General features: G+C 42.3%; 5 protein-coding genes across 5 annotated transcripts; 3 read left to right on the forward strand and 2 right to left on the reverse strand.

The window, feature by feature from the left end:
* Positions 1 to 66: 66 nt before the first annotated feature.
* On the forward strand, positions 67 to 6,982 carry LOC134437568 (thiol S-methyltransferase TMT1A-like). The gene is made up of 3 exons (XM_063187056.1): positions 67 to 576; positions 2,787 to 2,872; positions 6,104 to 6,982. Exons 1-3 carry the CDS (start codon positions 85 to 87, stop codon positions 6,255 to 6,257), a joined length of 732 nt encoding a protein of 243 aa, XP_063043126.1. The 5' UTR covers positions 67 to 84; the 3' UTR covers positions 6,258 to 6,982.
* Positions 6,983 to 24,415: 17,433 nt separating this feature from the next.
* LOC134437093 (C-type lectin domain family 4 member M-like) lies at positions 24,416 to 29,499 on the forward strand. The gene is made up of 5 exons (XM_063186540.1): positions 24,416 to 24,693; positions 26,165 to 26,683; positions 27,450 to 27,592; positions 28,135 to 28,232; positions 28,340 to 29,499. The coding sequence occupies exons 1-5, from the start codon at positions 24,567 to 24,569 to the stop codon at positions 28,479 to 28,481; spliced, it is 1,029 nt and encodes a 342-aa protein (XP_063042610.1). The 5' UTR covers positions 24,416 to 24,566; the 3' UTR covers positions 28,482 to 29,499.
* Positions 29,500 to 32,557: 3,058 nt separating this feature from the next.
* cfap184 (cilia and flagella associated protein 184) lies at positions 32,558 to 34,559 on the reverse strand. The gene is made up of 2 exons (XM_063186542.1): positions 34,467 to 34,559; positions 32,558 to 34,342 (listed from the first exon to the last, which is right to left on the reverse strand). Exon 2 carries the CDS (start codon positions 34,326 to 34,328, stop codon positions 32,877 to 32,879), a length of 1,452 nt encoding a protein of 483 aa, XP_063042612.1. The 5' UTR covers positions 34,329 to 34,342; positions 34,467 to 34,559; the 3' UTR covers positions 32,558 to 32,876.
* Positions 34,560 to 34,592: 33 nt separating this feature from the next.
* Positions 34,593 to 37,274, forward strand: tada2b (transcriptional adaptor 2B). Its single transcript, XM_063187061.1, has 2 exons — positions 34,593 to 34,926; positions 35,650 to 37,274. The coding sequence occupies exons 1-2, from the start codon at positions 34,657 to 34,659 to the stop codon at positions 36,970 to 36,972; spliced, it is 1,593 nt and encodes a 530-aa protein (XP_063043131.1). The 5' UTR covers positions 34,593 to 34,656; the 3' UTR covers positions 36,973 to 37,274.
* Positions 37,275 to 41,873: 4,599 nt separating this feature from the next.
* Positions 41,874 to 50,475, reverse strand: grpel1 (GrpE-like 1, mitochondrial). Its single transcript, XM_063186544.1, has 4 exons — positions 50,354 to 50,475; positions 49,421 to 49,568; positions 44,320 to 44,401; positions 41,874 to 43,650 (listed from the first exon to the last, which is right to left on the reverse strand). The coding sequence occupies exons 1-4, from the start codon at positions 50,419 to 50,421 to the stop codon at positions 43,304 to 43,306; spliced, it is 645 nt and encodes a 214-aa protein (XP_063042614.1). The 5' UTR covers positions 50,422 to 50,475; the 3' UTR covers positions 41,874 to 43,303.
* Positions 50,476 to 71,697: the final 21,222 nt, after the last annotated feature.

Genomic DNA, 71,697 nt, shown 5'->3' on the forward strand with positions numbered 1-71,697 from the left:
GTGAGGCCACAAGCCCAAGTGAAGGACGCACCCCAGATGTTATACTACCTCCATGGGTAGGCTCATCTCTAGTAGGTGGACAAGATGTGGTTTATGCACCTGTGCACGCTTGTGCTTAAAATCTTAACATTGCCACTTCAGCTTGGGGAACTGCTGGGTCTGTATACACTATACAAGCGCGTATTTCCGTATATGTGGTACAATATCACTTTCAACTATAACCTTGAAATGAAGGAACACAAACGGGAACTCTTTAGGTCTCTAGAGAAATTCCGCTTATCAAATGGCGAACTGCGTATTATTGAGATCGGTTGTGGCAGTGGGGCTAACTTTGAGCACTACCCGGCGGGCTGTAAGATAGTCTGCACAGATCCCAACCCGCACTTCCAGAAGTATCTGCAGAAGAACATGACGAAAAATGACCACCTTGTTTACGACAAGTTTGTGGTGGCGACTGGAGAGGATCTGCGTGGGGTACCAAAGGAATCGGTAGACGTGGTGGTTGTCACTTTGGTCCTGTGCTCAGTCGGCGATATCAGGCTTGTACTTCAAGAGGCGAAACGAGTCCTTCGGCCAGTAAGTAGAACTAGATATAAACCTCTCCAAGCCCGTTATTTTTCTGGCTAGATGTGGTGCACGTGGCTCCATGGTGGATTCAAATTCTGATCTACATGTGATGGATATCCACAGGTGGGTGCGATATTACGCACGTTTACGCGCTCGTGGATGTGTGCAGATGTGTCACGAGACCATCACTAAAATAGACCACTCGACTATTTTGTAAAGATGAAACATGCAGGAGATGAAATCCTGCTTAAACCTTGATCAAAGATTTTCGTTCCCAGTGGTTCAATCAACCCTAGGCAGATAGCCTCAATTTTAAGAGAATCCAACCTAGGTCTAATTATTAACCCGTTGCGTCAAACTTTTCCGAAATAGCCCATGATGGCATCTAAAAAAACAACCGTTGACCGGTGTATATGCCTACTGTCTCTGTTTAAACCTATGGCGAACACTGCGAAATAAAACACCTGACCGACATGAGTGCACGGAATTTACGCGTTCATGAAATAATAGGCTTACAGGCTACAAGGAGAGAGAGGATAGGTCTAGCAGACCAGTGCGCACCCGCGATAAAGCCACGGCTGGGGCAAAGTCTGTAAGTTTTTTTTAAAGGAGGTGGACAACTATTCCTAACCTATTATTTATCATTTGCGTGTTTTACGCAGTAACATGCCCGCCTTTCGCCTAATGTTCGCTCAATATTACGCACTAGCAGACTGCACGCACTGCGCCGTAGCTCTTAGGCCTACTACAAATTGCACTGTCAGGCTATCAGAATTTAGATGCGACAGTCTAAACTCAGTCAAGAACTGTTCTACTTCGATCACTGATTTTACAAGCGTGTGGTGCGCAATTTGAACGAAATCATAAAAAAAATATGTAATGGTATCAGAAAACGGCATTTTCTCAATAATTTTACTTTGTATTCACTGCACAGTTGTTCTACCATACAGTGTGTAGTCACAACATCATAGGCCTACTGTGTCAAAATTGTGTATACTGTACACACACCATGATGAACAACTAAATGGTCATTAGAGGGGGGGCACAGACATGCATAGAATGATTTGATAGTGCCACTATAGCTGACACCTCCTGTTGCTGTAAATGTGCAACACCACCCTTGCAACATTATAGTACAAATTTCTACTGTATGTAAGGTTAGGTAGCTGTAGCCTCATGGTTAGGGAGTCTTTGTTGGAATCAGTAGGTTGTCTGTTCATATCCATGCTATCCAATGGAAAAAGTGTACTTTAAAAAGGCACCTAAGCACAGAGCACACACTGGTGCAGGGACAGTAACCAATATCAAATACAACACCAGCAGGCACCTTACATCACAGTAACTTTTAGGATGATATTTGATGAACGTTGGGATATTTCAAATGATATGTATATGCACTCACGTCCCAATTAGCTGGCCAGGATGTCAGAAATGAATGAACAAACAACTCGTCTTTGGGTACTGACAAGTCAAGGGTAGTGTGAATAATACAACTGCATGTTGAAATTGGCCGGAATTAACCTTAAAGTATTAACCATACTTGGAAAAGCCTTTACCACCCTCCAAGTGAACTTTAGCCCAGCACAAACAGCAGAGACTGAGAGGGATAGAGAGATACACATTTGGCCTATCAGATTCTAGCAATATAGGCCCTGTTTACAAGTATATATTTTTTGGAAAAAAACACCCGTTTGTACAGTATTTTCTTAAAAAGCGAGTTCTCTAAAATGCAACGGTCACAATGGTAACTGTTTTTTTTTGCCACATGCCTACTAAACGGGATCAAAATTTGTAAATAGATACAAAATGTCTTTTTTTAAATAAATGTATCCGCATATGTGTAAGCAAGGCCTTAGTAGGCTGGGTAGTTTCCCTTATCTTCACCTGTTGGCCAGAATAAACACAGATGTGTACAGGAGCAAAGAGTACCAGAGTGCCTGATTACTGTAGGCCTACTGGAGATTTGGGTCCCCAATTTTATTGAGGTGTGTACGTGTGTAGGCTGTGTACGTGTTTTTGTGTACGCGCGCGCGCGTGTGTGTGTGTGTACGTCTGTGTGTGTGTACGTCTGTGTGTATAAACATGCGTGTGCGCGTGCGCAAATGCTCTACTGATAATGTGATGGCACATTATGTACAATGTGTGTGCACTGTTACCTAAATCTTGTTTTTTTTTGTTTTTTTTAATTGACGTGTGCATGTGTGTTTTGCTTGTTCCAGGGTGGTGGCTTCTTCTTCATGGAACACGTGTCTGCAGACCCATCCACCTGGACCTTCTTTTTCCAGCATGTTATGCAGCCACTCTGGTACGCTTTTCTTTTAAAAAAAATATAGGCCCCCCTATATTGTTCAGCCTTTTTTTGCTGCTATTTTGACAGTGGTAGGGAAGAGATGACAGGAAATAAGGAAGGGAGCGAGAGAGAGAGATGGGGCAAGGGTTTGGGGCATAACCCCGGCTATGAGTGAAACCTGGATCCCAATAGGCATGTAAGGGGGTCGTAGCTCTGGTATATCTGGTATAACTGTCATTCAGCATCACAACTCTCCAACTTCTTACCACATGCACTAACCCCATCCATTTCAACGCTTTTCATTCTACCACAAGATTTCTGACTTGGTGCTGGCCAGGTTTTACCATGCCCTTGTACTAATATCATACAGGGTGTCTGAGAATACTAAATTCAGCCTGGAGTGAAAGCAACTTTTGTAATCTCAACCCAGTAGACCAAACCCAGATGGATCATGTAGGGAAATGAGATTTGAGTTGGAGTTTACAGGTGTCAAGGCCAGATTAGAAGAGGCACTGGCACAGTTAGGGTACAGGGTATTCATTGACTATAGCTTCCAACTGCTTCACGCAGGTCGACGCTTCAGTGTTCCACTAGCTCTCAAAAACAGATATAAGAAGTCCTTCATCCCCTCAAGTGTAGCCCTACTCAAAAAAGATGAACAATGACCAGCTTCAACATCCATGTATTGTTCTGTCAAGTCTTGTCTAATGTCTGTGAGAATGAGCCACACCAAAGATAATTTTATGTTTCATGTGTTACAGACAATAAAGCTTTATCTTATCTTATCTTATCTTATCTTAGCTCAGATTTTAACACCATAATTCCCCAAGTTGAAACATCTAGGACTCTCACCATCCACCTACTCCTGGATCAAAAACTTTCTTGTCAATCGTCCCCAACAGGTGAAACTAGGTCATCATCTCTCATCCATCCGCACCCTCAGCAGCGGCTTGCCCCACGTTTTACACGTTTGACTGCAGCCCCATCCACCCAGAGAACATCATTGTTAAATTCGCAGATGACACAACAGTGGTGGGGTTGATAACCAAGGGGAAAGAGGAGGCCTACAGGGATGAGGTTCTGAAACTTGGGGAGTGGTGTGCATCCAACAACCCGACCCTGAACTTCTTCCAGACATAGGAACTCGTCCTGGATCTCCGGCGAAACAGAGATGCTCCTGCCCCTCTTTACATCAGCGGTGAATGTGAGGAGCGAGTGGACTCATTTAAATTCCTAGGACTACACATCTCTGCTGATCTCTCCTGGTCAATAAACACCTCAGTTTTTTTTTTTTTTTAAAGGCCCAGCAGCGATTGCAGTTCCTGAGAGGACTAAAGAAAGAGCATCTATCTCAAGCTTGCTGGTGACCTTTTACCGTTCCACCATAGAGAGCCTGCTTACCTACTCTCTCTGGTGTCAGTGTGGCACTCAAGCTGTGCTGAAGCTGACAGGAAGAGACTGTAGACTGTGTAGAGGGTGACCAAAATGGCGCAAAAAATCATAGGCTGTCCCCTGCCTCCCATAGCCACAATTTACAACTACCACTGCCTAGTAGAGCCAGGAGTATAATTTAACCCTTTGAGGAGTAAGGAATTTCTAGAGGTTCTTCTAGAATTTTACTGGAACACTCTACAGCTCCTATAGACGTCTGTGTTAAAAATCTCGCAAAGACATTATGACATCATAATGAGAACTCAAAATTTGGGCAAAATTCTAATCACATATTTGTGATGGTACCCCTCGCAACCTGGCTTCCATCTCCTCGCACTCTTGCCCTCTGGCAGGCGCAACGAGTCATTACCAGCCAGAACCAATAGAATGAAAAACAACTTCTTTCCCAAAATCTGTCACTACACTGAACGCACACTTGCTGGACTGTGTTCATCTATAAAGGACTGTGCACCTTGTAGGGACGCTCAAATCTCATTGCACTTCGTATAATGACAATACGTAGAAGGCTTTCTATTTCTATTCAATTGTCTATTTCTATTTGTTACAGCACCTGGAGCTCTGTGGAGTTAGGTGCCTTGCTCAAGGGCACTTCAGCCATGGATAAGGATGTTTGTGGCTGTGTCTCAAATCACGCACATGTGCACTTCGGGCACTTTGGGCACTGTTTTGCAGTGCTTAGGGCGCTCACGCTGAAAATTTCAGTTGAGCTAGTGCACTGAAAGTGCCAGGATGATCCCCTAACAATGGCGGAAAAATGCAGTGCTTGAATGATGGACACTGCACGCACTAAACGGCGGCCATATTGACAATGACACAGAGGAAATGTGGCATTCAGTTCAGTAGAAGAGTTTGGTCGACAGTCTCCTAATTCTGTAAGGAATTTGGATTGGACAACAACCTTTTCATGCCAGTAGATAACTGATATTTTGGCGAGCTAATGCCATGCTCAGCCGTTACTTCCGTAGAGGGCACAGTGCATAGTGCTCAAATTTTTCCACGACACTATGCACTTAAGACCTCAGTGCACTGTGTGCACTGTGCACTGACTGTCAGTGCACTGACACAAGTGCATGATTTGAGACATAGCCAGAGACTACTTTCAATACCTCTCATTCCATCCTGGGTGTTAGGGTTAAAATCTGCAGAATAGTCAATGACGGACTTTCCAAGAACGGTTTAGTAATTATAATCGTCTCGACTAAACCTACTTCGTGTCTGCACTTATTCTTCTGCATATTTCCTGTGCAGTTTGTATCTGCAAGTGATGTATGCTATGATTATGTATTTGATTGTAAGTCACTTTGTATAAAAGCATCTGCCTTTTATTGTAATGTGTAGGCCAGGGATGTCAAACTCAGGCCCAGGGGCCAAATGTGGCCCGCGAAGCCATTTTAATCGGCCTGCAAGATCAATTCAAATTTCTATTACAGTTGGCCCACATAACGTGACTTGGATATGAAATTGGCTGTGTCATGGGATGTGCAGACACATTTGAACTAACAAATATGATGGGAAAAAGTGTGTGTGAAATTTAATTATGAATATGAAGTGCATGTACACACAATTTTTGTCCATTTTTAAAAATAAATGTTGAGTTCGGCCCGCGACTTCGTTTCAGATTTTGATTTTGGCCCTCGGTCAATTTGAGTTTGACACCCCTGGTGTAGGCAGTCTGTTGGACCAGCCGTAGGTAGGTAGGCGTCATCTATCCATAGGTCATTGATGTGCTCCTACCACCAAAAAGCAGTCAATGACCCCCATATAAAGACTGACCTTGTGTTCTTGTGTTGTCAGGTACTACTTCGGAGATGGCTGTGAGACCACTCGTACCACGTGGGAATATATCGAGAATGCAGGATTTAACCAGCTGAACCTGCGTCACATACAGGCTCCTGTCACCGTGTCCAGGCTCATCAAGCCCCATATTGTAGGCTACGCCATTAAATAACTGCATCACACACACACACACACACACACATACACACACACACACACACACACACACACACAGTCAGTCAAAACATCTGCACAGTCCTGCTCACCACCTAAACCTACCGTGCGCTTCAACTTTCTGGTGTTCTAACTTACTTCCAAGCTCGTCCAGCGATGCTTTTTCAGCACCACTTTGCTTTTTCATTTGTATTTATGAGTTGTGATGGCTTCCTCTATTTTAATGTATTTTCTGTTGTCCGGGTGGCTTTGTTACTATTCGGCGAATAGAATCTACGACATGGTTGTCACAACGGATTATGTAGTGTTTACTCCAAATCATCATTATTAGGAATTTAAAAGCTCAATTTACTTTGCATCTGGAACTTGGCGGCCTACATTTGAGGCTCTTTGCTGTTGTAATTACGGACAGATTGCTGTTGATCATCATCGAACTCAGCAACCTCACTGCCAACATGTCTTGCACTCGAGCTATTTTTCTTAAAATTGAACGGAGGAAATGGCATTTCATTGAATGGCAATGACATTTCAGATACAACATTCATTCTTGACAAAAAGGGACAAAATACTGAAAAATACTAACTGAATCCAGTAGGTCTGTTGAAATGCAACACCAGCAATGGGCTGTGTCCCGCATCATGGTTTCACTCTGTGTTGAAATTGTGGTGCCATATTGAATGCCATTTTTGATCAATAAAGTGTACATTTTTTTGATAATGCATAAATGTTTTGCCTCCAGATTGTTTTTGCGATGTCTAGTATGTCTCATAAGTGAGTACACCCCTCACATTTTGTCAGATTTGTAAGTATATCTTTTCATAAGACAACATTTAAAGAAATTTTACTCAAATTTCATATAAACAAATTTGCTTCAGATGGTGTCAAGCATGTGTGGTGGTAAACAAGTGAGTTTTACAAAAAAGCGTATCACCTCGATAGTCAAGCATAGTAGTTGGACTGACTTGGTTTGGGGATTAATGGATTGGAAATCTGAATTACACCTAAAAGAAACATGCATGTCAACATGCACTGTGACTACTGAAGCAAATCATGAAACTCTCCATAGGATTTAATTCAGATCTCACACCAATCTATTTAAGCCAGGTGCAGACTCAAAATGTAAAAGTTCAATGTAAAAAAGGTTGAAACACACACCGATTACCTCCCTTTTCATTTTGAGATGATTCGGGTGAACACGGCCCCTTCTCTACTGGATTTTAATCTGGGGTGTACTCACTTTTGTGGGTGCATGTTCAAGCAGTAATGGCTGTATTTTGATTTTTTTTGTAAATGAACAACAGATTTAAGCGGTAATATCTGTTGTTAACAGGTCACTAATCATTGTGTCAACGTGGAATTTCTTAAATGTTGTCTTATGAAAAGATATACTTACAAATCTGCACAAATGTGAGGGATGTACACACTTATGAGACATACTGTACTTATAACACAGTATGCCAGAATATTATGCTGATTTGTTTTACATGTCAAACTTACCCACAGATGGTTTTACGAGGCATTTGCCCACTGTAGGGCCCCATCAAATCTACTCTCTGGGTGCATTCCAATATGCGACCTTGCGTCCTCCACTTGGCTTGTGGCCTTGCGTTTTGCTGATGCCCCGCCTCTGTGGAGAAAACAATTAAGTTTCCCCGCTGTCAGCCTAGCCAAAAAAAAAATTGGGGGACTAGTCTTCATTTACCATCCTGTTTGAAAATGAGAAAATGACTTTACAATTGAGCTTTTGCGAGATATTGAAATATAATGCTGTTGTCAGTGATGTCATCACAACGTATTACTTCCTGGTACGAGGCCACAAGCACAAGTGGAGGACGCAAGGTCGCATATTGGAACGCACCCTCTGTATGGCCCCCAACAGTAAACCCGGGCATGGTAAAATACCTGCAAAAGTAGTTCAGAAGTAGCCTGGTCCTGACCATCCCATAATACTACCATTTCATTTCGTATTAATGGTCTGGCATTTGTTTGCTCTGAAGCGATTGTAGGAAGCAGGAAGTTTGCACTCAGTTATGGTTTGAAATTATTGGACACCTCTCACCCAATCGCTGGCAGTTACTCAACAACAACATAGCACAGACCAATGGCTCTGGCGCAGATGTATACGTCATTGTCACGAGCGTCTTCCCCCTTTCGCCCCCACGTGGGGGGCGTATTCCATTATTGGCTGTTTTCTGGAGGGGGCGTTGCAATCAAAATTCTACTGCTCCAGGCACTCCACAGAGAAGCACGGCCAGACTACAGTAGTGGAGCCAATCCTTTGGCGGAAGTACACTCAAAAAAACGATTCTGTGGTATTGTAATTTCTATTTTATTATAATCAGTAATATTTACACTGCAATACTAATTTTGAAGGGAATCAGTGAAAACAATAAACATTTACCTAATTGATTCAATAATGCAGTTTATTATGTGGAATAAGTAAATCTTACTTGAATTTTTCAAGTATTTTTTAGAGGTGTTCTTGTCAATGGATAACATTGAAAATGATCAAGTAAATTTTATTTGAAAGAATCAAATTTTATTTGAATGAATTCGCGCATGCTCATTGGCTGGGCTCTGGGCTGGGCATGCGGCAACAAGTCTGCTGCCGTTGAGAGGCTCTGGCTTGCTTGGTGCTGAGAAGGAGGAATCAGATCTTCCCATATTCCACACTGCAAATATACGTGAGTATCTCCTTTATTGTCAGACCTCTAAGCTTATTTTGGCTTTGTTGGTCACTGTGGTTTGCATTTTGATGTAAGAAACTGTTCAACTCAGTAAAGAGGATGTAATGCTAGGCTAGCGTACACATCTTTGGTTTGTTTGAGAGTTAGCACAACACAGGGCTTCAGACAGGACCATTACAATAACTTTGCGGTTAACAGAGTGGCATTGGCTTTATACAATTGTAGTGTTGTAGCCAAATATAATATCTGTAATTTTGGAGTAACATCACAGTGGTGTTAGATTTATGAACGGTAAAGTCAGAGTTGAGTGAAATGCCTTTAGGAACAGCGTGCACTCAGATATTGTCTAGCTACCTCTATTTTTTCTGAAAGGGGGTGATCTAAAAACCTTAAACAACAAGTATGTTTTGTAATGAACTACGGTTTGGCTTGTCTAGGGAACACATTTTAACTGAAAGTGGTGAAATCCAGACTCAATCCAAAGTATTGGAAGTGGGACCTTCACCTAGCAAACTGGGGGGGGTGGGGGGGGGGGGGGTGTTGGAACGGACGGACGGACGGACGGACTCCCCCTACTCTGATACTCTCAAGCTGCTCAGTCCCACATCCAAGTTTGTATTGGGTCTGAAATACAGATTTTCTGATGTACTCCATGAAATGACATGAGGCAGTACATTTTAACACTTTTTAAGGCATTACTTTTTACCCCATAAAGAATTTTATCCAGCTGCATTGCCTCTTTTTCTCTGTATATCGAGTGTTGGCACTTTTGCTACGTTGTAACTCGTGTAACTCAATGCATCGGTTGACCAGCCAACATTACATGCATTTTCTTCTTCACACGTATCTTCTCACGTAAATACATAATAACGCCCCATAGAGGTTGTACCCATAGGGCTACAGGTACCATGCTTTGAAAAACACAGACATAGTGAAATGTTTTGTTCTTGAGTCCACAGATGGGAAGCATTGATGACCGCCGGGATACAGTAATCCGTGCCCTCATTGTCTATCTTGGAGAGGAAGAGGAGGATCTTTTTGAAGATTGACAGGTAAATAGGGTATATAATGTAATACGGCCCTGCCTCCTGTTTTAAAGGCACAGTCCACCGTACTTACATGTGGTGTTCTCTGAATTGAGACAAGCTACTTCTGTGCTTCCAGTCTGTCAGGTGTGGTTTTAATCCTGTTTGCATTTACATGTTTCTAGCTCCATCATGGCTGTTGGTATTTTGCGAGGCTTAAGTTAGATGAAGCCATAGTCTTCCACGATTTCCCAGTTTACATACGTTTATATGCCCAGTTAAACAAAACAAAATGCAGTCACACAAAATTAAACGTGCTGATTTTCTATGCTCGAAGGTCACATTGATGCCTTCACTCCTATTTCTGTCAGATCCACTCTAGTCAAAAATGAGACAAGAAACAGAGATACATTTCAGAAGCTTTATTTCTGATTGCATATTTGTGTTTGGCGGTATGGCTCTGTTCGGAGGAAGCTCCCCGGCTTCTCCATGAGCTCCATGGAAGCCAAGACAGGGAACAGCAGCATCCTCCGGTGGAGTGCCTTCCATTTAGCTGGAAAGGCAACATACCCCCTAGAACAGAGCAAGCAACAATGACAACAGTATGACATTGTTTGGCAATGATAAGTCTGGTGGAGCAGGGGAGGTGGTGGGTGCAAAACAAGCAGCAAAAGCAATGACAGGAAAACAAATTCGGTAGTTTAAATAAAGCGCGCCAAAAGCCAGCATCCAATTGCGAGCAGTAGCTGATTAACTAAAGTGCAGGCTGATTAGAGGACTGCTGTAGGGGTTAGGTCGGCGTCAGCCAATAGGCAAAAGGAAGCGTTGACTACGTGGTCTGCCAGAACTAACGCTAACGCTCGATTTGTGGTATTTAACTAAATTCATTAAAACCTTTGTTGTGTGTGACTGGTCATGTGTCTCTCAATCAACATGATTTATCTGAAGTCCTTTGCAAAATGAAGTGAGTTAAGGAAAAAGTGGGTGAATTGTGTCATGAGCTATGCGCAGATGGTCATTCCGCAGTCTTTCAGTACTGTAGTTTGTGAGCAATGATGAATTCACCACACACACCCCATGAAAAACAAATCTTTTTTAAATTTCTTGTATTTTGTATGCAGGGCCACCCTGGCAGTGACATTACTCAACACCTCCTGAAGATCCTGGTTGAACGTGGAGAGAGAGAGCGCATCCATCCTCCTTTGAAGGAAAGGAGTTTCTGCAAGGATGCGGTAATGCTCCCAAAGCTTGTGCATTGCTCCATGGTATATGTTCTTAATTGAGCATTCCGTAAAAACACTGCGCTACACATTGGAGACCTTTCAGAAAAAAATCTGGACCTTGATGGACTCAAACTCTCTACAAAGATCGCAGGATGGAAGTCCAAGTTGAATGCCTTAAAAGCCACACAGTGGCATAACACACACACGTGTGCGCGCGCGCACACACACACACACACACACACACACACACACACACACACACACACACACACACACACACACACACACGGCATCAACAATGCGTTAAGCAAAAGTTTGACTTTTATTGACTTTTATGCAGTATTCTATAAAGTTTAGCCTTTTAGATAGAGTTGTAAATTTTTGTGTGTAACTCAAGTAAATTTTAAAAAAAGTGAAGTGAAAGATTTTGCCATTTTAAAACAGCCTTTCAATGTTTGTATTCTTGGGTGAATTATAGTAAAATAAAAAATGGTTAAGAACCTGTTTTGTGATTTCATATGTAACACAATTGATTAATATTTATTTAATAATATTGATATTAAAATGTGAAAATAATCATCCATATTTAGGTATTATATTCAATTATTTTTTACCTGATTCTGATGAGTAAAAACAGTGATCGTTTTCAGTAAATTTTACTTGATTCTCAAGTGTGATTTTTACCTGATTCTGATGGGTGAAAAGAGAGAGGTAATTTTCAGTAAATTGTACGCATTATCGGCATGTAAAATTTTATCAAAAAAAGTGAGTGCGATTTGTTACTGAGATTTTTTTAAGTAAATTTTACGAGTCATTTTTTTGAGTGTACGTAGGATGGCTCGCGAGGCTAGTTCAGAAGGGCCCCATGTCTATATTTCACCTAGCATCCCCAAATGGGTAGAATCACTACGAAGTTACCAATACCACCAGTATGGTAGGTACATGATTTGGCACTGTACAAATGTTACCCGTCCTAAAAGACCAGCACAAGCACACAGCACATTGGAGCTGATTGTACATAAGGCCCAAAATGTGCTGCTAAGCCCCTGACCACACCCAACTGAAGGGTCAGTAGTTAGTACCAAAGAGATTCTAGAGCTGCATGCATCCTCCTATTGTGAGGAGTAAAGTGCCCTCTAGTGGCCTAATGTGACCTCATTGTCAATCAAGACTAGTCAAGTATCAAGTGGCAAGTACAGTACACCAGATGAATAATATCTGATTGTTCCATACAGCATGTAACAGTCTAAATTAGCATTAGCCAATTTCAAACAGTCGAGTATTCCAAGAAGCTGGTTTAGTAGTAAACCAGGTTACGTTAACCTTGAGGTTGTGGTAAATTGAGTCATAGAAGAGCGTTGAATCCTCATAGTTTACACATATAGGCTATCTATTACGAAAGTATTATTATTATGCGGCTTGCCACTTACTGTAGGTGAACTTTACTGTAGCTTTATCGTCAGCATGTTCTTTAAATATACCTGTCCAACTGCTGCAGCCATAATAAAACACACAAATGGCTATCTCTAATGCTAAATGTTAAGTGTCACACAATTTAGGATGTACGTAGGCCTATATAATGGGTTCTGATTGTCCTTCTAACACAGGGGTGGGGAACCTTTTTCACTCAAAGGGCCACTTGCAATTGCCGTCAAGTTTCATGAATATTTATGAAGCCTAGTTGTGTTAGAACAGTTCCGCAGAACCTAGTAGAAAAGCCCCTATAGGTTCCCCACCCCTGTTCTAACAAGACTGGCACATTGGTGCTGGGGCCGCCGTAATGGGGCAGAGTTGTACTACTACTCTTGTATACATGAAACTAGTTAAACAAAAAACAACTCAAGGAATGTAACATTAAGGAACATTTTCTGTTCTAACCGGTTCAGGAACATCAATTTTAGGGTGGAACCAAAAAACAGAAACATTAAAGTCGGAACGAACCACAAAAATTATTGTTCAAAACCTTGCAGAAGGCTTTCTGTGTGTGTGTGTGTGTGTGTGTGTGTGTGTGTGTGTGTGTGTGTGTGTGTGCGTGTGCGTGTGCGTGTGCGTGTGTGCGCGTGTGTGCGTGCGTGCGTGCGTGCGAGTGTGCGAGCGAGCGTGCGTGCGACAGCGGTAAAGCACTTGCTGAAGTACGAACCCTCTGAACTTTGTTGTTGAAGTTTGAGTGCCGGTGCTGGGGTACTGCAAGAAAGCTGTAAAGGTCACAAGAATACTGCTGTGGTCAAATGTCTGGTATGTTTCCCCTTAAGTGCTGTATCAACTAAACCCCACATATATGTGGCCTACCTGCACTATAGTCTCTCTTCAAATGTACAGTATGTGCAAGTAAGTAAAAGTAAATGTATGGTCTAAGTACAACATTAGCACATGAAATTACATAGCAGGTTACACCATTTACTCCAATGCACCTACCCAATGAGGTAGATAGACTTGGTTGTTACTGAAAAACACTACAAACCTAACAAGAACCCACCACAAACTTTATCCAACCAGCGCAGTCAGCTGATCGTAAGACAAGTACACAGGTCCACCGTTACTCAGATAAGTTGCCTGTGTTGGAAGGAGGCTGCGTTTTACTCTCACTTTTGACACCTCTGAGTGTGTGCATCTCCATGTAAACTTGTGAAACACGAAGCACCAGAATGCTTTTGTTCATGCTATTATAATGATATTATAATTTGATTTTCTGACAGTGCTTTACATGTGCTAATTGAATTGATTCATTTTCATTTGTCTGTTTGCAGCATGTGTATCTTCAAGTTCAGTACATGTCCACTTCCACATCCGTTCATGTCGGCCTATTGGATTTTTCATGTTTCAAAACTCTCTGTGCATAGTCAGCAACAAACATATTGTATAGCCTGCATATTTGTGTGTGCATGACTACCAAACAGAGTTGTTGTTTTTTCATGACTAAAGCAGCTTGACTTCTTTTTAACAGACCTGCCAGAGCCTTGGTCACAAAGGTATCACATACCCATAGTTTAATCTGGCATAACTTTTGTGGAGGAGATGGAGGAGAGGGTACATTTCATGTAATCTGTACAGGTAGGCTAGTTTTTGCACGAGCATTTCTTTTTTGGCTGTGTTGATTGTTATGTTAACTGCATCTGGTTGATAAATGGTGTATTTAGAATAAAATAAGTGGACCTTTACAAATGAACAGATGCTACAAGTAGGCCATCTTCAAGTACAGGAAGTGCACTCATGCCAATCATGCACTTACATTGTGGTAAACTATGACCGCTATGTTTGACGGCTATGGTTTCCTGTTCTAGGCTGTGCCGGGGGTCTGCAAAACACCACTGTCACTGTCAAACACCTGGCATTTACTGTACATCAGATAAGACGAATGTGTACAGTCGATGATAGTATGGATACAGACATGACAACAGTTATTTACAGGCGCGTTCAAATGAACTCGGATTCACCTGCTTGTAGTGAAGATGAGGGCCTTTACTCCAGTTTGGTATTTGTAGGAAAAGATGGCAAAGCCGACAACAGGGATGATCAAATAAAGCACCACGGTAGGCCTAGAAATTAATGTTTTTTCTACTTTTCAAAGTCTCTTTTTGATCAATTACGTTTCACTAGAGGTGTTGAATGACAAAACTTGATTATATGACACACAAAAATATGAATGCCATAGTGTGACACACTGTGGCAGATAGAATGAATGGGGAAAAAATGCTTAATAGTATGTATAGGTTAAGGTGGTATTTACTTGGCATTTTGTCTGTCATGTTCCTGCTGTGTTTATATTTGTTACAAAGTTGTTTTTTGTAAGTACAGTAGCCGTAGTTCCCGTCATGTTTCTGGCTGTCGTATTAAAATCTTTTGAGGACGGAGAAAAAACAGTTACACACAGCAATACAGTAAGTAGCCTAAAACAGTAAAACAGTAAGAGTCAAAAACAGCTACAGGGCTTTCCATGTCAAGTTCACACTATTGAAGGCTGCAACAGTTTAATATTAATATTGCTATAGTTGTATATAACATCCGTAACAGTGCTTCTACTTTTATTAGTATTATTAACAATGATCGATTCGGCGATCCGAATCGATCCGGGGCATGGACGATCCAGATCCAGATCCGGCAAGTTCCAGAATCAATCCGGCAATTTTTTTTAAGTTTCAATTACTTCCATGGATATTTTGGGAGCAAATGAATGTTAAATTAAATAAAAACACTTCAAAACATTGCAAGACTGATACAGAAAACAGCCAATAAATTGTTGCTCAGTATCTGACTACTTGTATTTCCTCATCATGGCTGAACATTTGCTTTGCGTTCAGTAGAAATGTAATGCATTGCAATGCATTGTAGAATTGAATCGAATCGGATTGGATCTAATAGAATAGAATCGAATCGGATCTACTACCTCCCGAATCGTGATCGAATCGGATCGTGAGGGCAGTACCGATCCACACCACTAACTTTTATACAGGGCTGGCGCTAGGCATAGGCATACAAGGCGGTCGCCTAGGGCGCCAGATGTCTTGGGGGCGCCAAATTAGAATATTAAGCGAAATAAACTTTACATTGACTGATTACTTTTCACCGACAATGATTATTCACGGGCACACAAAAAAAAACAAAAAAAGGAGGGGGGGGGGGGGGGGGGGCAGTGTGCTTGCCTAGGGCACCAAATTGACTAGAACCGGGCCTGACCTTATACAAAGATCATTTTAATCATAATGGACTGTCTCTGCTTATACTGCTGCAGGCCAACCCAGAGTGGCTGCCCTGTTCCTCTGGCTTTTGTGTGCAGCTCTGCTTGCCGCTGTAGTCGGACTCGTCATCACAATGACCGAAAACAGACGACAGCTAGAGGAGTGCCGAAGCAGCCATGTCAACCTCAGCGTGTCTGTTCAGGAGAGAGAACTGCTGGAGCGTGAACTGCACAGCCATGTTGAAAACATAGTCAGGGAGAAGACAGAGTTAGAGGACAGGTACCATCAACTGCAAAATGAGAAGTCCCAGCTAGAAGCCACGTGCAGTGTGACTGCTGAGGAGAGAGATGAGCTTCAGAGACAAATCACAAGACTGGGTGAGACGGGGTACAGTGTCAAGCAAGCCTTGAAATAATGTGTCATGTTTCATCAACAGCCTGCATCATTTAAGTGATGGCTATTTTGCTTCCTGAAATGTTGTTATTAATATTTTTAAATCATGTTATATTTTTCCTAGAATCAATGATGAAGATTAAAAAGCACGCGGGTATGTGGATTAATCCTGAATTATTTTTGTTGTTGAATTATTTTTGCCTCCCTGTTTCCATCATTCTAGTCAAACTGCAGCAGTGTTTTTTGATGAAGAAAAAAAAAAGATTTTTATTTTGATCCCTTCGATTATTGTAGATGTTAAGAGACATTTTAAGCAATGTGTGTAGTATGCTTACAGGTAAGTTATGTTGTTGTTTAAAATGTAATAAAGCTATGCTGTCTCACAGTGGATGTGGTCCTGGATCCAGACACAGCTCATCCAAATCTTGTGGTCTCCCGAGATGGGAAAAACGTCTGGCTTGGAAACAAACAACAGAATCTCTTGAACATCCCAAAGAGATTTAATGCAGTGCCATGTATCTTGGCCAAGGGTGGGATCTCTAGAGGCAAACTGTATTATGAAATACAAGTCAGACAGAAGATGTGCTGGGATATAGGAGTGGCGAAAGAGTCCATCAACAGAAAGGGTCCGATTAATTACACAACAAAAAATGGATACTGGATTGTTATGAGGAGGGGAAATGAATACTATGCACCAGAGGTCCACGCTGTTCCTGTTACCTTGAGTGTGAAGCCAGAGAAGGTGGGAGTGTTTGTGGACTACGAGGCAGGACTGGTGGCATTTTATGATGCTGACAGGTGGAATCACATCCACTCTTACACCGCTGCTTCCTTTTCTGGGAGCCTCTATCCATTTCTGAGCACCTGTGCTATTCCGAATGAAGTGCCCCTGGTCATCTCATCTGTTAAGAGAGAATAAGAAGGTTGCTGATGTCGGGGTTATCCATGTGTTGTTTATCGATTAATATGTGCCTTTATTCAGATATTGTTTTTATGAAAAGGTGGATAAGTATGTGAAAAAGTAAAGTAGGCCTATTGTATATTTGTGTTGACCTGCATGCTTACTGGATCACTGGAATCATGTCAATTAGCCAAAGACTGTAGCAATATTGATATTTGACTGATGTACAGTATGTTTTTGTGTACTTTGCAGGTGAGACTTTAACCCTGTGAAAACATGGTGCTATAGGTGGTACATATGGTTTGTGGTCTAGCACTAGCCTGCACTGGGTTCTCACAGTGTACCCTGTCCACCTTCGACCAGTCTTAGTCATGTTGCCTTTAGCCTCCACTGCATAGCACACCACACCTCGACGTGCAGGGCTAGACTGTAATCTGGCATACAGGGCATTTTCCTGGTGGGCCAATAGTGATTGAGGGCTGATGCTGTTGGATTTAGATTGGGTGGCCCATTCCACCTTTAATACAAACCAGAGGTGGGCAAACTCAGGCCCTGGGGCCACATGCGGCCCATAGAGCCATTTCATCTGGCCCACTTCATCTGGCCCTTCACTCAATATTCTAAACCCAGTATGACCCTCGAGCCAAATTAATTGTCCACCCCTGATATAAACTAACCTGATTTACATAGATGTCTATGTGCAAGAGCATATCAGATGGCAAGAGTCAGGTAAGATATAAACAGTGGACCGAACCAATCAGAAGTACAAAAGGAGGTGGGGAGGGCGGTCTTTGGTATGAGGGGTGACCAACATGCCCAGGAAAATGTAGTGCCAGTCCAGCCCTGTCAACTCATAATCATGTGTCTTCTAAACTGACAGACTGCACCTTGAGCCATGGCTTCACACTGTGTTAGAGAGCCATGCAGTCAGCCTCAGTCCTGTGTCGGCCATGTTGCCTTTAGCTGTACAGTAAACCACATTTCAAACCTTTACCATGTGATCTAACTAACGATGTAGTAGCACTATGCATCTGAGTTGGGGCCAGTCACCCTCATATTTGTGTAGCCTAACAACTGTATTCATTATTACAAATAAAGAGCCCTCCCACATCTGAGATGGTCTGGACTAGTGCGTTTTTTATGGAATACAGTCCACATTGTACTATATATGTAGCACATGCTAAGGCTAGGCCAACTGTCACTTATGTAATAGCACTGCATTTACTGTAAATAACACTCTTAACCTAAGTGATTCAGCTGGATCATTGAAGCTTTAGATACCTTGATCAAGAGCACAGATGAGGGCAAGAAACATGCTATTCACCTCCCCATTCATTTCACTTCCTATTTTTTTTTTTTTTACAGATTTCAAACCAGTCTCAAGATCCACTTTCTGACCGTTAGACCACAACTACCTCCTCCATTTGTTATATTAATTGATAATGATCGAATGAAAGCAACTTCTGTACCGTATGTATTTTTGAAGACCCATTTAAATCCTGCAATGCCCTGATACAGCCACGTGAGGGCAGTGGAGCTTTGAAAAGTTAGGTGATAGCACCGTACACTATGTACCATATGTGACAATATTGGCCAGGTTGAAATCTGATCTGGGTTATTCCCCAAACTTACCCAATCAGTCTCTCTCTCCCATTTGTTTCCTCTCTTCATCATCACTGTCTGAAAAAAAGCTGATAGAATTCCATGTGGTGGCTGCAACATACAATGAACTAATATTTTTATATTTTTTATTCAGCACATGTTTGTAGAGTTTGTGATGTATAAAAAAGCACAATCATCTGGGCAAAGTCTTTAAGGCAGACAGTCCTTGAGTTTCCATGACAATATAAATAAATAACACTTTACTTAAAGCCAACATTATAAGCGCATTTATAACAAATTATAACGCACATTATAATTACTTACAACGTATTATGACTACACTCATAATGCTTCATGATGCTTTATATTTACAGTTATGAATAACTATGAATCTAGCTTATAATGCTTTATAAATCCAAGGGTGTCATGAGTGCTCATGACTGGCTATAAACTACAGGCTTCCTGATGGTGCTTATAGTACATTATGAGTACCTAAACCCCTCTATGCACAGACCTGGATGATAAACTGTCATAAGGGCTCATATGATGCTATAATGTTTCATGTGAGATCATAAGTCGTCAATGTGTGCTCTAAGTATAAAGTGAAGTTCATATGGATGCATCTATAATGCACTGTATAATGCACATCTATAATGCATCATAATGTACTGTAAGCCCCATCAGGCAGCCTGTAGTTTATATCCTGTCATGAGCACTCATAATACCCTTGGATTTATAAAGTATTATAAGCTACATTCATGGTTATGCATTACTGTTAACATAAAGCGTCATGAAACATCATCTGTGTAGTCGTAATGCTTTGTAAGTAATTATAATGTGCATTATAATTTGTTATAAATGCACTCATAATGCACTATAGATATGGGCTTCATAGAAAGTGTTACCAAGCTTTTTTTTACCTGACCTATTATAATAATCAGGACCGTTGACAACCTTGGTTGCGCCTGGCTGGGACAGTCATCTGAGTCAAAGTCAAAGTCAGAGTCGTCTTCTATACAATGGACCAAATTCTGGCCCCGATCTCTCCCTGGCCCCCTAGACAACTGACCCCTTTGTCCCTTCCTGTTGACTTCTCTGCTAATACTGTGCATGTGTGTGCGTGCATGCGTGCACATGTGGAGGCATGAGGGTGTTGAGGTCTATGTGCCGGTGTGTAATACTGTATGGTTCTTGAAGAAAGCAGCATAATAGCATGGGACAGTCATCCAGATCTTGAGCCTTCAGGAGTGTGGACGTCATGTGCGAGATCTTGAGGCTCAGAAAACCCTTCAGGTCACACACTCCTATGTGGGCCGGTGAGCAGTTAACTAGCTGTGTATAATAGCAAATAACAACATTAGATCACTTTTGTTTATTTTTTTACCGCCACACTAGTTGCCATCTATTACATACATTCCACAATTCCATCATCTTTTTCTGCAAGGCTATAGATAAATATAGGCTAATATAAATAAATGAATAAATAAATAACAATGTCAACAGTGTTTATCAAGGAAAAATCAATAACAAATGAATTACAATTCAAAAACACTGCTGTAAACACACCAGACACCAGAACACAATCAGAGACGAATCTTGAAGGCATATGAAGACAGTTGGCAAAGTTGGGACAGTGCACAGGGTGATTTTTTTCCCACCACCCAAAATCATGCAAATGTGTTTTAGTATGACTGTGCACATAAGGTTCCTCTTTCACAAAGCCAGTACATTACTACCTCAGCTTCTTGAAATAGTAGTGATCAGCATTTGAAATGGCTTGGAACAGGCCCTGGTCAATGACCTCTTGAGTAAGTGCAGTGATCACCTTAGGGCCTATCTGAAAGAGTGATCACTGCTGAAGGGGCTTGCTGTAGCGTAGCCCTTTAATGCACACCGCTCTGACTGTGGAACGCAGTTATCATCATCAAAAAGACTTAACTATCATAGTAAGCCTACTACCCTACCATAAAATGACACAGAGCTTTTAGTCATTTATATCAGCAGTCATGACTTAACGGGATAAGGCAGATGCAGTGAAGTAAACAGATATCCAGCAATAAGAAATACAGCAAGTGTCGGGTAAATATTTATGAGTCAAACTCATTTGTATGATCACTTAGTAGGCTATGCTTCATTCAGACAGCGCTTCATGAGTAATCCAAGTCAATGGAATTCCAGTGGAATTGGACGGTGACTTGACTGCGTCTGGTGGGCAGCAATAGTGAAACTGCCTCGATATGTTGTTGCACCTGAACACCACCAAAACCAAGGAAATGGTGGTTGATTTCAGGCGCTCCATCCCGCCCTTGGTGCCTGTCTCTATTGGGGGAGAGAAGGTGGAGACTGTCAGCACTTACAAGTACCTAGGAGTGCACCTCGACAATAAACTGGACTGGTCCACAAACTCAGATGCACTCTACAGGAAAGGCCAAAGCAGGCTCTATTTCCTCAGAAGGCTGAGGTCCTTCAATGTCTGCAGCCGACTTCTGCTTATGTTCTACCAGTCTGTCATGGCCAGCGTGCTCTTCTTTGCTGCGACGTGCTGGGGAGGAAGCATCAGGAAGAGAGATGCTGGACACCTTGACAGACTGGTGAGGAAGGCGGGATCAGTGGTGGGCATGGAGCTGGAGACACTTACCTCAATAACCGAGAGCAGAACACTGAGCAGACTAGACTCTATTATGGACAATCAGCATCACCCCCTTAACGCCACCTTCACTAACCAACTGAGTCTGATCAACAACAGACTCCGTGCTTTCACCTGCAGGACTGAGAGACTAAGGAAGTCCTTTGTCCCATGGGCAATTCAGCTGTTTACCAACAAACAGAAGGACACTAAGAAGAACATCATCATAGGGGACTGGACTGCCTGAGATGTCAGAGCTGGCCCAGACCGGGAAACCTCTTGGTGTGTGTGTGTGTGTGTGTGTGTGTGTGTGTGTGTGTGTGTGTGTGTGTGTGTGTGTGTGTGTGTGTGTGTGTGTGTGTGTGTGTGTGTGTGTGTGTGTGTGTGTGTGTGTGTGTGTGTGTGTGTGTGTGTGTGCTGTCCAATCACTGCACTAAGGAACTTTTGACTCTTGACCACTGGACATATTTGTTTTTCCTGCTTACCACAAGTAAAGACTGCGATCTGTCGGAGCTGGCCCAGTTACTGGAGAACCTCTTTGTGTGTGTGTGTGTGTGTGTGCGCGCGCGTGTGTGTGTGTGTGTTTGCCCGCCTAATACACCTACCTGTACTTTACTGTGACGTGAGAATTTTCAACCCCTATCATACTCTGTACATTGCCTACTTCTACATACACTCTAAGAAAATTTCCCTGCAAAATAACGGCAGTTACTGGCAATTATATTTACCTGTAATTCTACTGTTATTTCACACCAAAAATCAAATACAGCTCATTGCTGTTTAATGTATCACAGTATATAACATTTTTTCAGCAGCAATTGAACTGTTAAATAACAGTACTCTACAGAAAAATAACAGTACATTTCAGTTAAAAAGTTGAATTGTACTGTGTGATGACAGGCAAATACTGGGTCATAGTTGTATTCATGAATATGGCCATGGCAACTTCCCACCCCACCCATCATTCTCCATAACTGTGGTACCCTGGCCATGTTACCACCCCACCCTCCCATCGTTCACCAATGCTGTATTGAGAAAATGGTTTGCGGTGGTCCTTTGAAAGTGTGGGCATGAACAAAATGTCAGAGTACGCAGTGCTATGTTACAATGATAGTGTGCAAGGTGGGCTTTTTACTGTATCTCTTGATGAGCCAATGATGAATATAGCATTGGTCAGTCTTTAAAAAAATATTTTGCACCAAGTAGCACAGCAAACAAGCAGCACTACAAGCTAGCTCTCAAAGCAATGCCCAATTTGCAGCAGGCACATTATATGCCACAATGCCACAAATGATGCCACATACAGCAAGCTTTCACAAAGAGGAAAGTGTGCAAGCATGTAAGCAAGCTTGTAGGCAAGCTTGTAGGCAAACAAGTGCTATGCTGTGCCATGCAGGCCAGCCAGCAGGCAGGCAGGCAAGCAACTGAAGTGTTGATAGTCCAGATTTATATACAGGTGCAAGAGTACCATGTGACCAGAGTCATCAGGCCCTTGGCAGGTGACGCCCGTAATTGAATAATGGCATAACAGCCCTACTCAGGTGAGGCCAGGCACTGATTAGCAGATTGGTTTAGATGGGGCTGCTTGTTGCAAGAGTGTTACAAGTTCTTAAAATGTTTCAGCCATTCACACTTTCATCACTATCAAAATGCATGTGCTACTCACACTTTGCTGCATCAAGCACTTTTTAAGTATTGCAGTTTCCTTAGAAATTGTTTCATCATGCTTGATAGTATCAGATAATCTTTAACCAGTCAGAATGACTTCAGTTCTTCAGGTGGTATTGAAGTTTGATGGTGATCACGGACAAGTGGAGGATGAATGGGTTTCAATGGTGCTGCCTAAAATAACTTGTTATTTTCTAGAGATGCACCGGATCCGGTTCCGGTTCCGGATCCGGATCCGTCAGGATAATAGAGTTTTTCACAGGGTCCGGGTCCGGCAGGATCTTAAGCAGTGGATCCGGTATCCGGCATGTTACCTAAAAATCAGGGTCTGGTGCATGTCTAGCCTAGGCTTTTCAGTGTTTCACAACCCCAATCACTGCATGGAGTGAAATCCCTTTGGAAGCGGCTATTGAAGGCAGTGTGGCAATAAGCCAAGGAGTCTAAACAATAGTTTGCGCCAACGTAATAAAAAGGGCCCACGTGTGCGAGTAGACTATATGTTTCAAACCTTTTGTAGGATCTGGTATCCGGTTCCGGATCCGGCAGGATCTTATTCAGTGGATCTGGTATCCGGCAGGATCCTAAAAATCAGGATCCGGTGCATCTCTAGTTTTTTCCACAACGGCGAATACTGCTATTGTGCAGTACTTACTGTTTATGCTCAATATGTGACTCAAAGTAATATTTTCACAGTAGTTGTCTGTTTTTTCAAAAAGCAGTAGAATGCTGTTGCAGAATTTCCGTAAATAAACAGCTATTTGTTACAGTGTACTATACTATATCATAGATGTATCCATCCACACTTGTTCCAGGTCATGTTAAGATTGTCTACCTTAACTTACAGAGTATGTGGGTTTCTGCATTGGTCTATTCCAACTCACAGAATGTCTTTTGCACAATTACCTTTTTTACATTTATTATCTCTACTTTTTTCCCCCTCCCTGACTATTCCTGTGTTATTTGTGTCTTGAAATGTCCATGTGGGCATTTGTGTATTTGTGTATTTATGTAAGCTACTGGATACCTGAATTTCCCCCTGGGGATCAATAAAGTTACTCTACTCTACTCTACTCTAATCCAAGTCAATGGAATTCCAGTGGAATTGGACGGTGACTTGACTGCGTCTGGTGGGCAGCAATAGTGAATCTGCCTCGATATGTTGTTATGAAAGTGCTGAATCAGCCACAATGCAAACGACTGATTGTGTAAATAAGAGGAAGGATGTCTATGAGGGATCATCCCTTCCTTGAAAAACCTAGCGCGCATACACACACACACACACACACACACACATACACAACACACACACATACCGCACTGGCTCTCAACTGTCACTCTTCAATACAGCACGAAAGGTTACAGTTGTACAAATGTAGCGTGCTCTTAAGTAACCCTTAAACTTGCTTTGTTCATCATGTTACATTAAAGCGTCTCAAAGGGCCCCTCATAAAAGGCTCATACGGACCTGAGGGCCGCTCTTGGTAGAGATAATACGGTGAGGGGCACATGGCTCAGGGCGCTTTTGAGAGGATGGACAACGACATGGAAGACATGTCCTACGAGGACCAAGCTGGTGGAAACGCCAGCAGTAAGATTTGGAACAAGATTGGGATAGCCAGAAGTAACAAACAAGGTATTATTATTGTTATTATTATTATTATTATTATTGTTATTATTATTATTATTATTATTATTATTATTATTATTATTATTATTATTATTATTATTATTGTGTGTGCTGTGAGTGTTTGTCTTTATGTGAGAGTCAGTTACCATCATCCTTCAAAAGCAGAGTCTTTTCACTCATTTTGGCCAAATAATTAACCCACGCATATAAACCCCCCCCTTACAGCACATAAGTTAAAGTTATTACGTAACATAAGTTATTACGTCTCATAAGTTAAATTACAGTGTAGGTTATGTTCATGTTTTTTTTACCATGCATCTACACTTACGTCAGTGTGCACAGTGTTCACTTAACCATACACAGTACTTAAAAAAAAAATGCAGTGTGACTTTAGAGGGGGGCACAAATAAAGGGTGATGGGGCGGCCCATTCAAAGTGAGTGGAGAGAAAGCAGTAGGCCTATAATAATCATACAGCATAATCAATAATAGAATTAAGACAGTTATAATAATAATAATAATAATAATAATAATAATAATAATGATTATTATTATTATTATTATTATTATTATTATTATTATTATTATTATTATTATTATGTTTTCACAATTTTAAAATCATTCTATTGGGGCAGGGCTTTGGCATGCTTATGATGAGGTCGGGGGGGGGGGGGGGGGGGGCATTTCTTCAAAAAAAAGGTTGTCAACCACTGGTTTAGAGCATTGATGACTGTTGTCTACAGTATGTTGTCTTAGATCTTCAGAGTCTCCTCAACTGGTTATGCCTAAGGTCAAATCCAGACAGGGTGAATTGACATGTAGTCATTATTAGTGGTGTGCATTGGCACTGCCCTTACGATTCAATTTGATTACGATTCGGGAGGTAACGATTCAATTCGAATCGATTCAGTCCAATTCTACGATGCGTTGCAATGCATTATATTTCTACTGAAAGCAAGGACACATTTTTCATCAGTCACGAGGCAATATAAGCAGTCAGATTCTGAACAACATTTTATTCACTGTTGTGTATATCAATCCTGCAGCTTTCAATGCTTTGAAGTGCTTTAATTTAATGTAAAGTTCATTTGCTCCAGAAATGCCCACATTTGCCAAATTCTGGAACCAGCTTCCTGTCCAAATTAGAACGGCCCAAACAGTATCTTGTTTTAAAAGAAATTAAAAGCAGTTTTATTTTCATCTGCCTTTGGTGATGGTTAGTTAGGCCTATCTACTATCTTTAATACAATATAGTTTTTCTTCTTTCTTCCTTCTCTACTTTCTAGCACATTGAATGGCTGTTTTGTTTGATAATGTGCTATAGAAATAACATTGATAGATTGATTGATTGATTGATTGATTGGTTGATTGGTTGATTGATTGATTGATTTATTGATTGATTGATTGATTGATTGGTTGATTGATTGGTTGATTGATTGATTTATTGATTTATTGATTGATTGTCTACTGTCCTCCAGGTCTGTACAGGCTGGCCACGGTGGCTCTGGGCCTGCTTTGCCTCATCCTGCTCATGGTCATCATTTCCCGCCAAACCCACGGCAGCCCAGCCGAAGCAACTGCCGACGGGAGGTTCGAGCCCCAAACGTACGACAACCTGAGCCTCGAGATAGACCAGCTGCAGAGCAGTTACAGCGACCTGAACAGGCAGATGGCCCTCCTGATCTCCAGCCACAACATCCTGATCGAGGAAAAAGCCCTGCTGCTGGTCCGCTACCACAACCTGACCGACCAGAAGCACCTCGTGGAAACAAGCCTCCACCAGCTGCTTCTCCAGAAGGCGCAGTTAGACGACAGATACAACAAATTGGACAGCGAAAACAGACAGTTACAGATCAGCTATAGCAATCTGAACAGCTCAAAATCTGAATTGCAAACTCGGAATAGTGTCTTGACTGGCGAGATAGGACAGCTGCAGAATAGATACAGCAACCTGACCAGAGAGAGAGATGATCTGCTGAAGAGAAACGCCAAACTAGGTGAGTAAAAATGTGAACTATAGTCTGTTCTAATTATAGACTGTACTACACTGCAGGTAAAAGATTTCTTTAAGCCAGGGGTTAACGGGTTTAAGCCCGCGAGATGATATATACACACAATATAATAGGCTATATTTTAGGCTATATATTCTTTTTCAATATATATTTTCAAACCTCACATTTTATTTCTCAGATGCTATTTCTGCGAGATCAGCGTCCTGATGCATAGAAAGTCTGTCTGATGCTTTGTGGGATCAATTACTTAGGCTTACTCTTTCTCATTGATGATATTAAATGCATTTTAAGTGTTGAATAATATTTACGTTCAGTATAATAGAAGAGAAGAGAATCCTCAGTAGAAAAGCATGGCCATATCCCACGGTGCCATTGTCGAAAAAAAGTCTCTGGACTGTCAGGGACTGTATAGAAAAAAAAAAATGTTTTTCGCTGAGGAAAAGGGCATTTTTTGATGATGACACCTGTTGGATGAATGCGTTAGTGTGCTACAAGATTCACAGCTATGAAGAGCTTCACTGAGAGACCAATAGGCTACTATTTGGTGAAACTTGCAGAAGGAGATTGGTTCACTGGTTCAACCTCCACAGCCTTGTTTATTATGTGCCACTTTATAAAGGTTATATAGAGATTACGCATTACAAGACCAACCAAAATTCACAAATGTCCATAAAGCGCCTTGATTAATCTTTTTTGTCTCTATATATTGTTGATGTAAATATCGTACTATACAAAACTTCCTTGTTGACAGATTCAAAAATGGCAGCAGGATGGATTTTCAAGGACTCAAGCCTTTACAAAATCAATTCTGCAAAGAAAAGCTGGCATGCAAGCAGAGACAGCTGTTTGAAAATGGGAGCAGACCTGGTGGTGGTGAATAACATAGATGAACAGGTGAGATATGTAGCCTGGCGAGCCAGACCCGTACAGCAAAAAGCTCCCGGGAGCAAATTCAATTTGCGGTCGCTAGGAGCGTCTAGATTTCTAGGCTAGGATTTGTGGGCAGTTGTGCCAGAACGATGCTGAGGGTTGCAGGTTTGAATCCCACTCTTACCTCTTCTTACTCCTCCATTCAGTCCAGGGACTATTTCCAATATACTGTACCCAACTGTTAGTTGCTTTAGATCAGGGGTGGGGAACCTACACTGTATGTCTTGAGGGCCGTTTACGGCCCTTGATGCCGATTCATTTGGCCCCCGATATAATTTCAATGTTAAGCAGCTTCACATGACATATGACATATTTTGTAAAGGAATCTTGGAAATTACATTTGCCATACAATGAAGCTACATGTAGGGGACCTTGAAAATATGGGATCTGTTTCAAAGGTGGCTGCTTTCAATATTGGGGGCAAAGTGGTTGAGGCCCTAAGCGCTGCTTAGTAATGTGATTTCCTATGACTTTAACCTTCGCTGCATATTCTTGCAACTCAATAGAAATTCCTCTTACAATACAAGAGATATTGGATTGGACTTTCGGACACTGAAACGGAGGGCGTTTGGACCTGGGTAGATGGCACAGAACTGACAACATCGTGAGTGTTGTCCCAAATATTTGCTACCATTAATATATTTTCTTTGGGAAAAAGTGCATCATTTGGTGTAGGTCACAATGATAAAATATGACATGAACTTGTTGTAGGTTTTGGAGGCCTGGGGAACCCAACAATGCGGGAGATGAGGACTGTGCAGAAATCTCCATAGACGCTTCAAGTCCTTCACAGGCGTGGAATGATGTGCCGTGTTCTCAAGCAAAATTGTACATCTGTGAGGACCATGTCTGAAGGTCTCTTGATCACAGGGAAATGATGACTGAGGCAATGTTGATGTCATTGTCTTAGTAGTTCCAGGGACGCTAACAGCTTTTTCTGGGCCCGCGGGACACAGTAATCTGAAAGGGCCCCTCACCCAATACATACAGGCTAATGTAATGAGGAACCAATTCTGGGGCCCCTTTCTCCCTGGGTCTGGTACAACTGACCTTTTTGTCCCTACTTGTCGGCATCCCTGCGTTGGTCTTTAATTTTTTCATGTTCAATCTTCAACTTTCATGTTGCATGTGGTACTATGTTCTGAATGTACAGTATCTCTATTTTCTTTTTCTTGTGAGACATCTCCACCATGCTGTACAGAGTTTTTAAACAGTTGGCACAATATGATTAAATGTTAGTTATCTGATGTTAACCTGTCAGTACAAAGTTATGTTGTTGGAACGCTTTCTATCTGGAGTATTACTTTTAATGTTGTTGTTACAAGTATTAATACTACTACCACCACTACTACTAATAATAATATAGTAATAATAATTACCATTTTGCAGTACAATGTTCAAGGCATAAAGGCATTTTAGTGAAATCACCCTTCGGCCCTATGTACAGTATCCCTTTTAACACAAATAACAAAATAACAAGACATTCTATCATATGTAGCAATATCAGGTGCTACAACCCCATTGTACATATAACACTGGTAATTTTCAGGACGGAAGAAATGTTGTGATTACAATAAATGGGTTGAGAAACACACCAACCATTCTCACTTCTCTTTTTATTGAAGAGAATCTGAAAATGGAGAACTTGCCAACTTTCAATCCCACCAAATGGAAAACTGGCAACTTCTCCATACAGTACGGCCTATGGTCGAACAGAGGGGACATATTAGGATTCCTCTGAACCGAAACGATATAGCAATAGAAATGTGACAAGATCATGTCCTCCTTTGCAAGTCACTTTCGATAAATGTGTATAAATTAAATGAAAAGGTGGCCGATGCAGTCTGCATGCATGAGGGGTGCTTGCTGGGGTTAGTATGACAATGCAAGTGGTATTGTGCATAATTTTGCATACAGCATTTGTTAACAATAAAATGCACTAATCTCTTGTAGTGTCTGTTTAAATGTACACACAGTGCAAACTGATATGAATGTTGCCTGTGATACACTCACTCCGTTTCTTTTCACTCCAACAACCAGCTGATCACATGCTGCAAACATAGACATACTGCTCCTGCAGGCCACTATATTAGAATATCATGGAAAAGTTTATTTCCACAATTCCATCAATAATGTTAAACTTTCATGGATTATATTCATTGTCCACATTTTGAACTATTCCAATCATTCATTTGTTTATTTCTACCTTTGGCCTTCCAGCTTAAAAAAAAACCATGAATTGAGGATGTCACATTACTAAGAATATTGTTGTCAAATCACCATTTTCAGAAAAAAACAATGAAATTCGGGTCACATCATATCAGTTGAAATTACTTTCTAACATGTCAATGTTCGATACTTGGTTTGGAATCTCTTTGTATTAATCACTGCCATGATGTGTTTAACATTGAAGTCAATAGCAGATGCCTTGCATGGGAGTTATGGAAGCCCAGATATCATTGATGCTTTGCTGTAAGCCAGTGGTTCTTAACCTTTTTTCCTAAAGCACCCCCTTACCTGTGCTGAAGACAAGCCGTGCACCCCCAACACAAACTTGTACATGTGTATGCAATAAAAAAATGATAAATGAGTGATTAATTACAATGATTCTCGCTTGAGACATGAATCAATGCCTGAATGACTTTAAATGGGGACCAAAACTTGCTTAATTTGGACTTAATGTGGCCTAATCATAATGTTTGCAAGTATAGTTTTGGTCACAATCTCTACACAAACAAAATTCTGTGCACCCCCTGAAATCTCTGGCGCACCCCCAGGGGGTGCCCGCACCCCAGGTTAAGAACCACTGCTGTAAGCTATTGTTGTTTGTTGATCTGGTGACCCGCATCAGAGATTCTATAGAAGTATTAAGTATCTTGTCCAGTCTCTCTGCCCGGTGCCAACACTTCCCTCTTCAATATACCCCGTAGTTAGTGCTTTGGTGGTGTATGGACATATAGGGGTACCAAACTCAGAACTTTATACATGGGTTCTAAATTTTTGTTTTCCCCTGGCTGCGCGAACCTGCGCACAACTCAACCTCTGACTGTTGGAAACAGATGTCGGTCAAAAAATTAGCTCACATGGTTGGCTGCCAGTGTCTTGCCCCTCCTCATAACATTGTGTTTGCAAACACTGCGAACCCATGTATTGGCTCCTTGGTATAACATTCAGAGTTGATTGATTGATTGATTTTCTTTATTGACATTGTACAAAGCATTAAAAAAGTACACACATAAATAAGTCAATAAATATGTTTTGAAAACCTTGTACAACACATCAAAAGGATAACACAAAAAGCTTGGGAGCTTGTTTCCATTGTGGTCCTTGTGAATGTGCAGTGTGGCAGCTTCAGGTTGACTGTTCTTACTCTGCATTTTATCTTGGATTATTATATATGAGCTTACTTCTAGCCTTCGCATCTGCAAGGTAGAACATTAGTTGGAAAGGCATTTCAGAAACAGCATTTTTTTCTTCCAATAATGTTTTTTAACACTACACAAGTGGTAAGGAGTGCATTCCAATATGCATACTCCGGTCCTCCACTGCTTGTGGCCTTGCCCCGCCTCCTGGCCCTGCCTCCGAGGAGAAAACAATAAAGTTTCCCAGCTGTCAGCCTAGCCACAATAACTTATGGGGGACAGTTTTTCATTCACCATCCCAATTGCAAATGAGAAAATTAGATAATAAGAACTGTGCTTTTGCAAGATATTGAATTAATTTTCTGTCGTCAGTGACAAGATCAGGAAGCGCGCTCAACACCTTGTCTTTTTATCTTTTACACTGGGTGCTTAACTTCATCAATGAATGAACTCAATTCTCAAAAGAAAGTAAATAAAGAAGCACTCCTCAGATTTCTTTTTTCAATTTTAATCGCCTCACATCACAGACGTTTCGGGCTTACACCCTTCTTCAGTGTGAAATGGCGATTTCGCCATTTCACACTGAAGAAGGGTGTAAGCCCGAAACGTCTGTGATGTGAGGCGATTAAAATTGAAAAAAGAAATCTGAGGAGTGCTTCTTTATTTACTTTCTGTCGTCAGTGACATCATCATGAGGTCACAAACAGGCAAGTGACCAAGGGAGGACTCAAGTCCGCATACTGGAATGCACACCTTGCTGAGGGCCTTGTTAAACATTAGATTAGTAGTCAAACTAAACGTAGGGAACAGTTCCCTCTAGTGCACATAAGACAGTATTACACGAGATCACTAAACAGTAGTAGTTTGCAAGTCAAACTACCTCCTCTCATCATTTTCTGCAGCCTTGTGATGCAAGACTCGAAGTCATTGATAATCAAAGTTTTTTATTCAATATAGCCTATTGCAAAGGCACAAAGGCCATTCTCACATTTGCAACTGGGATGTTGAATTGGGAAAACCCCCACTAAAAGTTGCAGGGTCCGAGGTAGTAATTTGTAGTTTGATCTACATATTAACTGCAGTATTCCCCATGGTGTGTTATAAAAGCGATATTTTAGAAAGAACATTTACAATCCTTTTCTTTGTTTAAACTTGTATTATTATTATTATTATTGTACTATGTATTATTTCACCTAAAGTGGATTATGCCTATAGGCCTATAGGCCCTATTGCAATTTGATAGTCCCAATCTTTACTATAATCTGAAACAAAACTTCATGTTGACTTTATGGTGTATTTCTCTCTTTTTTGCCTGCCCTGCCTGTGATATCATTTTTTCCCAATGTAGAGTATATTTATTCAGTGTAAAAGTGATATCCATAATTAATTAGGCCCTTTGTGCCAACCAACATGCTAGCCATAGCCTACAGCTAAGCTTACTTCAAATGTATCATGGGGGAAACACAGTAAAGGATTAGGCTAATATGGTCAATATTTCATTATTCAACATGGATGTTTCACAACTTCAATTTGTTTACAACAAAACAATAATTGTTCACACTGTCAGTGTTTATTTTAAAAGGTTTGTTTAATTGTCAACTGAACTTTAAAACGCTTCATTTTTTATGCATTTCCAAAATGCTTTTTGATGTCTATTTTAGAAATTAAAGTAGGCCTAAACATGTTTAATTTTTGTATTATGAATGTTCTTTAGAAAAACTTTCCCTTGTAAATATTAACAAAGGACAACAAACAAACCCAGTGCAGTCTCTTTTTTAAATAGCAAGTAAGGACATCCACACAACAATGTTCCTGACATGAACTGCATTAGTCAAAAAAAAGTTTGAAAGGTGGGCCTATTATCTGTTTTGCTATGGCCACATGTCTCACTGTGACTGTCCAACAAGCTTTGTCTGCTCCAGTTTCTTCTTGACACCAGCACACTTGAGGATGAGCTCCGCATGTCGCCTCTTCAGCATCTCCAGCCTCTGCTCCAGGCCCTCAGAAGAGTCCACCGTCTCCTCAAAGTCCCTCAGCAGTGTTTCGTTCCCCAGCAGGCCGCATCTCTGGCGAAGACGCAGGTTGTCCATGCGCAGGCTGTCTCGGGCCTGCTTGGTGCGCGTCAGCGTGTCTCTCTTCTGCGCCACCCGGGCCTCCACGTCCGCCAGCTGGACGCGCTTGGCCTGGTTCTCAACCTGGACGAATTGCAGCTTCTCCTTGACGTGCGTGAGCACCTGCACTGTGCCGGTGATCTTCTTGCGGAGCTTGAGGAGCTCCTCGTTGCGCTCCTCTATCTTCTCGTTGTAGGTCTGGTTTTCTATCTTCAGCTGTTCAAAGTCGATCAGGTGTAGGCCCTCGGCCAGCTCCTCTTTGGCGCGCAGGGCGGCCTCGAACTTGCGTGTCTTGGTCTTCAGCTTGATGTTCTCCAGGCGCACAGTCACCAGCTCCTTCTCTCGCCGCTGCTCGGAGGCCTGGATCTGCTCCACCTCGGCCTGTGCCGCCTGCTTGCCCATGCGCCGGCTCAGTACGGCCACGGCGACGCTGTGCTTCTGCTCCATGAAGGTGCGCCACTCCGACTCCACCTGCTCCAGCTTATTCTGAACCTGCTGTCGCAGCTCCTCAGCCTGCTGCTGGTGCTGATCCGATTCACGGCGATACTGGCTCCTCAGGTCCTCCATGATGTCCAAGTACTTCAGGAATCGCTGTTCTTGGTCTGACACCGCCTTGCCCCTATCCCTCTCTGGTTTTGGGTCCTCACCAGTCTTGCGCCGGAAATACTCACAGAGTTTAAACTGCAGCTGTGTGTTTGTCTGATTGATCCTTTCCCTCTCAGTATTAAGATCCTCCAGGACATTGATGTAGTAATCAAGGCCAGGGTCTTCTTCATCATCTCCCTTCCTCTCCTCTGTCCCCTCCTCATTGGACTCGGTGCTCCCTGCGTCAGAACGGGTGCTATTTCCCTCTGGCGTCCCTAGCTCTATTTGTGGAGGTCCATCAAGCTCTGAAATGTTATCATCGTACTCCCCTTTGATGCTCCCTTCCCGTGAAAGGGGTTCTCCTATGAGAGGTTCGATTTCAGGACCGTCACCCTCGTCAAATGTTTCACTGGTAGGCAGCATTTCCCCCCCTTCTGCCCCAACTTCACCTGTGTCATGGCTTGTCATATCTTGTTCATTTCCATTTTCAGCAGTGGATGATGCATTTACACTTTGGTCGACAACTGTTTCTCCGTCATCTGCTGTCTGCCCAGCATCCGGCAGAGGATTCTCGTCTGCAGTGGACTTTTCGTGGGCCTCCGAGTCAAGTTCAGTCTTTGCACCTACTTCTTCCTCTTCCATGGTTTACGACAGCTCTGAAACGAACAAGCACATCGATGTTTCAAAAGTCAATTTCTAATGCACGTGGCATAAAGTAAACAGGCAATTAACGTTAAGCAAACTGTTTGAAAAACTAAGTCAAAAGTGACAGGTCAGTACCAAGACTCCTCAATGAAACCATTGTGTTGTATAGTTGCCCTGGAAACTGTGTAAGTTAGCCTATCAGGGACGTTCGCGCTTGTTCGATTAATATTAATGAGACGCAGCAGCAACTGGCCAGAGACACTCTACTACGCATGCCCTCGCTGAGAGGCACTGCTGCTTCCAACAACAAGCAGAAGGCAGCAACATGGCTGACCTGGGGAAGAAGTACTGCGTGAACTGCCTGGCAGACGTTACAAATCTGCGGCTTCGGTGTACCGAATGCCAGGATATTGAACTTTGTCCAGAGTGTTTTTCTGCGGGTGCCGAAATTGGTAATCACCGTCGATGGCACGGCTACCAGTTAGTGGATGGCGGGCACTTTACGCTGTGGGGTCCCGAAGCCGAGGGAGGATGGACGAGCAGGGAAGAGCAGTCGCTACTCGATGCGATCGAGCAGTATGGGTTTGGAAACTGGGTAAAATAAGCCTTTCCTTCTTCTATTTAATAAGATTAGCAAATATACAGCACTGCTTTCACAGACTTGTGCAATTCAGACAGGATGCATTTCATTGCACTTCACGTATTGCATTCAATTAAACACTAGCTGTCAACGTACGTTAGGTGAATGGTTTCCTTAACATTATCGTGAGAGTAGACTATGTAGAATGGGGGTTTCTGCACGACACTGTTAAACTTACTTTGTAGACCTAAGTGCATTTCAATTAAGCAAACGGGGCTTGTCAAATGTTGACAGTTTGAAAGATGAATGTACCTTTTTCGGTCAGAAGTTCACCAAGTAAGCTTAGCCGTAGTCTATGTAATAATGAGCCTGTTTTTTATTCTTTACATTACACTTAGCTGACGCTTATCCATAACAGTTTACATTTATTGCAGAGTATTTGGTCCTGCAGGAATGTAGGGTTCGAAACTGAACCCCTCTGGTCTCAAAACCACCTCTCTGACCAAAAGGCCACAGAGGCCCCATTGCTGGACAAAAAAAACTATTGCCACAACATCTATTGCCCTAATTCGAGTGCATTATTTCAGACCTGATGAAGACTTTGTATGACTCGAAATTGAAACACATTGGCTTTCTAACCATGATCTAGCCAAAAAGTTAATAATGGCTTTTTAATAAATACTGTACTATTTGGTGTTGCCTGGACTCATTTTTTTTGTTGCCTTCATTTCCTACTAGGAGGACATGACCGCGCCAGGAAGGACCCCTCAGGAGGTGATGGAGCACTACGTCAGCATGTACATCCACGGCAACTTGGGCAAGGCCTGCATCCCGGACAGCATTGCCAACCGGGTGACGGACCACACTTGCCCCAGCGGCGGGCCGCTGTCGCCCAGCCTGACCACGCCGCTGCCGCCGCTGGACGTAAGTGTGGCCGAGCAGCAGCAGCTGGGATACATGCCGCTGCGCGACGACTATGAGATCGAGTTCGACCAGGAGGCCGAGAAGCTGATCAGCGGCCTGTCGCTCAACTACGACGATGAGGACGTGGAGATCGAGATGAAGCGGGCGCACGTGGACATGTATGTGCGGCGGCTGCGCGAGCGCCAGCGCCGCAAGAACATAGCTCGTGACTACAACCTGGTGCCCGCCTTCCTTGGCCGTGACAAGCGGGACAAGGAGCGCGGAGAGCGCGAGCGACCCGGCTCTGGCACAGGCACAGGGGCCACAGCTGGCGGTGGCGGGGGAGGAGGAGGAGGCACAGGGCCCGGGTCTGGGACTGGAGGAGGTGGAGGAGGGGGAGCAACGACCGCTAGTGGAGCCCTTGGTGGGGCCACTCCCTCGGGACCGGGGGCCACCTCGTCTGCGGGTGCCACCACCGCTACAGTGGGCACCCAGTCGGCAGCAGCGGCGGCGCCCAAGCGCAAGATCACCAAGGAGGAGAAGGAGCAGAGGGTGAAGCTGCGACCGCTCTGCCAACTGATGGCGCAGCGCGAGTTCGAGGACTTCTTTGAGAACCTGCACAAGGAGCGCGTGCTGCGCGCCAAGGTGCGCGAGCTGCAGCGCTACCGCCGCAACGGCATCACACGGCTGGACGAGTCGGCCGAGTACGAGGCGGCGCGCCACAAGCGCGAGAAGCGCAAGGAGAACAAGAGTGTGGCCAGCGGTGGCAAGCGGGGCAGCGGCAGCCAGGGAGGGGGCAGCCAGGGCAGTGGAGGCGGAGGGGGTGGTGGAGGGGGAGGCGGGGGCACAGGGGCTGGCACGTGCCCCGGCGGAGGCGCCAACATCAAGGAGGAGGGCAAGGACGGTGAATTCTCGGCCATCGAGAACCTCTCGGGTTTCGAGCTGCTGTCGGACCGCGAGAAGGTGCTCTGCAACTCGCTCAACCTCTCGCCAGCGCGCTACCTGACGGTCAAGACCATCATCATCAAGGACCACCTGCAGAAGAGGCAGGGCATCCCCTCCAAGAGCCGGCTGCCCAGCTACCTGGACAAAGTGCTGAAGAAGCGCATACTCAGCTTCCTCACCGAGAGCGGCTGGATCTCTCGGGACGCGTCCTAACGATCACTGAGATTGTTGGGACGTTCGTTTTCCTCCCCTTTCTATTTTTTTCCCCTCACTTTTTTGTTTGGTTGAGTTTGACAATGGGGCCAAATTATTGGACACTACATGAACAGTTCTTTTTTTGTGATTTTGCTGATGTACAGTTGACAGAAATGGATATTCCCTTCTAGAAGAAAAAGAAGAAGAAAAAAAATCATACCAGTTTTCAAATTGAGAGTATCAAAAATGTATATATGTTTTATACTATAAAAAAAGAGTGTGACCTTGTAAAGAGATTAAAAGGTTGGGCTATATTTCTATACGGAATCTGCTTCTGCATACGTGTTGCCAAGGACTGGTCCCACATTGTAATTAGGTTTATAAGCATTAGACAGCATTAGACTGTCATATAACTATTATTATTTTTATATTTTTGGTTTTATTCAATTTGGGTTGAGCATTTGCGGAGGCTCACAAAGTTAATGTAAGGCAGCTAACCTTGCCAAGCTGCACTGGAAACACAGTGCTATTTTCTACATGTTGGAGTCTCAATCGCTGATCTTTTTTTCCACAGAGATGGTGGGAGAAAGACGCTCTCCCTCTCTGTCTCCTTCTTCTGCATTTGCAGAGTTGTGCTCAAATCAACAGCTGTGATTATGTCTCGTGGATGGTCAGGAGGGTATAGGAAGCACAAAGTCGTGTCTGTAATGTTCACTATTATAGTATATCGCGTTGGGAGTGGCAAGTGCACTTTTCCAGTGAACGAGTGAACATTTCAGGTTCGTCCCAATCCGTTCTCTTTATTGCCACAGTGTACATGTATGTTCCTCCTGTTCTTCTTCTTCCCAGTCAGGTGGTTTGGCCATCTGTGCGATTTTGACTGAAGTGAATGGTGCTTGGGGTATGGAGTTGGTTGTGCTTGTTTACCACACAGGGTTGACTTTGTTCTGGTTGGATGTGTTTGCTATTGGTGTGGTGGAGATCAGTATGGTTTAAGTGCTGTGTTCTTTAAGTCTCTTGTGGAGAAAAAGAAGAAAAAGAAAAAAACATGAGCATGTTTACTCTTTCCTGCTGATGCTCAGTGTAGATCTAGTTCTCTTTTTTATTTACCTTGTCTGAAGTGTCATCTGTTAAGTGTTTGGTCTGGCTGCCATTATTAATACTGTCAAATCACTGTAATGGATGCGTGGATGATGTCTTCAGCGAGGGGAGAGGGATATGGTCCAGTGTTAGAAATGATAGGTACTAGGGTGCATCACACGCTCCAAGTTTTGAAAATCCTGCTCTGCTTTTGCAGTATTGTTCCTTTACTAATATAACGTCCTAGTAAAATCTTAGCAAATTCGATCAATGTTTAAGAGTGGCACAATAGACTTGAAATTTTGAATGGCGGTGAATGGGCTTTTTTTGCGAAATGGATCAAAGGTGTTTAAGACTATTTTTCATCAAAACTAGTAAGGAGAATCATTTGAATGAATGCTCTGGTGGCCTTTCCACTTTCTCAGAGTTTAAACCCCTCATGCATATATTTTGGAGCCTTTCTTTAATAAGGCTTTAGGCACCATACTGTATACTAATCCTTTAGCCATGTTTTGGGTGCTTTATATCCTGGGGGAGTGGAAAGGCAACTGGAGCATTCTCCCAAATGACTTTCCTTACTAGTTTTGATCAAAACAACAACCCCAAAACACACCTACCCCTTATTTCACTACAACACCCATTCACGGCAATAACAAAAATCAAGCTTATTGTGCCACCCTTAAACATGGATTGAATTTGCAAAGAAATCTTCAAGGAAATAATGATCGTGCAAAGGAACAATACTGCAAGAGAAGAGCGAGATTTTGCAAAGGTAATTTTCAAGGGGCGTTGGATGCACCCTAATGGGTACTGCCACTGTGATGAAAGTGTTAAGTACTGTGACGAGCTGAAAGGATTTTTGACAGATACCAGATGCTACAGATATGGTCTAGATCACGTTAAAAGGTTTACAGTCCTGCCCAGATCCATGGTTGTGTGTGTGTGTGCGTGCGTGCGCGTGCAAAGAAAACAGTGTTAATATTCAGGGATGATGGCAGTGGAAAACTAGTGAGAAAAAAGTGCATGTCCAAAAAAGCCTTATGAAAAAAATCTGAACCCATTAGTAAATGTTTTTTTAATTATTATTATTTACAATGCAGGCACAATTTAAACGAAACATAGTTCTGTTTAAATGTGCATAGCTGTATTTATGTTTAACATACAAACTACTGGTGTGTGACTCAATTCTCCCAAAACAGTGATCCAAATATAGGAAATATGAAGCACTACTGAATAATAGAAAGGATCTGATGTAGTAGTCAAATACTGGGGAATGTGACAGTAGGACCCATGTAAAAGAGACAATTACCTAAACAAATAACTACAATTACAATGTGCATTTTAATGCAATGAACTTTTTGTAATGTTCCCCATATCTCAAATTTGTCCTGCTGTTTTAAATGTGACCTGTTTGTACAAACCGAAAAACCGCAAGTGCAGCTTTGTACCGTTGATGGTGGGGAATGCACAGCCAGGGAATCAACCTGAAATTTAAATCAAGTTCTTGTGTGGAGCTCTCTCATCAGAAGGGGAGAACACAGGACCTTTCTGCATCCTCCTCCTTGCCATCAACACATCCATTCTAAACCCTTTTATGACCCTCCATCATTAGAAAGACTGACTTTTTTTTTTTAAACCATGATTTTGGTTGTTCTTATCCAAGTGTTGTTTTACGATCAAAGGGAGGATGGCTGTTTATTGTATCGTCAATTAAGATTGAGAGGGAGAGAGATCATGTCTTCTATCTTCCCCCTTGAAGCCCTCAGCTGTCAGGTTCTCTCTCTTTACACGCCTTGTTTGGTGTGGCAGCCGTGACCCCATTTAAATGGAAATGGAGGGTTGAGTAGCCGTGGCGTGCCAGCAAGGAATACAAACAAGATTTTGGCTTTCAGGGTTGCGGGGGGAGTTTGTGCTTGACTGTCTCCTCCTCTCATCACTTCCATGGGGATTATTTTAAAAGACACCATTTGTCCCCAAATATTGACACCCATTGGGGTGCAGAAATACTTATTTTTTTCCTGAAATTCGTTCTTTTTTTTTAATACCAGGGCGATTTGTCAAACACAAACCCTAGAAGGGACTTTTATCATCAGGAGTACTCCCCTCACACCACAAGTTAAGGTGGTCGTCCCTCTGACAAATGGCAGCCAGTCAGTCATCAAAAATATGGTCATACCTCTGCTACGGAATGATAAACAATGTCTAAATCAGGTACCTAATAAACAGCCTGTGTGAAGAACGAGGAAGTGACGATTCTCTGCTTCATGATGTCTACAGTATAACTGTCATGCCAAACTTTTCAAAGCTCCTCTCTTTTGTAGGTTATTATGAGAACAGTGGCTAGTCATGTTTATGGCTAGTGGGTTACTATGAAAATATAGCATACCAAATATCTGAGATTTTTTCCCCCCATAGGCAAGTCATTGCTCATTTGTCGTCTTTGCTGTGGTGCAGTGGTGATGATACCAGCTATAACACCAACAGTTCCTAAATTCTGACATTGGCCTTTTACTTAGGGTATAGAACTGTTCAGCTTATTAAAAAATGTTGTGAAATATTTGAGTGAATGTAAATAATGTTTTCAAACTGAAAGAAATGGGATAATGACCTGTGAAATGTAAAAGTATGTTATTTCAGGAAGTTTTTTTTATATATATACTTTTTGTAAGGAAAATCGGGCGATTTGCAAATTTATAAGGTCGTTTTGTTTATCTGTATGTTGTCCTAGCATGCAGTTTGGTTGTCTTTTTTTGTACTGTAGTTATGCTCAGCATAGGGAGGCAGGTGTAGTGGTTGAGGCTGTTCAGGCCTGTGTTTCTCTGCCCTACAGTTTGTGATTGCATATTGCAATTTGTTTGCGTCAAACCTCTTTTTTGTAATAAAGTGCACATACTTTATTTACACAAGGTTTCCTCTTGTACCCATATCCTTTTACACGACCTCCCCCCACATCCATTTCTGTTAGCCTGGCTGGAAGCATTGTCTCAAAGAAAATGGATCTAACAAGAAGCGTCATTTTGTTTCCTTTCCGGTATCCACTTTATGTCGGGTGAACGCCCCTTTAGGAGACCTTGGTTAGGAGACCTTCGGAGTCCTGAGGTTGAGAATCAATGAAGTCCCCTTAGCACTGTAGATGGCGGTAGCGCACGTCTTGCGCAAACACCTCAAAAAGAGAAGAAGTGGGGGACAACGCCCCCTTAGGAGACCCAACTTGAGCACACGCTTTTGCATTGAGTGGGCGTGTTTTGCGATATCTTGGTCTTATTCAGTATTTTTGATTGTCTGTCATTAAGGGACGACAGGCTATCTACTTTTCGATGCCCATTGACCTCAAATCATTTGACCTTAAAAGGTGCACCCGTGACACCCCTAGTGCACCTTGTTATACTTTACTATCGTAGTTCATTTCCAGAATCCATGCTGCCCATTCACAAATGTTACCTTTAAAAAAAAATACTTACCACTACCATGAAATTCTAAGTATTCAATGTGACTCGTCAAATTGCACTTTTCATACATAAAAAGGGGGGTCTTCTCCATGGTCCGTCATTTTGAATTTTCAGAAATAGACATTTTTAGCTGCAAAACATACAGTACTTTGGTCATACTAGTAAATACTAGTTTATTACTTAGTAAATATTCATGAAAAGATCAAATTTAGCAATAAGGAGCACAATTTCAATGAGAAGTACAATACCTATTCTAGCCACAATCTTGCACAGTGTCCCTTTAACAGCACATCACTTCACCACAAATGTCATGGTAAGGAAAACAAACGCTTTACCATAAGTTTCATTTTAATAGACTATTTATGTTTTTTTTATTATCAGATGTACATAGTTCATCATCATTACAAGCCATGGAAGGAACAGCCAACACAATTCACTTCTCATGAGGTCATGTGTAGTTTTACAGATCAACAAAAGAACAAAAAGAGTAAATCAATAAAAAAGTTGGGGCACTTTGATTATAATGACAATACTTATGGAAAGGGCGGTGTCGTGGCAGTGTCCAGGGTTGAGAAGGCATATTAAATGAACAATTTGCCATTGAGGTCTTAACATCTGTTGGAATGTAGCCAAATTGTATTCAAAAACATCAGTTTTATGTATAGACTAAATAAATTTGTTCTGCGTTGGTACCTCAATGCAGGTTTTATGGCCGAATCAGCTGTGGTAATCTGACAAGTTTTCTTCATTAACATTTAAAACAAGTTGGACCAATGGCACCTGCATTTTCAACATAATCATAGGAATTCTGAATTGACAGAAAAAACAACAGTCAATAACCAATTCTCTTAACACTTCTGCATCAAAAAAGTTTCTTTTTTATAATGAAAAATGTCTTAACACATTCAACATACTCTGAAACAAGATGCCACCTAAATGTTGTTTCAAGAAGGTGTGTTTTAGTAACAAACCAGGTCAAGTTGGAAGTATTGGGAAATCAGCTAATTACTAGCCCCCATTTCCTTAAATAAATTATGCCTGCAGGATATCTCCTAGCAGATTCACCACTTTCCGTAGGTTACCTTCACCACCTTCTTGGAACATCCACCAGCCCACCATATAAACCCAGTGCAGTCTGGGACAACAAAACCTTTCATTTAACACAGCTCAAAATGATGCGGCGCCATCAGCAACATTTTTGAGCCTGCTTCAAAAAAAAAAAAGATGACCTGTAATATCTCTGAAATGTCAGTTGAAGACTGGGAACGTCACAAGGTACAGTTCAACCCAAATAATCACCATGTTTGATGAAATCATAATATGTTGTGGTACACCGCTTTGCCATCTCTGGATTTAAATGTTAATGTGATGTTTATACAAGGTTCAACTCAGTTGCAGGATGTTCTTCCAAGACAGTAGATCTTGATGATGGATACTAAGAGAGCGGGGACTGAAAATACCTCATTATTGAGCATTATTGAGTAAAGTTGTAGTAGCAATGTGTGACCACTGGAGTAAATCACATGTCTATTGTGACTACAGTTTGGTGACAGCAGGACAAATGTGCGGTAAGTTGACCCTGACTATCACCCTGATTCTATGCAGACATGAAGTGCTTGTTCCCCTCACTGCTCATTTTTCAACGAAAGCTTAAAACTTGAGGTCCAGAGATTTCCAGTCAGTTCAATCCTGTGTATTTAAATATTTTCGTCACCCCTCTCAGAGACTCCACCAGAGGGGGGTGTCTGCCAAGCGTAAAAATTAAATCCGTTGCCCAGGTCACAGGATGTCACCAAGCCAATCCGGCCATGGCAGAGGCCCTAGGGGGCCTTCACCACGCCCACCAGAGCTGGCCGGAGGGTGCGTCCGTGCAGTTTGTAGCCGACCTTGGTCACCGCCGCCACGGTTCCTGGCTCCTTACCAGGCACGGGCGCTTGGAAAAGAGCTTCGTGCTCATAGGGGTCGAATTTCTGGCCGTCGGGGTTGAGCTTGACCAGGCCGTGCTTGGTGAAGACCTTCTGCATCTGGCCCTCGGTCATGACCAGGCCGTCGTACAGGTTCTTCAGGTGGGGGTTCTGTGGCGTCACCTCGTCCTTGGGGACGCATTCTGTGGCCTTCTCCAAGATATCCGCCACCTCCAGCAGGTCCTTGCAGAAGCCCTGAATTCCTGGTGGAGACAAAACAGAGACCATCATTACCGGCAGCCTTTCAAGGTCAACATGACCTTCAACAGAATGCAGTGTAGATTGCAGATAGTTGAGGTGGAAGTTGAATAAAAATCATATTCACATTGAGTGCGTTTATATGCAGTTCAGTATCCCAAATATGCATATTAACACCTTTCCCCGACTCCAGTATCCCAGATAAGCCCTTATTCGGGGCAAATCTGCACATGCTAGGTGGAGTATTTCGACAGAAGCCGGGAAACTGACGCATGTGAACACATTATCCCGGATACCAGGGCTTCCCACAGAACGCTGTTGTAAGTATCCAGGCTACACACATTTAGAGAAGAATTTTATAACGGCCAAGAATGTAGACTGGGATATAACATTCTGTACGCATAAAAACACTTTTTCCCGAATTTGATCATATCCGTGATATGCCTCATATTCGGGAACTGAATTGCATATATAAAGACACTCACTAATGCAGTTCGTGTCACAACTGATGATTGTGTGGATTTTTTAAAAAGTTGAAGTTAATATCCTCCTCTACTTAGCTCTATATTATGCTATAGCAAGTGGTCAAGTGATAGGTTTCTCAACATTCAGTTTTGTAATGATAAGCTCACACATGAACATTATAAACACATAGTTTTCCTGTATATGCTTACCAAACAGCTTTGCGTCCTCGATCATCTTCTGACTCCTCTGTCTAAGGTTCTCTGTGTCTGCCAGCGCCCGCTTGTATTTGTCCTGACACAGGGGAAAATGGCAGAAGCATGGTTTTGTTAATGGAATCTCGAGCTTGATTGACTTATCTTAAACTGCCTGTGGTTAAGAATTCCCAGATTGACCAAAATGTCCTTATTGCAGTTGATCACTGAAGACCTTTAGGTTTACGACTAAAAGATTAATATGAGACAAGGGTTCAGAATGTCAGCTTTAATTTCCTGGTCAATAATGTGTGATATGTGAAAAAACTCAGGACATACCACGCTATGTTTGAACCCACCCATTTTTTTCCGCAGATGAGCAAAAGTATTGAAACGAGTGACTGATAAGTGTTTCTTGTGTTTAAGGTTAATTTTTCAAACATCAATTACCTTGACTGCTCTACTTGTTGGCCTGAATTTAAACCGTTTAAAGTCTTTTTTACTCATCAAATAGTATAAACCAACATGATGAACATAGAACTGTCTATGGGAGGACAACAATTCATTTTGTAGCCAAGAAAAGAAGGGAAAGCAATCAGATCAGTCCTACAAACACTGGGCACAGTAAGCACAGCAATTTTGAATCTACTGTACATGAAAGAAACTACTGGTGTACTGAGCAACAAACGTTGACAAGGTTGACCAAGGAAAATTGCTGGTAGTTTATGACAGATATATTGTGAGAGCTGCAAAGAAAAAGCCCAAAACATCAGTAAATTACATCACCAACGACCGCAGTGCAGGGGTAAAAGATATCGTAATCCATTATTTGAAAAAACACAAAAAATTACACAGATGCAATATTACAAATGTAACACAGTCATAAGCAGTAAGAGTCTGAAGACCATATCTAACATACAGGGAATCAGAGCCAAAGGAGTACTAGAGAGAAATTTGCAGGAAAAAAAACCACACTTGTGCCTTTTTAGGGCTTTGGTAGCTCAATCGTGGTCTCATCAGTCCATAAAATTATGTCCAGAACTTCTCTGCAAATTTCAATGAGTGTTTTGCATTTGTAGTATTCATTTTCTCAGAGCACCATAGGGATTGCTGGTGATGTGACTTACTGGTGTTTTGGTCTTTTTCTTTGCAGCTCTCAGAATATTTCTGTCATCAACTATTGTTTTTTTCTTGACCAACCTCTTCAACATCTTTTGCTCAGTACACTAGTAGGTTCTTCCTTTCCAAGGAATTTCCAAATTGTTGCACTTGCTATGGCCAATGTTTGTGCAACAGATCTGATTGATTTCCCTTCTTCCATCAACTTCAAAATGCAATAGTCCTCGTGTTGGTTTGTCCTCTTTGATAAGAAAAATGCAGTCTTTTTAGGAGTAAACCAAGGCCAATAAAGTTGAGAAGTCATGCATTGCTATGTAAAGTTTGAACAGTCATACTTCAATAGCTGGTCAACAAACACCCATCAATACTATTCTGCCCTGCCAAGAACAAAGTGCGGTAACTACGCCAACAATATAACTGAGTAAAGGGCCTTCAAAGCATTTAGGTTGGACATTGAAGTTACAGCAAATTTGACATAGAAAGACTTTTGAAGAGGACTGTACTTGACAATGCTTTTAAAGGGGGACTGTATAACAGGTATATTTGAAATTAGGGATGCACCAATACCACTTTTGTGAAAACCGATACAAGTACGAGTACATTAATGTGTGTACTTGCCGATACCGAGTACCGATACCAATACCTTTTACCACCAAAATACAATGAAAATAAATGCATGGCCTTGTTTTTTTTCCACCGGTGATATTTGTATTGTCCATTTCCATGTAGATTTAAATGTATGAGGTGGCACTTTTTTCCATGCTGCTTTCAAGTCCACAGAACGTGACAAGATTTTGCATTGTTTTGTTTAACACATTGAGTACCGACGACGTAATAATGCGTTTTTCACGCCCATGCGTTCTATACCAAAACGTAAAAATACGTTTTTGCATTTAAATATCATATTTTGAATCTACACCCTTCAGTGGACAATATATGTGATTTTGGTAGCTCTGTGATGGACATAAATGACAACATTTGCAGTCAAAAGTTGTTTGATTGTTATGATGTTTGAGTATTATGATTTGGATATTTTAATTTAACTTACCAAGATGTCTGGATGCCAACCCATGTCGCCTACCGTAGACTGTAATAGGCTCCTAATGATCGCGCTGCCTGCATTGATTTCCCTAGTACGTCACTGTAGCATGTGTTGTCTCTGACTTCACGCAGACTTCACAGATACCATTATATCGTGCCTGGAGTATCTTGAACTTTCTGGACTTGCTAGACCTTTACCAGATCCTTGGATCCAAATGGCACCCGAGATGTGATTGGAGTAATGCGCTCCGATTTGGACGTTTGATCGCCAAAAAGATAAGTTTCTGTGTCTTCCTGTATGTGAGAAGCCAGGGGAGGTAGATGGACACTCCCAACTGAGATCGCTCCCGGACGTGTAGTCCACTAGCTCCGTTATATGGCGGTGGGATCGATAGTCTGGCTAGTGGGAGCGAGCCGACCGGGGAGCGTCCTGCGTTGGGAGCGACAATCAGGGAATCGAAGCCAGAAGCTAGCATGGCTACATATCATATGGATCGGATGGGCTAGGCTACATCTAAGCATCATATCATTTGGATTTGTTGTCAATGTTGGGCTATTATTTCGGGAGTCATCGGGAGCTATTTTAGCAAATGTCTCACCCTCTGCATGTGTGCAAAGAGTTTGTGTTCAGTCCACGTGAAAAACGGGGACTTCAAAGGGCATCGATTGCCGGTGTCGTAGTGTGACAGAGCAGGAGGTGTGCTGCCGTATTCGTGAATCGTGCTATGTTGTTTCCCTAGTCCGATCGGTAGGGTGCATTGTGTCTGACTTCACGCAATAGGTAAACACAGAGACCATTGTATATCGTGCCAGGAGTATCTTGAACTTTCTGGGCTTGCTACCTTTACCAGATCGTTGGATCAAAATGGCACCCGAATTGTAATTGGAGTAATGCGCTCCAATTTGGAAGTTTGATCGCCAACCAGATAAGTTTATTTGATTATTCACCCCCATGTTGAACTGTCTTCCTGTATGTGAAAAGCCAGAAGCTAGCATAGATGGCTACATATGGATCGGATGGGCTACATCTAAGCATCATATCATTGGGATTTGTTGTCAATGTTGGGCTATTATTTCGGGAGTCATCGGGAACTATTTTAGCAAATGTCCGACCTTCTGCATGTGTGCAAAGAGTTTGTGTTCAGTCTGTGTGAAAAATGTGGATTTCGAAGGGCTTTGATTGCCGGTGTCGTAGTGGTATAGAGCAGGAGGTGTGTCTTGGCGAGCAGGAAGATGCGTGTCAGAGATAACCTAGCACCAAATTGTGATTAAAACCAACTCGTCCCCTCTCAAACTCGTCACATTCTGAAGAAGCGCACCCTTCACAAAAACCTCAATATCTCCGATTGTAGCTGAATTCCATGGATACCCGCTTCGGTTTAGCGTGGGTTTACTCGGCAATAAAAGCTCGTAGAGACACACAGTTTTCACCTACTAAGAGGGCAGCGTCTCCACTTTTAAACATATTTATTCATAACATATTTCAGTGGCCCTATCACATAATACGCTGTGAGTCTACAAAAAACGTCAAAAAAGGGCTTAGAACACTGGTATTCTACGACATAATTCCGTGAGCACCGCCGGTATTCAATGTGTTAATAGCAGCATCATTCCTGGTATCGGCAAGTGCTTGACGAGTACGAGTACGAGTATAATGAGCAGTATCGGGTGCCGATACAGATACCAGTATCGTTATCGGTGCATCCCTATTTGACATAGCTTCACGTTGTAAAACATACAGAAACGGTTTACCTACAAAACAACAAAATCAACTGTTCTGTATTTTGCTCTGCAATTAATCCTTCTGAACTTCTCATCAGATGTTCATATGGGAAAGGGTTTGAAGATGAAAGAGTCCAATGTGAAACTCAGTCGTATAGTGAGTTCATAATTAGCTGGCCAAACTTCAAACTGTGGCCCGCTCCTTCCAATTTATGAACGAGGTGGCGATACATAGAATAAAATCAACCTCACTTCATATCCCTATCTGACTTGTGGCAGATGTGGGTATGCAGGGGTTTATGCTATTGCAACATTCACAGAATTAGCCCGCTATCTGAATAGTGTTGGTCTGTCTCATTGGAAATGTATGTCTGAGGTGGCGACAGTGTAAACTGGGGTTCTAAAACATTATCTGATGGCAGGAATCGTGCACTCTGACAAATCTTTTTTTTTTTTTTTTACTACATGTTGCCCCCATTGGTGCCATGGTGCAAAGTAGAAACTTTGAAATAACACAAATACCACATAAAGGGCCATACACATTGCCTGGTTAACACCAGACCTGTTAACCAGGCAATGTTTAGCTCAGTGTCCCCTCACCAATCCATGGCTGTGATGGTGAGAATGCAAAAAATGAAATGAAATGAAAAAAGCATGGTCTATGTTTATGGTAGCCTGGGAACTCCCATACTGCCTTTAGTTCTACACAATCGTTTCGAAGAAGGAGCATTCCCACCATCACAGCCATGGATTGGTGAGGGGACACTGAGCTAAACTTTGTATCTTACTGAATGTGGGATTGTTCACTACTGCAGAGCTATCCCCCCTGTGTGTGTGTGTGTGTGTGTGTGTGTGTGTGTGTGTGTGTGTGTGTGTGTGTGTGTGTGTGTGTGTGTGTGTGTGTGTGTGATCCCTTAGCTCACACTACGTTGAGTCAGTGTGTGTGTACTCAGCCCATCCAAATGGGTTTTATATGGAGTGGAAAAGACTTCCCCTAGACAAATAAGGTACCACAGATATGATTTCATGAAGGGCAGACCGGTGACTTATGGGGACTTCAACTTTGGACAACACTTCACGATTTATTTAATGTCTGACAGTGTACAGCCAATAACTTGAAACTATAATTACATAAAGCAAATGTTCACGACTTCCTTTCACAACTGACAAAAAAACCCAGTCATACAATAAGGCTCATTAGGAGACATATAACAATGGCAAAGATAACACCACTCACTGTGAGATCTTTGACTTGTGTCTCCAGTTGTGCCTTTTCCTCAGTCAGGGCCTTCTCTGCCGCGCTGGGCTCTGCTGCCTTCTCCTCCTCCGAGGCAGAGCCAGGGGTCTTTTGCTGGGCTGCTGTGCATAGTAGCCGCGGAGTCGCCCTTTGGACACAAAATGCACAACTGTCTGTCAATATGTATGTCGTCGATGTGCAAGGCCGCATAAATAACAGGTTCCGGGGTCAACAAATCACACAGAAATATAGTGGTTATGATGCATGTACAATATCGTCAATGTTTCATGCTGTGTCATCAGCCTTTGTTGATAGAAAGCAGTCAAGCATTCTGACTGAAGTTCAATTTGGCATTAACCTTGTCATGAATGCTACGTACAAGTCGATAATAACACTGTCCTTTTGAAAGGACTTAAAATTGTCGTTTAGTACCAAAAACAAAGCGAGAACTTAATGGTGGCACTCCTCGTGTTTCAAAGCAACAATAGCTCAATGGCAAGGGGTCTATTCAGGCTTTGGGCTGGTGACTACCGACAAAATTCACAACACATTTAACTTGGCAAGACGGGTTACATGACTTCAGGGAAGATACAAGTGGACCCAATGACACCATCATGCTAGTGAGCTTTGCAGAGGGACATCATGAATTCTATATAACCAGTGATCTAAACAAAGCTTACGAGACAACAAGTGTTAGATGAGGTATATAAATATTCGCAAACCATAGCTCACATTGATATGTCTCACTCATGTCGCTTCAGGTAACATTTTGTTCCTTGCATGTGACTCCATTCAAGGCTATGCTAACATCATTACGAAAGCAGCATTACTTTTACCAGTGCACAACCCCATTGTCAAAGTCAGCTGTTGGCTGTCACAATTTACTCTGTATAGATATGTCGTGTATACATTCATTTGGCAAAATTGTCTTACCTGACAAAAGCAGGAGATGCTACAATGTTGTAGCTTTGTCTTACAGCACGTACACACCAGCTAGCCATGATCAATGATGAAACACGTTGGAGGACAATGTAGTTCAACACGCAGTGCGTAAACACGTTGACCAATCATATCAAGGGTTCAGAAACTGCCCGTCAACGTGTCCAATCAAATTTGTGCAAGCGGCTTGCTTACTTCCTGTAGTTTGGTAGAGCGGAAGTGAAAGGTCAATCGCGGCACACGTGAACAGCGGTGAGCAAGGGCATGATGCATCAACAATTTACATAATAATTGTAAACTTCGGGACCACAGAGCCTTTGTCAAATATATATTATATATATATAACAGGCAGTCAAAGGTAATTTCTTTAAAGACGTTCAGCACCAACAAAGCCTGCTGGCCAGCACGGCAGACCACTGTGTTGGCTGTGTCCAAAACCAGGCCTACAAAACACATTAACTTAAACCAAGCTGCTCCTAACAAAGTCTTTCAATAACTTTTGGTATTACTATGCTGTAGTAGGCCTATAGTGTGTGGTACTTACATAACTATGTCTGCTCGAACATCTACTGTAGTGTTGTTGTCCCTGCAATGTTTGGAAATAGTGCCATCTGGTGGCAACACCAAGTTTTTCTAAAATTCTTTCGAAGGGAGATGAAGGGCATTTCTCAAAACCTAGTGCACACATCCAAGTGTATCAGCCTAATTAGTCACGTCCAATGATTGGATACTCTTTGGTGAACTCTACAGAGTATTCAATCACTGGGTGTGACTAGTATCACTAGGCATGACTAATTAGGCTGAATCAAAGAGGCTTGAGACAAGAGGGCTTAACAGCGTAGTACAAAATGATGGCGAGGGGAGTATGGAAATTGTATTATTCTTCTACGGTCAGTATTGGAAGCATCAGGGAAGCATGCAATGACACTTCCGCGAGGGTCGGAGTGTGGAACAGGTCATAGGACAGCGTGAATGTTTGTCAGCTGTCCTTAATTACCCCCAGCAATTTCGCGTTTGGCTAAGCCCCGCCCTCTTTAGTTACAGTTGCTAGGTCGGATGCTGCGATATCAACGTGATTAATGCAGTGACTGCCTATCGCCACAGTTGTTCACTCCTAAGAAATTAAAAAACACTCCTCCATTCATAATTTTTATTTCCTGAACTGTCATGCATCACAGTTGTTTAGCTGTTGTGGGATCTCAAATTCTCACCCTGGTATCGACAGGCATATTGTAACCAGTGGCACTATGGTGCTAACTCGCATAGCCTATGTCCCTGGCTGAAACGGTAGGCTAGTTGTTGGACGAAATCACCCAACGTGATGGATGTTGTCATCTTCAAAGCTACCACATCAATGTGTAACATTAACGTTTGGCGCTCATGTCTTCAGTAGCTCTAGAAAATAACGTCCATCAGCTGCTAGACAAAACAATCCTGACGTGACTGACAGTTAACTTTGGTAGCGCTGTTCCTTCATTAATTTAGGTCAGAAAACCAAAATCCTACCCTGAAATAGGTTCGTGTTTTGCTTATAACCTTATTGAAAAGTTACACGAGTGAGATGGTGCCATGATTGGAGCACACAAAGTACGTTTGTTGATCCGTGCACTTTCTAGTCGAGTGAGGATGCTGAGACCCTTCAAGCCAGACTATTCAACTGCTAGTAATATTAGTCCAGTTTTAGGTAAAGAGGAAAGCGATCACCTCCTGGGGAAACTTGTACCTTTGTCACAAATACCCCAGGCACAATTTCCAATCATATTTTAATAATAATACGACCGTAATAGGCTACCTTGCTAAACCCTACTTGAAAACATGCGATTTCAGCATTGAGTTCAATGGAGCGCTGTCAAAAGTGTCCGAGGTTTGTCCGAGGTCGTCCTTTTGCTGCGCTGTGATTGGTCAAAAAGCACTTTATGGCGGGCCTTAGCCAAAGGTGAATTACTGCTGACCAACAGCTGCCGTTAATTTGGCCACAAATTATCCATCATGGTGTCGCCCCCACTGACCATGCGCAAGGGAGTACGGAAATTGTATCCATCGCACCCACTGACCAATGACCATGCAAAAGGGAGTTAATTTTCCATCCACTCGTGTCCTCAGGCAACGCCCCCGTACTACACCGTGGCCAATGCATTTCCCCCCGAGAGATTGTTCTTCTGTTGAGTTTCTTTGGGCTGAATAGCCTACACTTGGAAGTGTGCGCACTAGGTTTTGAGAAATAACTGATGAGTCATGGTGAACATTAGTGAAAATGGTGATAAATGAACATTACTGAAAACTTCCCACCAGGTTTTGAAAGAGATGCCTGCGTGCATGCATCAGGATGAGAGGGGTCCAAGTTCAGAGGGGATTTTTTAAAACTAAAGTCAGGAAGGCATTCTTCACATCATTCTGAACGTATTCAGGCTGCAGGCTACTTTTTACTTACACACTGCATATACACTAGGCCTACTGCACATAATCTGTATTACTGTTTGTACTTCAGCAGTTGTTGCTGTGCGAGTGTGTGTTTATGAGAGAGAGAGAGAGAGAGAGAGAGAGAGAGAGAGAGAGAGAGAGAGAGAGAGAGAGAGAGAGAGAGGGAAAGAGAAATAGAAAGAGAGACAGAGAGTCATATAGCAACAGGAAGAGTTAAACAAGATCCAAAAAAGCTGGCTAACCAGACTACGCACACAAAGGCAAGACCATAAAAGTGCTGATGATGTACCCATGTGCGTCAGGTGTCTACAACTTGGGAAGGCAGACGTTTCTGCAAGGTCATTTAATTTTAAAGGCTGTAGCCATTCAATCTTGAGGGGGCATTTCATGTAAATAGTTTGTGCAGAATTTTGTATAGTGAGAGGACAGGCATGTTGATACTCAACAAAGCAAAACACATTGGTGCTTTTATTCTTTCACCCATTTTAACTTCAGGCACCTGCAAAAAATGCCTGGTGAATGCATAACCCCTTTTTGGGAAAAGGTTAGGGTTAGGGTGCCCTCAGCCTATACAACTCCATGCGCCTAGGTCAATGTCACTTATACGTATCAATGGATATCATTGGGTTAAACTAGCACTATTTGCGCCATTGCTTCATGAACTGTGGGGCATGCAAATAGTTTACATTTTCTGCAGGCTATTTTGTTAATTCTCATTCATACTGTAGTAGCTCATGTAAATTCTGAATAAGACCCGGGGTATGTTTTCTGTGTGACTTAAGTTAAGTGCCCAACTGTGTATGAATGAGTGCACACACACTTGTTGAATAACTATCAGAGCAACATTCAATATTCAAGGGTTTATTGTTATTGTCATTAAACTTATGCTTTTTTCGCACACCTCAGCTGGCAGGTGCGTCGGAGATGGCACCATGGGTCACTCAGCAATTGTTTAAAGAAACTCCCGCACACTGACCATTTCGCTGTTCTTTCTTTAATAAACGACGTTTTGGTACTAGACCTTCATCAGGCAATCTTGATTGAATCATCAATTGAATTCATCAATTGCCTGATGAAGGTCTAGTACCGAAACGTCGTTTATTGTTATTGTCGCCAACAAATTGTGAGTAAGATGTCCTACTACAAAATTGACATAAAATACACATGGCAACGCATTTGTACAAGTGCAACACGCAAGTGTACGTATACCCCGGGCCTTAGAATTAGACTAATTAGAACTGCTTGTTGTTATAGCAAATGGCTAATAGAATGGGTGGGGGTGGGTTCACTTTCTGATGCCAGGCCACCTCTAACCTGCATTATGCTGAAAGGGCCTGTTGTTAATACGCATGTCCAATTTATTAACTAGAGTTCTTGCTCTTCTTCTAGTCTTACTCTTACTTGTTTCTTACTTTCCTTTTTGTTAGACGATGGAAAGCAGTTTTATACTCCACAAAAGCTCTGAACTGTATTTTGTATTTTGCTGCTTTTGTTGTTGTACATACAGTGTGTCCTGGTTCTCCTTCACATTTCCCCTCCTCTTCTCCCAGAGTTTGACTAATTGATTGCTTTCCCCATTCAGATGAGCATATCTCCGCCTAAACAGCTGTTTTTTTAAAAAACTAAGTGTTCCCACAGAATAACAAATTGGAGCCCTTTAGAAAGAAAGCCAAAAAAAGTCTTTGTATTTTTTTTTCGGAATCCCTCCTACTATGCTGCTGACCAGCCTGATTATCATTGACTTTCAAATCTCTTCAAGACTTGGTCTGACCAAGAGCATAATAATTAACGTTTCTCAAACGGCATGGTTGATGCGCCTCCATAGGTTTGCTACTGGTTGACTGGTTTCCGACAAAGTGGGTGGAGTTCCCGATTTTTCTGGAGATCAGAAACAATAGGCAAATACGACTTCGTTGCTGTCGATCAACATTGACGAAGCACGTGAGCGAGAACTTGTTGTCACGATGTGGGTGTTATTAAATACAGCGCATTTACAGTCGGCCACAAATATGAACGAGACGATGAACGAGACGATGAGCTCGCACCGGTTTGCTCTACTAACACACCACGTGTGAGGAGTGGGGGGACAGGCAGTGAGGAGGAGCTGAAGTGGGGACCTGCGCAAACTTGTGTAGAGGTGTGAGACAAGACCCATACACACGTGAGTGAGTTGTTGACCAACCAGTTCATGGGTGTGTGACCTCGGAGGCAGTCCGCAGACGAGCGTTGAAGGGGTTCCGTCTCTAGGAGGACGTGGCCTGGCTATGTCCACACATCTCTTACTCATATCTTACTAATCAAATCTCTTAAAATACATAGATAAAAAATAATCCATATCTCACCTGTCTCTACATTGTAAAGTCTACAAAACTTCCCGACCATATGAGGGCTCTGCTTTGAATTGTATTGTAGGCCTATATAGCTCACCCCAAAGAGAACAACAGAACAGCATCCATGTAGGCTGTGTATTGTAATGCAAGCTGTGTCCCCCCCCTTCTCTCTTACATCAGCGCTCTCTTCCGTCCATATCTGAGGAGCTGCTGGAGAGTTAAGTGCTCTATCGCGGCTGCTATGCAGTAGATAATGTGTTTGGGCATCAACATGAGAAGCCGCCATGCTCATGCATTGTGAACTGGACTTAACACGTCTTCACTTGGAATTCATGTGTGTGTGTGTGTGTGTGTGTGTGTAGGGGTTCTTTATACTAATGACTAAATTGCTCATTCACACCTTACTATCCAGTTCCTTAGTTCAGTGTTCAGTGGTTCGAGTCCAGCCTGGGTTACATCCCAACCCTGCGCCCATCTCTCCCCCACCAGTTTCCTGTCTCCATCTTCACTGTACTGTCCAAATAAAGGCTAAAAAGGCCCAGAAATATATATTTTTTTGTTAAAATACACCCCCAAAATAAAATGTAAGAGATTTATTTATTTGTTCGAGTAATCTAATGTAATTTATAAGGCAACGTAATACTAAAACATACTGCAGGGAGATATCCCTGATTGAGATGGTCCTATGTTGCAAGGAGTAGATCCTGTCTTAACTCTCTCTATCCTTTTAAGGGGCTTTAATCAAAAATCATCTTAAATCTTTCTTCTATCCAATTATCTGGCAATGAAGGCCCCCATATCATGAGCGGTGGTCAGTCTGGCTTGAGAAGCTACACACCGATATACGGGTGGTTAACGTTTAAGGGCGTAACGCAAAAAAAAAAAGTTTTTCCAATTCCTTTTTTTTTTGGTGATCAAATGTTTATTAAAGATTCCAATGGTCACAACAAATAGTGCAGAATTACCAAAAACACAACTGAGTACAGCAAGTAGGAACCCATCCCCTCCCCCCTCAAATACCCACCTGATACAAATCCCTCCACCCATCCCCTAAAAAAACCCACACACATCAGCACCAGAAGGTTGCTTGATAGTAGAAACAAAACAACAATAACAATAAAAAATAAAAACAAAAATAACAACAAAAGAGAAATAGCCATAGACACGCCCGCCAAGTCGTGCAAATGGGACATACATGGGTGGGAGACGTGACACCTTGTTTTTTCGTAACATTGGTTAAAAACCTACAAAACTGTTGTTTTTCCTTTAAAAAGCAAATGTCAACTAGAATGGGCACTCGGTAGAGCGCAAACCTTCGCCTACGCCACTTATTTTTTTCTGGCCATCTTCAAAGTGTGGGGCATAACATTCTCCAAATGTTGGTGTTAGTTTCATTTAAATCGGACCGGAATATCGTAATATTACATTTTTGGCCCAGTCTTGACCTCTTATTCAATTCAGCATGCACACGTTCTTCTGGCATATAGTGCTTGGCAAAGAAAAACGTTTTTGACCTTTTTGTGACCTTGACCTTGACCTTTGACCCAATCACTCCCAAAAAGTAATCGGTTGTTCCTTGGGTCATGACCAATCATCCCACTAAATGTCATAAAAATCGGCTCAATTTACGTTTTGACCTTTTCGTGACCTTGACCTTGACCTTTGACCCAATCACTCCCAAAAAGTAATTGATTGTTCCCTGGGTCATGACCAATCATCCCACTAAATTTCATAAAAATCGGCTCAATTTACGTTTTTGACCTTTTCGTGACCTTGGCCTGGACCTTTGACCTTTGACCCAATCACTCCCAAAAAGTAATCGATTGTTCCTTGGGTCATGACCAATCATCCCACTAAATTTCATAAAAATCGGCTCAATGTACGTTTTTGACCTTTTCGTGACCTTGGCCTGGACCTTTGACCTTTGACCCAATCACTCCCAAAAAGTAATCGATTGTTCCTTGGGTCATGACCAATCATCCCACAAAATTTCATAAAAATCGGCTCAGTTTTGACTGAGTTAGACGAAGTACAAACAAACAAACAGACAAACAAACAAACAGACATATTCACAAATAAATACACGGCGGGCAAAATATAACCTCCTGGCGGAGGTAATGAAAGAAGATGTGGTACATTATGTTTCATATTAGTCTTAGATGAGAAGAAACATTTTTGTTCAGATTTATGTAAAGGTTTATATGTCAAATATCCTGCGGTGTGACTGTAACATTAATGAAACCTGGAATATAATATATATATAAATTAACCAACAACATTTTGAATAATGTATGAAGCATTTGGCATGATTGCATAAATATTAACTTTATATTAAGATATGTGAATGTGAAAAAAACTCAAGACAGTAATATTAACTACAAGTTCAATTTCGTAACACAAATTGCGTCCTGTGGGGTGACATGTATGTTAATGTTTGTGAATGGGCAGCTGCAAGGCCAACTACAAGGGTCTTAAAGACTGGCTCCTAACCAGGCAGTACCTCAGTTATTGGAGAGTGCTGTGGAAGTTTAAGGTGACTCTTAACCTCTTAATATGTCTTCATATTGCAATCTTTCTGTCACGCAATGCTTAGGTTCATTTCATGGTGTCCTGTGGTGTGACTGCTCTTATAGGAGGAAAAAAAAGTTTTTTATAAAAGAAAACACATATTAAGATCAAACACAATATCATTATCAAGTTAGCATGAGCTCAGATGTCAGCCATGTATACAAAAGGATTAAAATGGCCATAATGCAGTGAATTCCCTGTGGTGTGACTCCATTTTCTTGCGGTGACATGCCTGTCAGTAGTCTTAAAAAAAAAATGGGTGCATTCTGTGCAGTCATATACTTGCATCATACAGAAACTTCTTTGTACAGGGTATCTGCTTCCTAGTCACTTTCTGCACCAGACATTTTTTATGACACGTTAGATACCATGCATTAACACGTTTGTGTACTGCTCCAAAATTCCCCCAAAAAGTATGTTCTCAAGATATTTGAATGGCAAAATTTCACACGTAGATGATGCGCCTTCTGAGCAGTCATATCCGATAATGAAATGCAGAACTGCTAACGGGAGAGATGCTGAGTGCTCTTCTTTGTTCTTTCTAACTTGAAGAGCACTGGCATATTGGAGTTCACTATTCAAGGAAGTTCATTCTTCAACACTTGGTGGCTGTTGGGCATACTTAAGCTGACCCTTGCATAGAGACAAGGACCAGTATGTATTTTTACAATTAAAAGCCCTTCATTTTACACTGGGGTACATATCTGAAAACGTCAAACAGTTTCAAACACACAGACTTCATCAGGGCGTGACGAAATGTAAAAAATAGAATCCATACTACTCCTCTATGCAAGAGTTGCCTGTAGTAGGCCCAAAAGCCACTAAGTTTTGAATAAAATGCAATATTTAAAAGTCGTGGCGAAGTCTTGCTATGAAACTCGTCACATGCTCTCAACGGTTACTTTGTTAAATTATAGAAACATTAAGTAAGGGTTAACGTTCGGCGAGAAGGTCGCTACCGTGGAATAGCAGCACGACAGAGAGAATCTTTAGACCCCGACACGGAGCGGAGGGGTCTTGTTCTCTCTGAAGTGCTGCTATTCCACAAAGCGACCGACTCGCTGAAAGTTAACCCGCTTATTATATGGATATACTTAAATGATTCACACATGGCGGGGACATTTCTTTAGGCCTATTTAATGTGAGGTCTAGCCTAAGATTGTTGCTGCGCAAAACAAAACAGTGCCGTTGTGGAACACCGCTAACAGCTAGGTAGCCAGGACAACAGGTGTTGTCTATCACAGCAGCTGATTAGAGTCTTGTTGAAAAGTCGCTTTAGCAGTGAAAAGTCTTGTTGCCATTGACAGCGGTCTGTTATAGACCAACCCGTCCGTTATCGAAAAATAACAGACGTGCGAACGTTGGGGAGCCCCGTTGAAATGAATGGAGCATTCGACCGATGACGTCACAACCATATAATAATTCATGATAATAATAGGCTTTGGAAAGGTATATCATGTCTTTACTCAGCTTAAGCTCGACGTCGTAGTGGTAGTAAAAACAATGGGAGGTAGTGAAACGGGTAGTAAATTCAACCTATGATGAATATCCTTATGTTCTTATTCAGGGGTGTGTACAGCTAAAGAGTTTGTTGGCGGTTGAGATTCACACCAAAAGAAAAGTGCTTGTCAACGTGTACTGTGAGACTAGTGAGGCAAGTCATGATCCTCTCAATGGGAGTTAAACATGGGGATGTATTCCCTTTTGCATAAGCATAATTTCACAAAAATGGAAAAATGCCACAAGTTATACTATTTACTTTTCTGTCGTAAACTCAGCAGATGTTATATTAAACTTGTGTGTAAACTTTATTGTCAAATCTATGCAACAGTGTAAGCACAGAAGTTTGAAATTGCTATTTGACCAGTCTCCAATGTGCAGTTAAACTAAACATACATGTATGGTAAGACATTGACAAAACACACACACACACACACACACACACACACACACACACACACACACACACACACACACACACACAGTAGTGTAAACATACATGAATTTTCATACTTTCTCTGACATATTTACGCACGCACGCACACATTGAACAATACTTCCCAAAATGTTCAGAGTAAGTTTAAGCGTTTCTTTCAAAAGGTGTATGTATATATTTTTTTCTTGTTTTTTTTGTTTGTTTCATTAGAATGTTTTTCCATGATAAAATATTGTTTAAAATGTGTGTTATCATTTGAAAGTGATTTCATTCGTGTTTATGAAAATACTGTTCAAAATGTTTCTTTAAAAAAATGTGTACTCATTTCTGTGCACTGTGCATATGAAGGATTTATTTGCAAAACGGTGTATCTCCATTTTGTAGAATGTTGGAAAATGGACATTTTGTATTAGACATTCCATTGCATTGTATTGTGAAATGCTTTTTTATAGTGGTGTAAAAAGTATGTTCCCAAAATATTTGAATGGCAACAATTTACACAAAGGTGATAGGACCTATGGACAGTAATTTCCAATACTACAATGTTCCAATTCCAGTTTTAGAGCAATTTATCCCAAGTAATGAAGTTGTCAGCACATTGAAATACAGGATGTATGAAATTTCCTGTGAAGCAAGAATAAGTTAGTGACTGTTAATGGAAAATGTTGAATACACCAATTGACACAAACCTTACCAGTCATTCACGTTTAATTTTTACCTTCGCCAGAAGGTTATGTTTTGCCCGCCGTGTATTTATTTGTGAATATGTCTGTTTGTACTTCGTCTTACTCAGTCAAAACTGAGCCGATTTTTATGAAATTTTGTGGGATGATTGGTCATGACCCAAGGAACAATCGATTACTTTTTGGGAGTGATTGGGTCAAAGGTCAAAGGTCAAGGTCACGAAAAGGTCAAAAACGTAAATTGAGCCGATTTTTATGAAATTTAGTGGGATGATTGGTCATGACCCAAGGAACAATGGATTACTTTTTGGGAGTGATTGGGTCAAAGGTCAAAGGTCCAGGTCAAGGTCACGAAAAGGTCAAAAACGTAAATTGAGCCGATTTTTATGAAATTTAGTGGGATGATTGGTCATGACCCAAGGAACAATCGATTACTTTTTGGGAGTGATTGGGTCAAAGGTCAAGGTCAAGGTCATGAAAAGGTCAAAACGTAAATTGAGCCGATTTTTATGACATTTAGTGGGATGATTGGTCATGACCCAAGGAACAACCGATTACTTTTTGGGAGTGATTGGGTCAAAGGTCAAGGTCAAGGTCACGAAAAGGTCAAAAACGTTTTTCTTTGCCAAGCACTATATGCCAGAAGAACGTGTGCATGCTGAATTGAATAAGAGGTCAAGACTGGGCCAAAAATGTAATATTACGATATTCCGGTCCGATTTAAATGAAACTAACACCAACATTTGGAGAATGTTATGCCCCACACTTTGAAGATGGCCAGAAAAAAATAAGTGGCGTAGGCGAAGGTTTGCGCTCTACCGAGTGCCCATTCTAGTTGCATGTGAGATTCTCTTTCAAACTTTGTTGCAAAGTATGATTAACACATGTTCACAGAAGAAAACGACTGCAAGGTCTTGTGCGTTTTTCTCACAGATATCTTAAAGGTTTATGAGTTACAAAATGTTAATTATTTTGTTTATTTTCTGAACGTTTTTTTTAATAACTCTAAGGCATATGTTAAGAAAGGTGTTTATCATTTGGTTTGTTTTGTGGAAAATTCCTTTTAAAACATATTAAGGGATATTTCAAGAAAGGTGCTGTGAGTTTTAAAAAAAAATATTTTGATCATTTTGTTTTCTTTTCTGAAAATTCTTGTTTAAAATGTCATACATTTTCAATTTCCAAAATCAATTGAATTAATGAATGTTGTTGTAGCCCATTAAAGATAATAAATGGCCAATTTGCATAATTTTTGTGGGTTTTATTCTTTATTCTTCTTATTATTATTATTATTGTTATTATTAATAATATTCCGGCATATTTATGGGTTTTAATCGGTAGGGTTCTGGCAATCTTGTGGTAGGCTCATGGGCCATTTCTGGGTCTTCTGGCAAACATCTGGTAAGGTGCCGGCACTCTGTCGAACGTTCTTGGCATTCTACTGGCTGCTTTCTGGCATGATTCCGGAAAAATATTGTGGGCCGTTTTAGGCCCGGGAGTTCTCCCGGCATATTGCGGCATATTGCCAGGATCAACCAAGGTTTCTGGGCCATAAAAAGCCCTGAACATTTTGCTATCTGAGAGAGACAGGGCTTAATGTCTAAAATAGCGAACCACCACTTTAAGACTGGGACCGTGACAGTACAAACACGGGACAAATAACAAAAAAGGAAACAAAAGACACAATATAAAATAAAATTGGCGGGTAAAAACATAAACCTCACTCATATCCGTGACCATGTAGGATATGGGGCAGCATACTTAAGACCCCAACCACTGGATTATACAGGAAGATGTTAATTCCTGCTTGGCATTGCTGCCTGTCGCACCTCCTCCGGTGCCCATGGGTCAGCTGCAGGGTCGTCAGTCAGGAACCACTGCTTTATCAACGTTTCGCTCCTTTAATCCTGAAACGTCTAGCGTGTGGCGGAGCAGTGACAGGGACGTCTCCCTGTCACCCCCTGCAGCTGATAGGTGTTGTTCCCTGCAACTGTTGTCTGGGGGTTAGGTGTTATTCCCCCAGGCTCTGTCCTTCCTCCGCAGCCAGAGCCTAAAGCTCCCTTTCTCCGCCTCCTCTGCCAGTTCCTTTATTGCCTTCCTCCGTTGACTCCCACATCCTTCAGGAGGCGTATGGTTGACAACCCCATGAAGCCTCGGCATCCAACCTCCACTGGGTAGATGGTAGTCTTCTAGCCCGCCTCCCGGCACTCAGCAGCCAGCTCGGAGTACTTGGCCTTCTTTCGCTCAAAGGCAGCCTCAATCCCTTCCTCCATTGGCACAGTGAGCTCTATGAGGGATACCGCTCTAACCTTTACAGACCACGCCACTATGCCTGGTCGGAGAAGCAAACAAAATCGAAACATGAAACATGTCTACAACCGAAACATGCCTAGGTTAAGTGTAATAATGTCAAGCTAACTGAACAGCAATGGGACAAACATGCCTGCTAGCACTGGTGCTAGATAGAAGGCTGATTCAGATGAAGTCCAAAAATAGTCCATGACAGAAAAGCAAACTGATGATTCTAGATAGTAAGTTAAGTGATTAAACTGAGAACATATGGGTGTGTAGAATATTGCAAGGCATACGCGATTCAGAGTTGCGTCAGAAAAGTCGAATTATTACATTGTAATGATGCCGTGATTATGAATCAGGGACCGAAGCCGAGAAATGGCTAAACACATACCAGACGAGTATTGGTTAAGCTGGGTTTACACTGTGCGACTTTTGCCCCAATTTGGCAGTCGCACGACTTTTTGAGAGTCGGGCCGATTTCTTGCTCAATCGCAGGTCAATCGTGAGTCTCGCATCGTGCAGTGTACATGGGTTAACGACAAGCAATTTCGCCTCACGATTGTGCAATCGCAGGGTCGCAAGAAAATCAAAACGGTTTGAAATCCTGGTCGTGGCTCGTGCGTAAATCGCACAGTTAAAGCAGTGCTACAACCCGATTTGACACTTCACATGCACAAATTAATAGGGCCGTGCGATTTGCTGTTGAGCGCGACCTCATCTCCACATCAGGTGCGCATGTTCCCTCCTCTGCAGACCGGGGAAACATATGTCTCGTCGCGCAGTGGAAGCATTTGCCTCGCATCCGACTGTCGGCTCGTATAGTGTGAGGACGTGAGTCGTGAGATGTGAACTTTTTAAATAGTGAAATTCCATCGTGCAGTGTGAGCAGGAGCTTAATACCCACGAACAAAAATATCGCACAGTGTATGCCCGGCTTAACAAAGGTTTCAGCATCCGCAGGGGATTTGAAAAACTCTGTCTGCCCTCCAACTTTCATCCTCAGAGTGGCCGGATAGCGAAGGGAGGAAACCACACCTTTAGCCCTTGTCATGTCCATGGCATGTGAAAAAGCATGTTGCCTATTCAGGGTGTAGTTGCTGTTGTCTGGTGACAAACGAATACTCTTTCCCCCAATGGTAACCGTCTTCTACTTTGCAGCACGCAAGATACATTCACAGGTGGTGAAGCGTAGGACATTGAAGATCAAAGTGCGAGGGTCCTGTCGGTTGGCTTCATCTCTCGGTCGCATGATTTCGAGTGGGCAATCTTTCAGGGAGGGGAACCATTTTGGCAGAGATTTTGTGAGAAAATGCACAGCGTTGGATCCTTCTGCCCTCTCAACTAAACCCACTATGCGGACGTTACACTGTCTGCTGCGATCCTCCATTTTGCCGTGTACAGACCAGGAGCGAATGAAGGGACGGAAGTCATTATTTCTCTATGGCGAATTTGCCAGGTGCGAAGCTTCTTGCGCGACCAGAGCGAATTTTGACGATTAAACTAAATCTAATCGCAGGCGAATTCGCTCTGACGCTGTTCGGCGAAAACCAATCATATCGAAAAGTTCATATCTCCGAATGTCCCAGGCTGTCAAGCCAGAGCCGTTATGTGATTAGCTGAATCAAACATGTCAATGTTGCGTCTCGAGCGAATACAGCGAATTCAAAGCGAAACTTCTTCTGCTACCCACGCTACCAGGCAGCGTAGTTCGCTCTTGGTCTGGACACGGCATTACAGCTAAAGCTGGGCTTACACTGTGCGACTTTTGCCCCGATTTGGCACTCACACGACTTTTTGAGAGTCGGGCCGATTTCTTGCTCAATCGCAGGTCAATCGTGAGTCTCGCATCGTGCAGTGTACATGGGGTAACGACAAGCGATTTCGCCTCACGATCGTGCAATCGCAGGGTCGCAAGAAAATCAAAACGGTTTAAAATTCTGGTCGTGGCTCGTGCGTAATTCGCACAGTTAAAGCAGTGCTACGACCCGATTTGACACTTCACATGCACAAATTAATAGGGCCGTGCGATTTGCTGTTGAGCGCGACCTCGTTTCCACCTCAGGTGCACATGTTCCCTCCTCTGCAGACCAGGGAAACATGCCTGTCGCGTCGTACGGTGGAAGCATTTCGGTCGCATCCGACTGTCGGCTCCTGTAGTGTGAGGACGTGAGTCGTGAGCTGTGAAATTTTAAACAGCGAAATTCCATCATGCAGTGTGAGCAGAAGCTTAAGACCCACGAGTGAAAATATCGCAGTGCATGCCCGGCTTTACTTCCCATTTCAGCTAAATTCATTTCAAGTTGTACTAGCACCGACTCGTGCCTGCTTAGCGCTGCTTTGTTGTCGTTCACTTTAGACCGTAACTTTCCAATGTCCTTATTCACAGTCACAATATTCTCTCTCAATGTTACAAGCTCAGTCTGTATCGTATCCAGTTTTCCCTCAGTTTTTTTGCCCATTTCTTGCAGTTGGTTGAAACGGGTGTCAAGGTACTTTCGTTGCTGTTCGAGGATGGCTTCAATGTCAGCAGCACACCCTGCTGCATCAGCCTTGGCTTTCGATGAAGGACCAGTTTTCTTGCTCGACTCAGTCATTCCAACTAAATAGACAATAACTAAACTGAAAAATAATCAAAATGGTTCTCGTAACGGTGATTGATATCGAAATATTCAGGTCGGGGTCGAGGAGCGTAAAACTATGCTGCCATCTTATCCTGATGATCACGTGACTCCCAGTTTTTCCAATTCCTGAAAAAAAATGATGGAAAAAGTTGGAAAAAAATAAAGCACTTAGTGGTCCGTGGAATTTCGCCTTATTTTTGCCATTTTTGGGACAATGTGTCCTGCATCAACACAACATAGGCATGTCACACCGCAGGAAAATGAAGTCGCACCACAGGAAATTCACGGCATTATGGCCATTTTAATCCTTTACATCAGCGGTCCCCAACCACCTGGTCGCGGACCGGTGCCGGTCTGTGGACTATTCGATACCGGGCCGCACGACACAAGGGTTTTTTTTTTTTTTTTAATCCAGAAGACATGCCTTTGTTATGAACTGCAGTGCAGAACTTATCTCAAGTATAGTTTTTAGTTTCGCCATATTAATATTTGCATTAGCCTAGACGTAGCACAAGTAGGCTATAATTTTCATTAACAAGCAAACTTCTCTTTGTGCCGTCCAATCACTAATTGAATGTCAAATGCGCCAGACGCATGCTGCGAGGCCGCGCCCACTTTACATTTCAATGCTGCAATGCAAAGTGGATGGTGGCCGTTTTGGAGGGTTGGCTGTCTTCTCCTCCGGCTCTTTCTTTTTAAGGCTTTTGAACGTTGCGAAGCAAAGTTTTGGGACCTATTTTAGAAATCCACTTCTATCATTTGTTGCTATTTCAGTTTCGTGACAACGCTGTGTTACGAACGTAATTGCGGAGAGGGGGTTAGACCATTTAGTGGCATGTGTCAGTGACATGCGGCAGTGCCGCAGTGACATGTCCATTGATTTTATATGAACCACAGACTTATACTAATTATCAATAAGTGTAATAATATTTATTAATAAAAAGTATTATTTTTACTTTTAATTATTTATGTATTCTAGGTCTGTAATTACAACAGTTAACGGGCATGTCAAGCGCCGTCACGGTTGGCATGTCACGTTGGTTACTATGGTTACAGTGGCTACTACGATGTCAAACTGTGCCTAACCCTAAACTTATTCCTAAACCTAACCTGTCAGTGAAAAAATGCGTGTAAACCAACCAAACTGTGCCTAAACCAAAACTAATTCCTAAACATAACCTGTCGGTGGAAAAATGTGTTTTATAGTTGCATGCCAGTGATGCCACTTCCGCATGTCGATGTCGAACTGTGGCTAAACCAAATTCATTCCTAAACCTAACCTGTCAGCAGAAGGCCAGCGAGCTCGAGGAGAGAAAGTTCATGGCCTTCATGGAGGAGAACACCAGATCAAACGAATAACTGTTAACCCACCATTTTGAAGGGCTGAGGGTAAGGGTGGGCGATATATATCATCTGCGAAGTTATCGTGAATGTTGTTTTGACGATGAGTAATTTTGCAATATCGAGATATTTTTATGAAGTCGCTAAACTCAACAAAGCGCTGTGACAGGACTCCTCCAGACAGCGACGACAGCCAAGCCTTTGAGCCAATAGTAATGTTGTTGTGAACTGGAGAATAAGTCTGTGAACCAATGAGCAGACAGTGCTGAGGGGGGCGGGCTGCAGCGTTTTGGCAGACGGGGAGAGAAATCTCGTGTCACTCGTGCAGCGCTGCTGCTGCTGGGCAGTGGAGGAGAGTTGCTGTCATCCAAATGGTGGATTTACATGAGGAATTCAACCATTAAACCAGCCATTGCATGATGCTGAGGGCGTTTTGGAACTATGTGCTTTAATCAGCAACTGTCTGTGATTATGGAAAGTCAAATAGTTAGGAAGAGAAATAGCTTTGTCTCTGGTCTGAGAAATCGCGTTAGCATGCTAGTTAGCGAACTAAGCTAAGCAATGTTGTTCTCTACAACTAGAGTGGCTGTTACTCACTACTCAAACACCCACCTGCATGTATAGATATCATAACTGCTTAGGTGGACAAGTAATGTTAAGTTAGACTCGCGCAGTGAGTTAAATTACAATGTGTGAAATCCAACACATGCAATTTGCAGCTGCCATAGTTAGGTTCTGCTTCCTATCTACAAATGCACTGTTTCCAGTCAAAAATGGCTGTCCTCTAACAGAATCATTAGCAATACATCATAAAACTATTTTTTATTTACATGGATATGTTTTCATGACAAGTGATGAAGTATTACTTTACAGTCCAGGATATGGACTGTAAAGTAATACAGACCCCCCCCCCCCCCCCCCCCCCCCCCCAAATAGGCCCTACTTGTTTTTGCAAGTGTTTTTGGAAATTATCGTCAAATTATCGTTATCGTGAAAATTCTAAAAATTATCGAGATAACTTTTTTTGCCCATATCGCCCACCCCTAGCTGAGGGGAATGATTTCCCCCACTCCTGCCCAAGGAGTCCCCCCTCCCCATCAGCAGAGATTCTTTAAGTATATAGAGATATGCCAACATAATAGGTTTCTATGGGCACCTAACGCGACCAGGTTCCGGTCTGCCTAAAGGGGCGTGTCATAATGCTCCTACAATGAATAGAACAGTCTTTAGGTCTGCCTAAGGGGGGCCATAATAGAACCAGGAAACAATGGGCCAATGGAACCTCTCTCTCTCTGCCATCAGTGTTGCCAAAAGAAAATCAGCCAAAGTCGCTATGGGCTTCTTCTTCTTCTTCTTCTTCTTCTTCAGTCGAGTTTTATGGCGGCTGACAAACGCAGTGCATTGCCGCCATCTACTGGAGTGGGGTGTGATCACTTAGTTCTACAGCCTATCTGACACTATTGAGCGTAGGTAGAAAGATAAAAGGAAAGAGGGAAGGAAATGAAGAAAGAGAAAACAAAACAAAAAGGAAAAGAGAATACCTATCCAGTTGATAAACCAAAGAAATTACACATAAACATGGGCAACTGATTGGCAATAAAGAAACAAAGAAATCAAATAAATAAAAAAATAAAAAACAAAATTCCTAAATGCGCCCAGCCAAGTTAGTGTCTCTGAGGAACGCTATAACTGCATCAGTGATGTGACGCGACCTGGGTTCACCCAGCAAAGATGATAAAGTCAAAGTCAGTTTAGATGTTTCGACCGCTTTTTCTCAGGTGTTCGCTATGGGCTTGCTGAAAAGTTGCTAGATGACGTCATGACGATACGAATGACGTCACAATGTCACGCATGGCGCGCTGATCTACAGAAAACGTGCCCACATGCCTTCATCCACAGTACAAATCGGCGGTGCTAGCTACTTTTTGGAGATCAGAGCTAAGCTGCAGCCCTGCTTAACCGTGGGAAATGCTTCTGATGGCGGCGCAGAGTCAGAATTATGTGGAAAAACGATGAATTTGTCACTGAAAATGCATGTTTTTAAAAGTCGCCAGATGCACCAAAAAGTCGCTAAAGGCGATAGATGAGTTTTTTGTCGCCAGTGCCCGGGATTCACTGCGGTCGGTGCGGCCAGCCGTCTAGTGCTCATTTAAATTTGTCACACCGGTATGCATATCCCAAGGAGCCGTTGTGGTAGCTTTTGAGATACGCACCAGATTCTCATGCCCCCTGTATAACAAGACTCTGATCTAATTGAAAGTGTAGGCATAACATAAATGACAGTCCCAAAACATTTGGAGACCATATCGAAGATTGTGTAATCTCGGTTTGTGTTGACGTTCGGTTCCTGCCATATCTTTGTCCCATATCGCTTGCCGTAGCCTCATACAAGCAGATGTACATGTGCATGAGAATTCCTGTGCGTATCACAAGTCACGTCTGTCTCTACCCGCCACTGAAAATGCATTGTGTGGTGTCGTGGGGGTAGCATGTAATTTTTCCGACGCCTCTTTGGTCCGACGCGTCAATATTCAGAACATTTCTCATTCATCCTACAGCCCATTAACTCGAAATAATTAAACCCTTTGCTCCGACAGCTCAATGTTCTGACCAATAGCTGTGTGGGGTCGGTCATCATCATTCTCCAGGTCCTGCTCCTGTTTACCTCGGTGCTAAATACTTCAGCTGCATGGGCTGCGGCGAGCTCAGAGATTGTGCTTGGTCAAGCTATGCCCTTACCAAAACCACCCCTAAACCTAACCTGTCATTAATGCAATGTTTCCAAGTTTTACAATTGTGCCCTACCCAAAACCATTCTTAAGCCTAACCTGTCAGTAGGCTATTGCAGTTTCTTTTTTTCAGTATTGCAAACTTTCCCTAAACCTTACCTGTCACAGACAGCTGCATGACCACTGCGCATATCAGAGATGACGGTAATCTAAACTAAAGCAGCGTTTGGTCGGAACATTGGACTGTCGGGACAAAGGGTTTCATTTTATCGGGTAAAAGGTCTGTAAGACTAAGTGCTGTAGGATAAATGGGAAATTTTCGGAATATTGACGCATCGGACCAATGGTGCGTCGGAAAAACGAGCAGTCCCCGTCGTGGTGATGGAGATTGATTTGCCTCTCACAAGACAAGCGAAATAGTCACTAGATTCGGCCAGATTGAGCCTGAAAAGTCGCTAAGTCACTAGATGATTTTTTTTGTCGCCAGAGGTGGCCAAAAGTCGCTAAATTGGCAACACTGCTCCCCATGCCCATCCCCACCAGTACCCGCATCCAATGACGCCCCACCCATATCCACCTCACCACACACCTACCCCTTCAAATGTACACCTTCAGGCAGCTACCCCTCCATGTCCACAGGCACAAACAACAGACTACCTACAGAATTACATTAAAAACTGCTGTCATACTGCACAACATGAGTAGCTAGAATCTGAATCAGTGGTTTCAATGGAACTAAAATCTCTAAGTAATGGGCCAAACTCAATATCTATTTTTTTAAAAAGGACTAAAATTCATACTTGCACGTGTAACTCACTCACTCACAGATTCCCATCATATTTGCATATGCACTCTGTCGCATACGAGTGTTTCTATGAGTTGTTTCTATGCCCTGGGCCCATTCATATTCCTGTGACACACCAAGTTTCATGTTCAACTCTTCTTATGCTATATAGTAATGATGTATGTGGGCCAACTGTAACACGCATTTCAAGAAGTTTCGCTGGCCAAATAAAATTACTCTGCGGTCCAGATTTGCCACCGGGCCTGAGTTTGATTTACCTGGCTCCCGCCATCGAGAACGCCCACGCGTGTAGATGCTGAACGCAGCCAAAGATGATGTAAATCAGGTAACAGTTTGACATCCCTGGCCTAAATTATGGGAATGTCATAACATGAAACCTAAAGTTCAAGTTACGTACATAGATGTGTGTCGCAGACGTTTCCTTGAGTAAGATGAGATCATAGTCAAACAAAAATATGCTTTAAAATCCTACTGATGTCAGAGAAGAGGGTCTGAGAGGGATAAGCAGAGAGAAACAGATAGAGGTGGGGTAAAATAGTCGGTTCTACTAACTTATTTAGCAGTGCAACTGATGTCACCAACATTAGAAAAAGAAAGCTGCGGAAAGCAAATAGCAAAAATGCCAACCGACTTTCATACATAAAACATGACAAGGGGTTGAGGCTTCCAGAATTCATCATCTTCCTGCTACCAGTGTAACGAGGTCATTCAGCCTCTTCGGAGGGAACACTGTCACTCTGAACATTATTTTTTCTTCCACTAGTTTGTTATGTGTGCCAATCCATACTTAAATATTTCATAATCGTGTCACAGCGTTACCACCACCGTTAAGCGATTATGCGTCTGGCGGTTCTGTGGTTCATTTCAGCCCAGCTGATGATGCCATAGTAGGCCTAGTAGATGGAACAAATATAAAGAGACACACAAAGAGTCGTGGTGCTGGACTAAGACTGCGGTTACACTGGATGTCAAAAAAACATATAAAGGGCGTTGGACATGGCTCAAATGGTTAGGGCATTGACTGGTATGCCGGGGACCCAGGTTTGGTTCCGGCCAAGGTCATTTCTTGATCTGCCCATCTCTCTCTCCCACCAATCGAATGTAGCACCAGTGTGTCTTTAAGATTCCATCTGGTTATACTTCATAACCAACACGTTTTTGAATGATGCTCCCTCAGACCTAGAATAAACTAGATTACAAGTCAGTCACGTAATTCTCAGATTTGCAGCTGATATTAAACCCTAGACTTGACTCCACACTTGCACAGCAGACAGTATTGCTGTAGCCTGTAATATGGGGGAACTCTGGATGGAATTGGTGTTATTGACGGTCTGTAAGGAGTTATTAGTTTTAATTAATGTAAGTGACTGTGTTCTTTCTGTACATGCGTTTTCTGTCTGTATTTTGGTCTTGTGTTATTACTATTGATACCACAAGTGTTTTCAGGATACCATGATAGCTAGCAGATGGTAGATGGTAGACATTGTAGATAGCAGCTACCAGGTACCAGTAGCTAGCAGAAGCAGTCGTCACTCGTTTTAAAATACAGATGATATAAACACTCTCCTTACCTTAACTTTGAGTAATGTAAAGCCAATAAATTGTCTAT

Source organism: Engraulis encrasicolus, chromosome 21 (assembly GCF_034702125.1).
Source record: "Engraulis encrasicolus isolate BLACKSEA-1 chromosome 21, IST_EnEncr_1.0, whole genome shotgun sequence".
In the NCBI taxonomy this organism is placed as follows: Eukaryota; Metazoa; Chordata; class Actinopteri; order Clupeiformes; family Engraulidae; genus Engraulis; species Engraulis encrasicolus.

Bases quoted from the DNA above. Each gene is read 5' to 3' on its own strand.
- grpel1 (XM_063186544.1), bottom strand. From the start codon at position 50,421: ATGGCTAGCTGGTGTGTACGTGCTGTAAGACAAAGCTACAACATTGTA. The intron at 49,569-50,353 runs GTAAGACAATTT...TTGTGTCCAAAG, and splicing joins GCATCTCCTGCTTTTGTCAG to GGCGACTCCGCGGCTACTAT. The intron at 43,651-44,319 runs GTAAGCATATAC...TGTCTCCACCAG, and splicing joins CGAGGACGCAAAGCTGTTTG to GAATTCAGGGCTTCTGCAAG.
- cfap184 (XM_063186542.1), bottom strand. From the start codon at position 34,328: ATGGAAGAGGAAGAAGTAGGTGCAAAGACTGAACTTGACTCGGAGGCC.
- LOC134437093 (XM_063186540.1), top strand. From the start codon at position 24,567: ATGGCTCAGGGCGCTTTTGAGAGGATGGACAACGACATGGAAGACATG. The intron at 26,684-27,449 runs GTGAGTAAAAAT...CCTTGTTGACAG, and splicing joins GAAGAGAAACGCCAAACTAG to ATTCAAAAATGGCAGCAGGA. The intron at 27,593-28,134 runs GTGAGATATGTA...GCAACTCAATAG, and splicing joins TGAATAACATAGATGAACAG to AAATTCCTCTTACAATACAA.
- tada2b (XM_063187061.1), top strand. From the start codon at position 34,657: ATGGCTGACCTGGGGAAGAAGTACTGCGTGAACTGCCTGGCAGACGTT. The intron at 34,927-35,649 runs GTAAAATAAGCC...ATTTCCTACTAG, and splicing joins AGTATGGGTTTGGAAACTGG to GAGGACATGACCGCGCCAGG.
- LOC134437568 (XM_063187056.1), top strand. From the start codon at position 85: ATGTGGTTTATGCACCTGTGCACGCTTGTGCTTAAAATCTTAACATTG. The intron at 577-2,786 runs GTAAGTAGAACT...TGCTTGTTCCAG, and splicing joins CGAAACGAGTCCTTCGGCCA to GGTGGTGGCTTCTTCTTCAT. The intron at 2,873-6,103 runs GTACGCTTTTCT...TTGTGTTGTCAG, and splicing joins CATGTTATGCAGCCACTCTG to GTACTACTTCGGAGATGGCT.